The 72,089-nt window shown below is 41.8% G+C and overlaps 1 long non-coding RNA gene across 3 annotated transcripts; it reads right to left on the bottom strand.

Annotated features, from left to right (window-relative positions):
* Positions 1 to 39,487: 39,487 nt before the first annotated feature.
* LOC139625589 (uncharacterized) lies at positions 39,488 to 50,953 on the bottom strand. Of its 3 annotated transcripts, XR_011691935.1 has the most exons (4): positions 49,739 to 49,779; positions 45,650 to 45,713; positions 42,414 to 42,639; positions 39,488 to 40,126 (listed from the first exon to the last, which is right to left on the bottom strand). It is a non-coding gene; the product is annotated as an uncharacterized lncRNA (long non-coding RNA). The 3 variants fall into 3 exon arrangements; XR_011691934.1 differs by lacking the exons at positions 45,650 to 45,713; positions 49,739 to 49,779 and adding an exon at positions 50,757 to 50,953 and having other exon boundaries at positions 39,489 to 40,126; XR_011691933.1 differs by lacking the exon at positions 45,650 to 45,713 and having other exon boundaries at positions 39,489 to 40,126; positions 49,739 to 49,875.
* Positions 50,954 to 72,089: the final 21,136 nt, after the last annotated feature.

Below are 72,089 nucleotides of genomic sequence, written 5' to 3'. Positions count from 1 at the left end.
GCACTGAGACAGCACGGTCATCATCATGTAGGTTAAAAACTTTTCTTTGGAGAAATAAGAGAATTGAGAAATGCGTTGTTATAAATGGTAAATGTGGTAGTACCAGAAAAGAAATGAGTTCTGAGGTCATGACAGCCACTGGTTGACCTCTGGTGAAATTTTTGTGCATTCATTTAGGCTTGAGCCTTATCGTGATAAAGAAAACTGACATGAAGCTGAGAATGCATGAGTTAAGTGCCCCTCAGGCTGTCTCTCATGATTCATGCCATCACTGATCATGATGCAATGCCCTGCAAAGTGAACTACTGCAGCAGATCATGACAGTGGTAGAGTACAGTAGAGAGTACAGTCTCATGACCCTTGGCCTGCAGGATTCTGTCCATGTGAGTTCAGCCTGTCAGAACATATAGTGATGACCACTTCTCCAGCACCGAACACTACAGGTAAACTCTGCAACTCTCAGCCAGGAACAACTACACAGCAGAATAAGCCTGTCAAACCAATTAGCCTCAGTAAAGGTGGAATGAATGGTGCTGGTTGTCAGAGGGCTGAGTCATGAACGTTTCGATAGCATCGAGAATGACTCTACAGAACGCTGACTGATTGTGAGAGCTTTTGGCTCAGGGAACAGGAACATTAGATGAATGTGATCACAGCATGTCAATCAGTTATAAGCAGGGGTGAACAGGGTGAAATGGGAAATATTTCCCAGATGACTAGAACAGAAGTCAACTTGTGATGCTATCTGAGTACTGCTGTGAAGTACAGAGGTACTGCACAGAGAAAAGCTTTGATAACCATTGATAAGTTTAGGAACAGGCTGGTGTACACTACATTGCTGGAGCCTTTTTCTCCCAGAAACACTGATGGAGGTTTTAAAGATGTCAGTACCCATATTATAGTACAATATGGGTACAGTACATATAGTATTATAAATAGTTTGTTGGTATGTGTTTTTTGAGATGAGAATTGGATACAGGCGCTATTTCATCCCACCTTTATTCTTATTTTATTTTTGGGCAGGTTGAATTGTGAAGTTTACTCCTTCAGTTATTAAAGAAATAAAAAAGTATTAAATGATTAAATTAAACATCTTATCATTTATAATAACAGCTTGGTACAGAAACCTGAGTGTAAAGAGCAAAAACATGAGCAAAAAAGTGTTAACACCGAAGGGAAGGTGATTGGCAAGTCACAAAACAACTGTGCAATATATTTGACAATGTTGCACAGTATAGTTGCAGACATCCCACACCCACTACACTCGATACAGTTGATTCAGGGCCCCAGGAGCCAGCCAGAGCATATACAAGAAGTCTTTTATTCCCTGACACATACAGGCGTTGAACACAAGATGACTGCATCAAGATTTGCTCCCTGGTATTAATATAAAATATCTGCTGTTACTTGTTCATTTGCATTGTATGTTGTATATGTTGTATGTCGTAAATGGTGTGTTATGTATTTTTACTGCACTTTGAGAGACAAATTTCCACTGAGTTCGACAATAAAGTCAATCAATCAATCAATAAATGTACAGCAAGATACTCACACATAACTAAACGAAAGTTAAGCAGACACGTACATAGCTTTCTTACAGTGTCTTTGGAGGGATTCATTCAGATAATCTAGAAGTGAATCAACACCCTGTGGCAGGCTGAACCTCCTGAAGAGATTAGTATGGTTAATCTGTTATGTATGCCACTCACAGTCACATTTATTTAGCTACCACTCCTATTTTTTCAACAAGAGTCTGGCACAAACAGTTACTTAAGTAAACAACGTGGATGTAACTGAGGAAATATTTGTCCCGGCTGAGGTTTGCAGATATGAGTCAGGTAGTGAGGTCACTTATTCTGACAGTCTGTTACTTGAAATCTGCAAATAAGCGAATATAATAGAAACTGAGGTCACATCTGTAACGGCACACATTTCAGATTGCCAGCTCATTCTCACTCTGTGATAATAAAACGGGAATAATTTTGAACTTCTACCAAGGGGACTAACGGCAAGAAGCACCATTAGTCTTGTTAACTGCTGCTGTAAAGCATTCAAACCACAGAACTGAATAGATTTCAGAGCTTCTTTTTTAACCAGCTGAACTTTTGCTCGTGGTGAGAAATGCGAGCCAAGCGAGGGCCACCTTCCATCATGGATCCCTGCGTTAAAAGAACCCACCCCCCCACTACCAAAACACACACATACAGTGAGTGCTTGAGCAGGATGTTGGTGCTCTTTCTTCCTCGCAGCATGGGCAAACAACTGAGCTGTGTCTTTTTCACAATCTGCACAACAGCCCCCCATCCTGGGAGCTGTTACTCCGGCAAGTGACTTTTCTTTCCGGTCGTTTGAGGGAATAATGGCACACAGAGGCCAGTGCTCCACAGTGACCGGGGCCTGTTATTCCTTGCAGCCTCAGGATATTAGTCAGAGTTTGGATGCTTGTGAAGTGTTGAGCCCTGAGTTCATATGGGGGAGGGGGTTTTTTCTGTTTTTGCTTTTAGGAATTAGATGCATATTAAAGTGATTTATTCACTCAATACCACTTGATTTGTAATGAGCAATGTCTCAAGGCCATGATTAAAACAAACTTTGTCCTATTGATCGGCTGCTGAAACGTCTGTTCTTCACTATTGTGAAAGATGCATATTTATTGCTGTCAATACATTCTTATGTATAATGTACCCGCAGAGCAATTACGTATTATCAGGCCTAGCGTTTTCATTACAATCATTAAAAACATATTTCTTTCAGCACACCTTTTTACTTTGGCTCAGTTATTGACTTTTCAGAAACACAGTAATTTGCAGGCTGCTAATAAAACATGCAGAGCTGCCATTAGCCTTTCAACAGTACTTCAGCTCAGCCGACAAGCAGCATGCCAAGTGTGTAACATTATCATTTATTAACACACGTTGTCTCGGAGAGCAAGTGCTACTGACAATGAGAATATGCATTTTTAAATTTTAACAAAGACCATCTCCTGTGTGGCCTTGTGCGGCTGTTTGAGGTATTTTAGGATATATGAATGAGGTATGAGGTATTTACCTGTAAGTAACGCATCAGAATCCATACAGCTCCAGTTCTCCACCATCTCAACTGGGGCGAAGCTGAGATTAGACCTGTCAATTTTTGAAATATGATAAGTGCAGATAGAAACAAACATGATTTCCAAAGAGCATAATATCCTGTATGCTGCAGGTGTCTCCTTGAATATATGTACAACACTGTAGACGTGTGTATGCATACATATGGGCTGGAGTTAAATTGGGATTTGTAAAGAAGAGGACACCTTAGATTTGCTTGAAAGTACCTTTAAGAGTAATAGAGACATATAGAGTAAAATCCCAGTGAAAGAGATTACTCTCTTATTCAATGTAACAGTTACTTTAAGTAAGTAAGTCTGTGATGCTAATATTATTGTTGCTCAGAATTAAACAAGTGGCAGCCTCAGGGCTGAAAAATGAAGCCAACACTGAAAGTGCTAAAACCTGCAGTCAAAAAGTGGCCACTAGAGTCTGGCTCCAAAAGCGAGTCAGTCCTCACAGACTCTCATGTTAAAATGTCCAACTTTACAGCACAAAGAAACGTGTTTACAGTCTGGTACAGAAAAAAGTTGAGGTCTCCGAAGTTATGCATAATTGAAGGCGTGTAATGCACCAAAGTCTCAGCTCCACACATTTTTGCCCATTTTTGTATTCGCTGGCAGTCAGGCGCTACCAAGATGGCGACAGCGAAGCAGCACACTCCGAGCTTAAAAACGCTCCTCAGAAACCTGTGGGTGACGTCACATAGGCTACGTATATTTCATGTTTGCAATATTTCATTATTGCATGTTTGTTTTGACTTGTGTAGCATTTGGTCAAAACTGTCATTAACTAAAAGAAGAAGAAAGAAAGAGAAGAAACTGAACTTCATTGTCTTTCTGCCATGACAGCGTGGCCTACATCAGTGTTCTTTATCTGAACATTTCAGCATTATTCAATTTCAGTTCAACTTAAAAACTACACGCTGGGAGCTTATTTCTGGAAGGACTAAGTTTGGACTTGGAGTATGTGTGCATGTCAGAGGAGTTCAGGAAAGTACAGTGAGTTTAAAAAGAGTTACATGCCATGAACTCAATCCATCACACTTGTCTTCTGCACTGATAGGCAGTCTAGAGCACCCTCTGCAACATTTGTCATCATTGTATTTGTAATATTTGTACTTTTAAATTCTTCCACTGTCACTGTGTAACTTGATACATGTGTTATATACTGTGGTTGCCCGTGTGGAGCAGAGTGAAGGACTGCAGTGGCAGAGTCTGTCCTCAGGAGGAAGCTCTGAGGGGAAGGCTTTACAATTGATTTACAGTCTGTTTGACCCCATTAGGCCCATGAGCACCTTTGTATCCACAGCCCTGGGGAATTGCGTGTGTGTTTGTGTGTGTGTGTGTGTATATATATATATATATATGTGTGTGTGTGTGTGTGTGTGTGTGTGTGTGTATGTGTGTTCATGTATTGCAGAGAGATAGAAAGAATGAAAGAAAGTGGGGAGGGGAGGAGGGTGGGGTGGTGGTGGTGGTGCAGGAGGCTTCCAAGGCCACTGCCTAGCAGGATTCTGAGCATTGCATCAGGCCCATGTTTATTTCATAAACATTCTCCCCAGCTGTCAGTCTGGGAGAGATAGTGTACGCTCTCCATCTCCCCCCTCAGCTACCCACTGGGGTAAATAAGCAGCAACACACCTGCAAAACTGGTGTCCTCATATGAAATGGGAAAGTCTGCCTAATAATAAACAGCTACTTCAAGTTAAAGCAGGGGTTAGAATTTGATATCAAATACAGACACCAGATTCAGTTTAAGGTGTATTTATTTCTTTAGCTTTTAAAGCTGAATTTTTCCATATTTGAAATGTAGCCAGAGATATATTATTATAGCCTGACAGGTCAGTGCTCATGTCCAGAGGAAAGGTCAAAGAGGCACATTAGCCCTAATATAACAGCTAAACATCAATCAACAGCGCTATACTTCACTCTGCTCTCCTTGGTATCTAGTGATGAGAGACATATGACTGGAGCGGATATAGAGGTCTAAAGGCCCCCCGTCCCCTGGGTCCCACCACCCTCTGCACTCATGTGGAAAAACTCCCAAAAAACAAATGCTTGGATCTGTGCCCTGAGGCCATGAAACCTATTGACTGTGCATCTCCCGTATTCATTTGGAGCGAGGCGTTCATTCACACCCCCACCAAGTGTTATTATGACATATCTGCCTTTTGCACCGTGTATGTGTGTGCGTGTAACTTAGACTGGGCTGGTTCTCCCCGCTGCCTGCTGGTCTTATGTAAATAGAGCTGTCAGCCACTTGTTATGGCCGGGCTGGGAGTCATCAGGAGGCCCTGGCAGCCTCTGGGTCCCTGGCCTCCATGTGATTCATAGCTGGCTGGGGGACAGAGGGGGGAAGTTCAAGTCTGCCTAAATCCAAACAGTGAAAGAGGAGGGGGGTGGGGGAGTGGGGGGTGTAACAGAGGAAGGGAAGGCGGGAGGAAAGGGAAATATGGTAGTGGTAAGGGTGTGAGGGAGGGTAGGATATAGCGGTGAAGGATGATGGAGCGAGGAGACACTTGGGTGGATTGGCAGTTTGTAAGGAGACAAGTGCTGCAGAGGAGTTTGGTGCGTTGAGCTAAAGATGAACTCGATGAGTTTGGGCTTCCCCTCCTCTTCCTCTCAGTCACTGTCACTCCAATCATCATGGCGGTTTATCCTTCCTGCACTCTTGGCCTCATTATTTTCTCTTCCTGCATCTCCCCCTTATTTTGCCTCTCCCTCTCCGTACTCACTACATTGATTGGCATGAACCAATTTCTAAAACTTTAATTTCCACTAAACCCCAAGGAACACATTGCCTCCAACTATTCTCATGTTTGACTCAAAGTTGCTGTGCAGTGAGGACTCATAATGATACCGAGGAATGGGATCCGTGGTGGTATTTGAATATTATAAACATTAGCTGGAGGTGAATTTGGGCTCCGTTGCTGAACATCCCCTTAATTGCTACATAGCTGAATTTTTACTTACTGGGACCTAAATTATGAACCACCAGACCCAGCAAATTAATAAAAAATGAACTACTGGATTAAAATAATTGTGCATCAAGAATTCTATACAGGCCGTATCCCCAGGCAGCCGAGGTATTGTTGTTAACTTCCATCACTTTGCTGATTAAATCGTGGATCTTAATTAAAGTGCTTGTGTATGACAGGGTATGATTTTAGAGTTGTTTTTACTCATGCACTGAGATGCATGTTGAACTGCTGGTACTGACACTGTCCCATATTTTACTACTAACCCTGTTTCCTATGAAATACATTTATATGCTACTGATTTCTTTTCCAAATAGTCTTTGAAGGGAAGCACTTGCTGCCTGCAATATGTTGACAAACTACATTAACCAATATAGAAAATGTGTCTTCTGCACATCAGTCCTAGAAAGAGCCCTGGCAGCAGAGTTGAGTGTGTGATGTTTGCTTTAGGATGGTGAAACCACTTCATTAACAAAGGATCATTAAAAAATAAAGGTTCTTATAACCCCATTGTATTCGACCTGCCCTGCACCACACATACAACTGCATGCTAGCAATCAGCTGGTGAACATAATGAAGCATTTAGCAACTATGAAACAAGATTTTCCCCTCAGGACCGTTTGGAGACCAAGACTACGTCCACACTGTTTTAGTTTTAAAACGGACACGCTGCTGGCCCCGTTTTAGTTTAAAAATTCTGGGGTTGTGTTTTAGTCTGGACAGGCAGAAATGGAGACCTTTGGAAACGATGATGCAGACACACACTATTGCCTCCTGATCAGCCTCGACTACCGGTGGTGAAAGCAACATGAATAAAAAAATGCAAAGCATGCTAGTAGCTGTTGTGGAGTTAAATTCTGCATTTTAACACCACAACTGTCATTGGTAGTATTTTCTGCAACTGCAGAGTAAATGATCTGCTTCCTGTTTACATTGGTTTGCACATGCCCAGTGTACATGAATGATTGTGTCAGAGAGATCAGAGAGTTAAACCGTATCAGTGTGGACGATTCAAAACAGAAAGGTGTTGCTCTGTGTCTACTGGATGCATGAATGGAAACTATTTGCATTAACAACTTAATTAGTTGATGTGGGATCATAGTTGTGTTCTTTGTAGGTGTGCCTCAAAGCAGCCCAAACTCAATTAATGTAACTTTAAATTGTTGTGGTTTGCAGATAAAATCAATTAAAGGATTTCCCATAATGTTGAGACAAATCATATTCCAGGAGGCCTTTTCTTCACCGTAGCATGTAGGATACAGGACTCTGTACCTAAATTATTCCAGAAAATTTGAGAATATATTAAAAAGATTCCCCGTGGAATTTTTGTAGAGTAGTTTTTTAACTGTACACAGTTCTGTGGAGCATTTTAGCATTTTTTGCAAATTAATTTAGTTTCACAGCCAAAACAGTAAGTTCAGTCCAAGCACCAAACAACTGATACTTCCTAATTTTGTTAGCAATGAAGTTGTCAACTAGCTTTGTTAGCCACTAGCTTGTGAATGTGGATCATTTAGCAGCTGAGGCACCAGCTACTTCACTCATGTAATGTTTTAGTGGAGACCAAATAAAGAGACTCAGTATTGGAATACAAATAAATGTATGTTGCCCCATGTCTGTGGGATGTTCATAAGCATCTTCATGTTTTATACTTTACACGGTGATGATATGTAAATGTTGTTACTAAGTGCACAAGAAATATCAATTACTGCTGCTTTAATAAGAGTAAAACATGTAAATAAATAAATGAATGAGTAAATAAGCAGAGAAGAATCACAATTGAAGCACAAACAACTTAGTTCATTCACTCATTATGTACTTCGATGTACTTGGTGTACTTCTCCAACTGCTAATCAGAATATGCATAATTACAGTGAAATTGTTTTGCATTTTGAATATGACCTTCCATTGGTGCTTTAAGCAAGAGAGAATGTACGTTTCTGCCTTGACCTTGGCTCATTATCATTTTCATACAACAGCTCTGACGGCTATCAGCATTTCAATTATATCTTTGTGAATATTCAATTTGGCATGATGGTCAAAACAACCCACTTTATCTCCCTTCAGATAGAATTAAGTCTCCAAACTGGCTCTCAGAAACTCCACTGTTTCTCATTATTCCCCATGATGATAAAATACAACTTCATGCCACAGTGTGTGTGTGTGTGTATGTGTGTGTGTGTATGTGTGTGGGTGGGTGGAGATACCAGATAGCGCTTAAATTGATTCTTCTGCCAATTGATGCTGAAATGAAGACAGTGATAATCTCTCAGTCCCACCAATTGAGCTTTTTTGATGGTGCGTGTGACTGAGCGCTGGAATACAAGCCTGCCGCTCAGTTATTGGATTACAGAGTGCACATTAAGTCTGAACTTATGCTACATGTGAGTTCAAAGAGTGATGAATTTGCAGAAGAAGGGCTTTATCTGGAATGTGTTGAAGTGTTGTCGGGCTGATAGCTGAATCAGATACCCTGTTGTCATCCCACCTCTGTAGACGCTTGAATTCTGCAGCTGAAAATCAGCATAAAGATGTCAGACGTGGCCTTGAAGAAGTTTGCTGATGTGATAAAGACAAGGCCTTAGGGGGAAAATTTGCAACATTAATAATCACGTTAGAATATGAGTCATACGTTTCAGCAAAGCATCTGGAGATTGCATCTGTTTTTAAGGTGTATTTATTTGTTTTCCTCTCCCTCTTCGGGAGACTCACCACCTTGACTACTTCCACTGTCTCCTTCAGATCAGCCTTGTACAGTAGTGGAATAAATTTGGATTAATTGCAGCCCCAGTGCCAGCTAGCTCAGCAACTGCTGGGATGCGAGCAGAGGAATCATCTGCCACCTCTTCCTTGCACTGTATATCCCTTGTCATTGCACCGCAGAAGTCTTGCCCACTAAAACAGAGGTAATTAAATCTCCCCGTTCTCATTAAAAATACAGCTGTCTACCACTGAGCGCCACGGCTCCACTAAGCGAATGTAAATTTTCATTTCATGGTGCTGAGAGAGAGGGAGGCTGTTCTCCGGGAGCCACCGTGCCCCTGCCAGCACTGTGCAGAATAACTGCTCCCCTGAAATAACTGTCCTTTTGTTTCCTGCAGAATTACATAGGGAAATGGCCCGTGTGTTATATAATTTGCGGATTAGGTGCAGTCATGGGTCTCTCAGTTACTGCTGGGAACAGTGCAGGTATTCAGGTCTTTCTTTCTTTTTTTTCCTTTTAAAAAGGGAAAAGGTATATGGCAGGATTCAGAGATGTTAACTGATTTTTAATTGGCTTTTCCTATTAAAGAGCTCAGATGCTCCTCCAAGATTAGCACTGGGAAACTTCTGCGAGGTTAACCACTAGTTGACATGCCATGCACATTTCCTCTCCATTAAGAAGAAGAATGGTTTTGCTGATTTATAAAGATTGCACTAAATTAAATACGGTATGGCCTGCGGAAGTGTGATGCGCTGAGTGAGGGAGGAAGTCATGCACTTGGATTGACTGAACTTTAATGATGAATACACTTTACAAGGTTCCACACAGCAGTCGTAGTCAGAATAGAAAATGTAAGAAATGTAGAGCTTAAAGGTAAGACCAAATAATGCTATGAACAAATAAAATATCAAAAATGCTTTTTATGTTAAAAATGTACCAAGCAATAGATCATATTGTGAATGCCCTTTGTCCTCAAAGTCTGAACATTTTCTTGAAGATATCTTGATATCCTGCAGATAACAGCTGTTGTATCAGATGCAAAGGTGGAAGTAGCATGATGCTGTTATGGAATTGCAAACATTGCCAAAAAAAAGGCAGTATGGGTGGCTGGTTGGTTGCACAACTTCTCTGACTTTGACAAACAACACTGCTGTTTGAGTCCTGTCTCCTACCAACCATCAGCACTGGTTTCTTTAACCATGACCATGATCTTTCCATAACCGTAAAGTTACAATAAGATTTCACGCAACCAAATCAACTATTCAGGATTGACTATCCATGAGCATTTTCATTAGCTTTCTAGAGATAGCTTTTACAGGACTTAGTCTCCAGTTTTTTTAATTTGATCTTATTCTATTATTTAGTTTTATGGGTATTGCTATTTTCAGTTTTTTTTGTAGGTGTGTAAGTACTCACAAACTTAAACTATCTTTATCTTAACTATCCCATCTGGTTTAGTTATTGTTTATAATAAAGTTTTTACTTGCTGTGATTGTTTTTGCCAATAATAACTCACAGTTGTATGCCTCTGTGACTCAGACTAGTTTCAGATTATATCCCTGTTTATCCAGAGTCATATAAAATCTTAAACATTTGTGTGAAATTTTGTCATAATTGTTGTGTGAAGTCTTGAGTAATGGCTAAAAAGCATTTTGTGAGGTCACACTGACCTTGACCTTTGACCTTTGACCACCAAAACCTAATCAGTTTGTCCTTCAGTCCAGGTGAATGTTTTTACCAAATTTGAAGAAATTCCCTCAAAGCATTACAGAGATATTGCGTGCAAAACTGCATTTTGTGAGGTGAGTCCAGTTCATCCTTGAACCAGGTGAACATTTGAATGAGTGAAATTTAAAGAAGTTCTGACCCTGGCTGTCGCCGGCACAGAGGCATAATAATTCTCGTGGTGTAATAGCACCACATCCACCCCTTGGCTAGAAGATCCCATATGCAAGTCCCAGCAAGAAGAGTTGGTTGTTTGCAAGATCATCAGTTATTTGGAATGCAAATTATTCCATGGTGCAACACCTGTTATAAAGTCCTACATAACTCTGTGTCAACATCAGCAGGTTGTGTCAATGACAACAGGTGACGTATGCAACAGCATCTTTAGCCTTTAATACAATATGATATTGGATACATGCAAAGTTAATCACTCCATCTAAAAACAGCAGTGATTGGCCGACCTGGTAACATGATGTTTAATTTGCCTTTTCCATTATGTAGAAACATGATGTTTAATTTGTCTTATCCTTTACGTAGTTTGCATTGGCTGTTGACATTTCAGATATTTTGCTGATGAAATTGTGAAAATGTCAGGAGGTCAACTGTGCTTTGGTTTTAAAGACTCATCTGGAGGAGATGCAACAACGTGGCATTCGGAGATCTCTCATCTCTACCATACTCCCTGTACTCCGGAGGCAGTGTGCCTGCCTGCTCACCTCAAGTCGCACTACTGAGGTATGTAAACTCTAGTTTATACATGAACAATGAATGGAGCTTTGGCTTCACTGATGCCATAAAATGTTCGTGTGAGCTTTTGCACACAAATGATACGTTTACCTACTGTTTGCTAAGGCGCGCAAACTATGTTGAGGCAGGTGTATTACTCAGGACGTGAGTGCAAAGTTTGGATGATGCTCTTAAGAAAGCTGGATTAATGCAGGCCAAGCAATCAGCCCCTACTGACAGGCACATTCTGAACGGGCACTGCACGAGTGTCTGAGAAGAGGCTGACAAGAAAATGCACAGGCTTCACTGTCAAAAAAAAAATATATATATACACCTCTAGTATGAAATGCATCATGAAGAATCTGTGAATGTATTCACTTGAACCCAGGAAGATTTAGGCGTGGATGAAAAATAGCACAGCACAAGAAAACATGCACAAATGCAGTGAATGACAGTTATGCATAGGCGAGGAGTACAGTCAGGAGCATTTCCCACAAGTGCTACAGTTCATAAGGGAATAAGATTATTACTGCATGAAGCCACTATGGTCAAATAAGGAGATTTCATTGCCGATCGCTGGCATTGAGTCAGAAACAGAGATGCCGAGAGTTGCAGAGCTCTTGCGGTACATTTTGAGATTTCATTTCACTTTCATGGTAGGGGCATGGGGTCTGAAGATGTGCCTACCCCTTCTGTCAATCATCCAGGCAAACACACCAGAGCAGATCTATAATTCAACTACAGGGGAGCTCATACAATTCATAGGGGCCAGTGTTTTCTTCTGTTTTTTCCTTTTTTTTTGGGTTCTCTCCTCAGTGTTGAATCCTGCTGCATTTACTCTTTAATTTCACAGCTAACGCTTGCACCTGACATCTGACCACCCAACTCTTCCCTTCCTCACACAGCAGCGCAGCACAGGTTGCAGAAACCACACACCACAGGTTTAATTATCTGATTGACTTACAGAGAGAGACAAAACAAAGGACAGATGGGGGGAAAAAAATGTTCATTCAGCTGTCCTCAATTTGTCCAGTCCTCCCTCGATTTCCACTCATTTTAAAGGATGAGAAGTCCCTCCAAAAACATTATGTCCTTCAACAGATTTCTCCCTTTAAGCCTGTGGGTGCACTCCCATGAGAGATCATCAAGTGTTGATGGTGGCGGCCTGGTGCTGAAAGACATTTCAACTTAAAAGAATGATGCACAGGCAAATCTAAAAGATGTTAAGATCAGCATAAGACAATGTGTATTTCAATGTGTAGATGTGCACAATTGCAAAAGCAGCCGCTCTCTCAGGTGATTCATGCTCTCGCATGTCAGCATTTTTAGGATGCAATGCAAAACAGGAAATGAAGCAGAACATTATGTCAGCGGTTTACAGGCGTCAGCATTTGGATAAATATCAACTGAAATTGGAGAGTATTAACTGGAGGCCAACTTTTCTCTCATTTCTTTTTCCTAAAACTGCTCTTTTCTTTTTTTATTTCGAGTGGAGTATGAAGAGTTTTTTCCTGCTCAGTGCTGGTCTTACTGCTTGGGTTTCATCAGGGTACTGCTGGTTAGGTGAGACAACACCACGGCCACACACTTTGCTTTCTAAACAGCGGGCATCTCTCTCTTTTTCTCTCTGCACTGCGGAGCATGTAACATGGAGATATCCCAGCTAAATTACAGGAAAATGCCTCCAAGTACCCACCACAGACGAGTTATTTTTAAGGCCTAAAACCACTGTTCTAATGTCATTGTACTCAAGCAGAACACCAACACAGCCACCAGCAAGGGCTCAGGGAAATGTCTGTTAAAAGAATATGACTGCGACTCAACAGATGTTCACACAGCAGACCTCAGAGCCACTTTCTCTTCAACTCAGTGTTGTTGTGTCTCTTTTCATGTTGCCAATATCAGTTTGAATACCCCAAATACAGTGTGTTGTATATGGGACATGGGATATACCAGAGCTTGTGAACAGGCAAGGCAGATAATTGCTTAGGGCCCCAGGCTGTTTGGGGGCCCCCGAGGGCTGACAAACTTTACTCTATAGCAGTGTCTCAAAATGCGACCCCCTCCTGCTAAAACAACCAATGGACGATTTGCAATGACATCTCAGTAGGAAACCCCCCCTGAAAGGGCCCATGTCATTTCTGTCATTAAAGATAGTTAAAGTGAAATAATGGATGCAGCTATCTTTTCAATGTGACCTTATAGTTCTTTACAGTTATAGTCTGAAAATTACAAGGTTTTTTGTGTTCTTTATGTTTATATTTTATTCTGCTAATGTGAACATTTGAATTTTTTTTTTTTTTTTTTTTTTTAGATTTTGTACATTTTTCTTTTAGTGCCAGGTTATTTATTACACAATTATAAATGAATGCTGATTGAAGGGGCCCCTTGTCATTTTTTGCCCAGGGCTCCAACAGACTCTAGAATCACCAGTGATGATCACTTTGCAGACTCATTTTGGACACTGGTTACAAACAGTACATCAAATTAATTTCACTGATTCAACTTTTGGTTTTTGCACAATATGTAAAATATCTGAATTATTCAAATCAAGTTGTGACAATGTGCACAAATGGTTCCTTTCAGTCACAAAGTAACAGATGATAGCTGCCTTCATTGGCTGTCAAGAGTCATGACGTTGATGCCTTAATGCTAATTTGCCACAGTTGTCACTCAGGGTACTGAAATGAAAAAAACCACCTGTAGACCAAAGACTGTCATGATAAAAGAGATTCCTGTAAAACGTTTGATAATCAGTATTTTTTTTTTTTTTTAAATATGCATAAGAATGACATTTCAGCCATGTGGTAGCATGTCTGCATTTTACAGAGAAAAAAAATGTATATAGTGAATCACTGACACAGCTGTAAATAAATAAATAAATTCAGATTTTATATTTTGGCCATATTGCCCAGCCTTCAAAGTTCAGAGTGTCTTTATTGTCCCTTACAGGGAAATTGATTTGCAGCCAGGCCATACAAAAATGCCCATTCAAAGACACACATAGCTCCAACACATTATGTATATTATCAACAGACAGTATGGTATGACAGCCAAAGTGATATGTAAGAGTTCATTCATCAAGGTCAAAGTGCAAAAGTCAAGTAAGCAGTCTGTGCAAATAAACAATCTCCAAACAACAGTAAATCACTATCTGTCATTTAACAACTGAGCAGCAGCTGGAACAAAGAAGAACTTGTATCTCTTGGTCCTCATAAGGGGCACCCTACACCGACAACCTCAGGGTTACAGTTCAAACTCTCTCAGAAGAAGCTGATCGCGGCCGTCCAGAAGGGAAGCAGCCTTTGGACCACCTGCCTGTTATAAAGGTCTGTAGGCTGGGCTGGACTCCTCACCACTTTGTTCAGGCCACTGAGTCAGAGTCTGAAAAAACTGATTCAATAAAGCTTCTATAAAAGAGAGTCCTCATCTCAGAGGAGACATTAAATAGCACATCTTCCTCAGGAAGAAAAGTCTCTGTTGGACCTTTTCTGTTGTGGAGGCAACATGACGTTCAAAACTTGTTGTCAAGTACAATACCAATAAGTATTTACACCTGTTCACCAGCTCAACATCAGATTAGGACCAGGAGGAGTCTTAAAGCTATATTATCAAAGCCATATATTACCATGTCTGTCTTTAGTTTTAGACACATTTAAATGGAGAAAGGACTCATCACACCGAGATACAAAACCATCAACCACAGGGCCATGATGTTGCTCTTCCCCCTGAAGAAGCCCTGCCTCTAGTTTATTTTAAATACAGATGCATGCTGAAATATTCAACCTGAAATACAATTATCTTTTCCCATCCCATTGAGAGTGACACTGTAATAATGAGAAACTTAATGTTAAATCTATTATCCACTGTCTATGACTGCTCAACCTGGGGATGGTTGTTGGGGGCTGTACCCTGTCCCCTCTCAGCTTGGACATGAGATGGGGTCCACACTGGGCAGGCACACAGACTCAGATGCAGACCTTCTCCACAGAGCAGCAAGTTCAGAGTCTGCTGATGAATCAAACTCTGGACCTACTTGCTGTAAGGGTTACATCACTAATTACTGCACCAACACGCTGCCATTAAAAAAAATTTTTTTTGTTAATGTACCTTAAAACAAAGGTTTACTATGCTGTATATTTACAACCGGACGGGGATAATCTGAACTGGGGCACTTGCAGCTGCATGTGTGTAAACCTTGTTGAGTTGCTCCAGTAACTGCCTTATCCATTATTCTTACTAATCAAAGTAGTCCTGTGCTGAACAAGCAGGAGGGTCCCATGCAGGTACATACAAGCTCATTCATTATGCATTTAATCTCATCTGAGAGCAGCTTTGTCAGAGAAGGGTCTAGGAGTCTTTGAACTCTTTTTTGTGGATGTGTGGCTGGCTGCCGAACACAAAGACCTGGAACATAGGCAGCAAGTTGTTTTACACCCTCCACACTGGTTGCGGTGGATCCCCTATCTATACATGACATGCACTATTGCCCCTCAGTTACCACTGTGAGGGCATGATGATGCCTAGACATTACACGCTGGGGCGCCGGCGAATCTCACGAGCCTCAATGTTTGATGATGGAGCACTTTGATTAATCAGCAGAGACTAGTAGGGAGACTCTCCGGCAGTAAAGAGTAACCAGGGAGGCATCTTGAAAGGGAAGTGGTTTCACTTCAATGCCTCCAACTTCTGTCTAAAAAAAGGCAGGAAAGGGACAATCAGCACTTTATCTCCTCTTCAGACCAGGCTTCCGCTTAGAGAAGAGAAAAGCAGGTGCCAGGTGTTCAGAAAAGCCAGAGTGATATGGACGTGAAGCTGTGGCGTTGACCCCACTGAACTCTGTCTTTATGAAAAGCCCTGGAAAGTCTCCTTTATGATCACCACGCTCAGAGAGAGGCTGTGGGGGTGAGTCCTTTGAAGGCCCTGTCAGTCTGCTGCTGTCAGAAGCTTGAAGGTACATTTTCATAATAATTTCCTAATTCAAAAAGCAGACCATATTGAAAGGTTGTTGCCACAGATTGTTTTGCTGAGGTATGCACTAAAACTTGTGTCAACTCTGTCTTTTTTCACACATGCTCCATAAGGCAGTTTAGGCACAAACTGTACACCATCACAAAGTGTAAATGTAATAATCAGTTACTTTTAGTTTTGGGAAGGTTATCGTTTTATTTCTCTGTTCTGTTTTATTTCTCTCATGCATGTAAAATGCCACAACTCCACACAATATATCACTCTTCAAGGTGGACGTTTTCAACATGTGGAATCTGAGTTTGGTTTTCTGTCTTTTTTTTTTTTTTTTTTCATTCCTGTGCCATTTCAAAGAAAAACAGTCCCAATGTTTGAACGAGCGAAAACAAGTGGCTGTACTTTGGCAAACCACGTAATCTCAGAACGTATTTATCCAAACAAAGCCTGGTCCAATACCATCCCACTGTGGCTTCCCAATGGTTTCTGCATCATCCACCTCGATCCCTACAATAACACTGGGAGCCTCGGGGCTATTTTCAGATTTCCCAGATTTCCTTGCAGGAGTACAACAGTTAGTGGTTGAGAACAGTCTTTCTCTCTCAGCTGTGTTTGTTTGTGCAGGTAACATCTGCACTGGTTCTGGTGCCTGATAGCTAAGATTAGACATGGAACATTTGTAAATTTGCAGTTTTGACCCACTGCAGATTTCTGTTTATGGACAAAAAAAACAAACTATATTGTACTGTGCAAGAGGCAACCGATGACTGACATCTGACTTCTCTCTCCCTCCCTTTAAATCATATCTTACACCAGCCACTGTCAATTTACATTACATTTACATTTGTACATAAAAATGTAGGATCTTCCACTGACACAGCCACTTTGGTGTCTTTAGAGTTGGACATTAATGTGATTTTAACTAGAAATACAAACCACAAGAATAACAGTAATATCTCATAATTTAACAGTAAATTACACAGTAACACAATTTCTCATGTCAAAGTCAAAGACTACTGCCTTATGTGTCTGTAATGTCTTCTAGTGCTCTGAATGAACGTTGTGAGGTGTGTTTACCAGTTCAGCTTGGGAAATATTATATATATATAATCTTATTCAGTTTCTTCTTGAGCATTAGATGAGAATAGTGATACCAATGTCACAACTGCAGGCTAATTATGAAGCTAGAGCCAGGAGATGGTTAGCTTAGCATAGCTTTGCATGTGGACAGGAAGCAAACAGGACATAGTTTGTTTTTGACGCTCATCCTCTTCATGGTAATTGTAATTCAGTATCCATCAAATTAAAGACCCCCCCCCCCCCCCCCCCCCCCCCCCCACACACACACACACACACACGGGAAAATCAAGTGTTTAACCTTGTTAATGTCAAACCTTTCATTGCTGAATGATGTTCTCTCTAAACTTGAATTAATCAGGGAAAAGCACACACCTCCCCTTTAGTTGTGTCCCTCCAAAAGGAAGTGCAAGAGGACAAATGGCGCCTGGATATTATCATCCTGATGCAGGGCTGCTTTGCATGATGCTTTTTACCAGGAAAATCAAGTTCTTAACCTTCTTAGCACGTCATTATGATGTTTTTTCAATAATAGAAGACATATCAAGCGAAATAAGTCCAAATAACCTTTGGACTACAGTGAATCAATGACAGTCTAATGAAAACAGATTCAGGATTCATATGTCATATAACCTAAATAAACCTGAAACTTTGTAAGTACAGAGTGTGAGAGTTTGCATAAGAACAACCACTAACACTGTGTCAGCCACTGCCAGTTGCAAGCTAACAAACAACATAAACAAATAAAAGATGATAGTCAGCATCTTGATAGTGTGCTCTTTGACCTGTCATCCTAGTGCAAGCAGCAGTGGAGGGCGGGGCACAAGGCCTGAAGCAAGAACAGTTGCAATTTATGTTGCTACTTGTGTGTAATGATGTCACGAATGAATAAAAATACCATACCAATTGTTTTCAATTTACTTTCAGCTCAATTAAAAGTAACAAATTTAAACGAATAATATTGATGTGTGTGTATCTGCACTCATGAGCAAATCTCCATTGAAGCATTGAGAGGATTTTGCTGTCACACGCTGTTGCTTAGCTGCCCCTCTCAGCTTTATGGTCATGTTCGCGGCAGTTTCGGCCAAAGCCAAAACTGCAGTATTGTGGGCTCATATTGTGTTGCTGCCCCGTCAGAAAGGAAAAGGAAGCACATGTTTGTCAGTAAGTGGTAATTAAGTTGTAAATGTGTAACCCTGCACTGGTTTTTTATAAGTGACAGAAATCATTTCCAAATAAAAGCCATGTGCATTATTCACTCACAGAAGGACAAATTGAGTAAAAGCTTGTACTTTATTTAATCAAACATTATTCATCACATTTTAATGAAATCTGATTTGTTTCTTGATTTGAGTTTAATGTTTTGTCTTAAAATACTGTATTACTAATGACAAGTCTGATAGCAATCACCTGCTATAGCTAAGACATTGCTATTCTTTCCCCCCTTGTGGGGGAGGGAGGTCCTCCCTCCATCACAGCCTAGGACAAAACCTGAAACAGGAGCTTGTAGCTCTGTCAAGGCCTCATCGCCCAGGTGTGCCAACAAAAGCTCCAACACATCCAACCAGTGACCCCTGGAAAAGGTCATGTAAGACTCCAATCTAAATTCCTGTCTGACAAAACCCTTAAAAAGCTGTCTGAATGGCCTGTCCATCCACAATGCAGCACCCCAAAAAGACTATTCAGGAAGGGAGGCTTCAATTGAGACATTTGGAATGTGTCGCTGCTCTGGAAAAGGTGGAGCTGTGGGTTAAAGTTTCAAAATTAACTGCAGTCTATAACTACTGTAGGTAGCTAACTGGCTTTGCTAACTGGCTTTTCATGGCGCTGCCGTCAAGGCCTCAGCGCAGGGCTGGCAGAGAAAGCCCTGAGGAGGGCTATTATTCTGGCCTACATTCTGGCTCAGAGGTGCCCACAGCCTGTCCCTCACAATTATTCAAAGTGTGACGGTGTGGTAGGGTTTGGTATCAGTGAAATGCAGACTCCCTTCTCGTTGCCCTTGTCCCTCTCACATCCTCTCAGCTACTCTCTCTCTCTCTCTCCCTTACTCTCTCTTCCTCTCTGTCTCTTTTGCCTTCAGCACTTTCACCACATGCAGAATGGAGGAGCTCGCCAGAAGGTGTTTCAAGGGCTCGAGCCCTTTCAGCCTTTGACAACCATGGCTGTGCAAATGCAGAGCTGTGACCTTGGCAACAGCTCTTATCCAGCTCCAATTCAAGCCGCGGGAGGAGGGGATGTTGTTCCTGATCTACGCTCTCACTAAGTGTGTGTGTTTAATATCTCAAATGAAAGCTTAAAATTCTAAGGGGTATAAAGATAACAACATCCCATAAGACATCATTGTTCTTTGAGTGAAATAAAAGAAAACGAGGGATGAGGATAATCATGAGCTGAACAGTGAGTTTTGACAGGATTCTTACCTAAAATGTCAAGTGTGTCATGCAATTATCAAGGTTGTATGTTGTTTTTTTGTTTTGATTTAAAATGACTCGTACAAGTCATTGGAAGCCTGTGTGAACCACTGTGCTCACAGATCTTTGGTATGAATGGCTATGTGAAAGCTGAGTTACATTTCTTACTGGCTGGGTCTGAAAAAAGAGGAATTAACAAAAAAAAACAGAGCCGACAGTGTCTCTCTGTTACCCCAGCAGAATTGAGTTGCACTGGCATAAGCAGACAAGACTCTCCCTCTCTCCCTCACTCTATTGACTCTGTGGATAATCTTGACTCCCCAGAAAAATCCTTAAGCAGCTGGCCACAAACCTTGTGCTTGAGTGCACATGCATAGAATATCTCCCTCCAGCCCTCGGGCTGTTTTTCCCCCCCTCACTGTTTTTTTTCCCCTTCCTCTTCTTCTTTTCCCCAGTTCTCCAGTGAGTTCCTGAGCCAACATGTCTGGAAAAAAAAGGCAGGATTTGTTGGTAGGGACTGGAAGCGAGTGCCAAAATCAACACCGCTCCTCTCCTAGGGGAGACCTGCAGCAAATTGGACTTGAGCTGGGTTTCTGTTTCTCGGACCTGTGTGAGGTGCCGGCTTCCAATGCTGGGCCCCGCAGTGAAACCAGAGACGCTTGTGTCCATTTTTGTTTAAAAAAATAAAAGCAACCCACAAGTAAAGTGGTGTAGCAAATTGTACATAGTTCAAATGGATTGATTTCCTGTGTAAATAGATAGGCCATTAGAGAGCTGGTTTTGATTTGTGACCATGCTAGAACTGTATTAGTGGTTTCCTTCACTCGGGCCCACAGGTATGGCAATCGAATAGTGCGGGTGTCTACATCTCTAAATTCTAAAATAACAATCTATTGATTGTTAACTATACCACTGGCATGCAGTGAATTGTAGCTTCTGGTTGGAATAGACATACAAATTAGTTATGAATGAAAAGACAGAACAACGTGGTGTTCACTGTCAGTTTTCATTTGGTTTGTTGTGAGATATTGTACTGAGATATCAGAGGAGGTGGCAAACAAGCAGGTTCTATCTTGTATGGCTCCAGCACATCCTTTTTCATCATTACACCTCCTCACATCAAACCCAACTGGACAGCTGCAGATGACACCTTGTTTGAAGAGTTTGACGTTTGATCGAGGATGTGTTTGATGCAGGAGGAATAAAAAGTAACACCTTAGCTTTTCAAACTGGGCTGCTGCTGTTTGAAGTATCAGGGCAACGCAGGGAAGCCCAGGTATGTTCTGATCAACTGCAATTGACTTTTCCAGGGAGGGGAGGGGGCATTCAAAAGCCTGGTGATGCCAAAACTGAATTTAAGCCTTAACATGGAAATGAAGATTGAAATACAAATGTTACTGAAAGTGATGCATACAACTTTATGAAGATAAAACTGGTGGAATGTCATAGTTTGTACTCAACAATTGTGCTTGTGAACCTGGGACTCAAAATTCTGTATATCTGAAAACATTTCTAATGTGCTATAACAAATCTCTTCAAATGCCACAATTTGGGTTATTGTTGAACTTGGCTTCCCTTCAATTGCCTGTTTATGCAATACTAAAAGTTGCAATTAGTGGTTTCCCAAGCCCCAGTTAATGGGGCCCTTAATTACTGTTGCTCTGCATGTCAAGCGTTCTGTTCTTGTACACATGTGCATTTTACAGTGATAATAGTGGCAAACTTACATGCTTTAGCTACAGTAGGCTAGCATTGGCATCATGATCTGCAGAAAATGCTCACTTTTTTTGATGTGTGTAAATGTTGTAAAAGGACCTTGCATTGTACTTGATGTTTACACTGCTAACGTTAACCTATTACATCCAGAACTGGCTTCCACAATTGGAAAAAACAACACAATGACTGTGAACTGGGCTTTTTTCTAACCAAACTTAAGTTACTGGTGAAGTTAACTATGTGCTCCTTGGTGTAGTGACGCTAGGTTAATTATGTCGTTAGAAATCTAGTTAGCCTAACATACTATCTTTCATTAGAGTAGATACAAACACACAGCTATTGCTACATAGCCTTTGCATTAATAGCTGTTAACTTAACAGTCTATAAGAAACATTCCAAGTTTAGCATCAAACTTCATTCTTTTACTCGCCAAGAGCTGTCTCCAGCGGTGGAAAGTAACACCAGTGTTGATTCCTGTCTTTATCATGTCTTTTCTTCTACTGAAGTTAGCATGCTAACCAGCACGTCACTTTCCGAGCAGCTCACTGTAGCCTCCAATTTGCCCTGAAGACTTACTGCTCACAGGACATCTTATAACCTCTTATCCAAATCACGTTCAGTGGGAAAGAACAGTTGCGACTAGCCCCTTTAATCCCTTGTTTTGGTTTTGGAAAGGCTGAGACAAGACAGCACCATCCAAAATCCAACCTTCAATAGAAAATATCACTCTTGCTATAAAGTCCCATGCACACTCTCTCAAAATGTGGAAAAATTCCAAATCTTGAAAGGCCTACCGTGCCAAGTTATGGTTGCTAAAGTATCATAAAAATTAGTGTTCATCAGTGGGGTTTCACAAACAGTCAAAAAACACTATTTTTAAAATGGTGACTAATTAATTTGTACATTTTGAGATGCAAACATCATTTGTTTCAGATTGGATTTGCATCACTCCTCATTTTAACATAATATAAATACACAAAAATGCACAACCATGTCAATGCACGGCAGTTGACTGTACGAGTAAGTTAAATGGAAGAACTGGAGATAAACTTCCCCCTCAATGTGTCTGAAATTCAGTCACTGAAACTTTTGCTCTCTTTTGTCACGGCACGCTGGAGCGGAGGCAGGAGATGAAATCAAGTTGAGACTATTCAGCTGAAAGTAAGCACAGAAACATGTTCATACCTAAAGTGCAAAGTGTAAAATGGATTTAACCATCTTTCTCTATCCACTGCATCAACTGTGTGAGATGAGCAGATGTCATGAATTCAGACAAGTACAGATAAAGTCTCTCCAAGATTACAGGCTTTGTCTCAGCACGCAGAGACTGTTGTTACCTCTGACACTGCTCTGCCTCCCACAGCATGGGCTAACTTTACTTGGTCTATTGAAGGGGAACAGGAAAAAAAGCCCGACCCTCTCAAACATGTGAGTTTCTGATATGTATATTCATTTCAGCGCACTTCATTTCACTTACCTTTTCGTACATGTGAAATAATTTGGACAAATAATACATTCAAAAACTGGGGTCAACCATTGGTTGGGTTCAAGGTTCACACAGTTTGTGGTTTTTCTAAATACCTTAATGCTGGTTTCCATCACAACAATGACTAATGATTAGGTTTTGGAAAATGTCTTGATGTAATCAGGTTTCTGTGGTAAAAAAGAACAAATCAGCCATGGTCACTGCCAAAATGTGGCAGGCTGTACTTTCTCCTCCTATTTTCTGATTTTCTTTAGTAAATAAACTGTATGGCGTAAAAACTGTTGTTGCTTTAAATGTATCAGATTATTATTTGATGAAACAGTGTTAATTTGTCTATCCAACCAAATGAGCCTAAAGTATTTGAAGATTTAAAAGGCAAGAGATGAAATAAAGTTTATTTTAAGAGCAGACACAGTAGTTTGCAGGTTAGTTCACTCCCTTTGCAGAAGAATTTCGCTCACCGTATCCGTCGTCAGTGTGGGAGCTTCTTTCTTCCTTTTGCTGGCTGCTGTTTACTTTGCAACATTCCTTCACTTGAGACACTTGTACATTTGAAAGTACTGCAACAGATACAGACACAATGTTCTTGTTCTTGTGAAGCTGCAGGCAGAGCAACATCTAAGTGTGTGCATTGTGCTTACACAACCATGCATGTACAGTGTGTATAAAGGTTTTTGCATGTGTTTTTTTTTTTTGCCTCTATTATTTACACCAAAAAACTAAGGACGAGAGCATAGTCCTCATAATAAAGTAACTACTATTGTTAATATTATATTACTCAAATCTCAAAGTGTAACCAGGCTTTAACATCACAAACTTGCAAATTTTCAATAAAATATAAGCACACTGGACAAATAATGCATAATATATATTGTATATATTGTAACATTGTCTATATCAATGTTTTTGTATTCATTAAACACCTGTTATTTTAAATATGTTATAAATCTTTAGTTATGGTAGCAGTGTTAACTAGCTTCTAGCTGTTTAACCAGCTAGGTAGCATGTGTAGCATTGTTACGCAAAATTAAATGAGAGGTTAGCTGCTGTGTTCATGCACAGCAGCACATTTTAGTCAGCTGACTAAGAATTACTTCTTAATTGTTGCTGCTCCAGCTAACAGATGCTAACTGGCTAAATTTGGTAGCAGTTTTGAGCTTGCTTGCCATGATTTTATTGAACATAAAACAGAAAGATGACATAAGGTAAAGAGAGACATGAAGTGTTGTTGGAAGAAGAGCCATTAAATAAAATTGATTAAAAAAAACTATAACTAAATAACAATGAATTCTGACCGAATAAAAATGAACTGGTTAAGTAAGTAAGTTGAGTTTCTTTTCTTACATCATATCACAGATTATTGGTTTAATTAAACATAATAGTTTACACATTTATTTATGCAATTATTCAGATCTACATGATGTATTTAATTGTTGTTGAACACTCCGGGGCTCCACACATGAGCAGTAGCTGTAGGGAAATGTTAGTTTACCCGCTGGTGGAATCTGGATGGAGGGGCACTGCTGGCCTGTCAGACAAGGGCGGCTGCTTATCTCCTGTCCTGGGGCTTCCTGATCCCACCAAAGGGAAGGCAGAAGGCAGGCTCCAGCACTCAGGAGCACGAGCCTCATCCTTATGGAGGACATTCCATTGTTTCCATCGCAGAGATCTTGTTCAAATGTATGATTATAACTATTTGAAGTACTGTAACGAATGCCTTTCCAGGCTTGGTATACATTTTCTCTATTTGCCTCCAGTGTCTTAAGTGAAGTATTTATTCTTTTACATATTACACAATTTCTTTAACTTATGGTCACCTGTTTTCTGTGGAACACATTTGTGTTTGGAGGCAGATTTTTCCCACATCCTGACTCTCCTCTGCTCTCTCGCCTTCTTTCTGAGCGCTTCAAAGAGCAGGTATCCACAACCCCCCGAGGCCCTGTGATTGAAAGCTCAGAAGGAAGGACAGAGTGCCAAAGTCTTATAAAGAATGCAACAGAGAATACATATATTATTCAGATTACACTCTAATGCCGCTGGTCTATCGACATAAATATGATCCAGAAATAAGTTGTTATTTAAGGATTTCAAAGGTAATGTTGAGTAAGTCGAGGAGAAGAAAACAGTCATGTATTAAACCATGTGTTAAATTCATTAACTTCAAGGGAGATGAAAATCAGACAGACTGATCTGGCAAAGTCTTGGTGTCTTCTCCTTGACCAATGACGGCAAAACATAACTTCTGACAGGCTCACCATGTTACGGCAGGAGAGAAAAATCTGCCCTCCTCCGTTTTAATGGTTTTCATCTCTATAGATTAGGTGTGACCACTTCAAATATTCTGGAAATCTTGGCGTAGAAAACTTGTGCGATTTGCCCTCCACTGGGAGGCTTCCAGATGTCAGAGCACCAAGCGATTAGCATGGCCTCAACATTAAGAGGAGGGGAAAACTCGGATACAAACATATTCATAAAACTCTCTCCCTGCAGTGCCTCTGGCCACCCTGCTGCTGCTATTGCAATCCACTCTTCGCATGGCTGTAAAAATCAGTTTCCTCTGCCTCTGTGCCATCTCAGCGACTGTCTCTCCACATAATCAACTCATATCAAAAATGCCTCTCCAGCTAGACGGACTCCCACAGAGCCATGGGCCACACACTAGTGACACGGCAGAGGGGGGAAAAAAAACAACCCTCCTGGCAAAATACTAGAAGTCAGAAATAGAAGAATATATTATATATACTGTTTATCTAATGAGAGAGAAAAGCACAGAGAGATGTTTTTGTAAAGTAAATAACATACATCAAATACTTCCTTTTTTGAAATATCAGCATAATTATTTCTAAGATTTGTTTGCAGAGGTGTCATTTACCTACATTTCTGCAGTGGACCGGGGGTGCAGCTGCACAAAATGAATTTGTCATCAGGTTTAAAGCTTTTTTGGCAGGCTCTCCCAGAGCCAGCCAAGGTCCTTGAAGTAGGAAAGGCTTTCCCGCTGCTCGACTCCTCTGCATCCCAGCAGGTTCAAGGATTAAATTTACGCTTCTGACGTGCCTTAAAGGGAGGGCAGTGCTTCTCCGGCTCCCCTAGATATCATTCCCAGAGGATGAGGCCTTTTTATTGGCAGCTGCAGAGCAAGTGGTGCCCCAGCGAGCTGGCATAATGTGACTGGGCTTAGCAACACGCATGCCACTTCTCACTATGTCTCTCTCCCTTTTCTTTCTTCGCCAGTCATGTCATTCAGGCATACCACCACCCTCATGCGAATTTGGCATGATTTGTCTGTCTCCATCAGTCTGTCTCCCTGTTTGTGTATCTCACTCCACCTCTCCTCCTTTTGCCTTTTTATTCTACTTCACACTTGTTCAGCCTCAACTAATTTACAAGGGTCGTCCTGAGCCACAAGTTCCCTCACTGACGCTCAGGATTCAGTCAGGATTCACCTCAGATGTGTGCAGTGCTTTGACTCAGCACATTGTTCAACTGCTTCATAAGAAGAAAATTTGAGTGTGAGTCGTGTGATTTGCATTGTCCTACACCAAAAACTGTTTGTCTCTGGCATAAGTCTGACACTTGTTCTCCCCACTATGTGTAAAGAATTATAATCTATAATGACACTGCAGCTATTTTTCAATTTTACAAAAGAGGAAAACACTGTTTTTGGGTGTTTTTTGTTTGTGCACCAGCTAAGTCATTGATGGTGACATTGTGTTCATCCTCCTTATAGACAGCTAGCTAGTTTTGTCTGTCTCTCTGTGATGGGTCCAGTTATGACCAAATAGTCAAAACTCACAGCAATGGGTAGCTCTTTAATCAGAGCTGTGGTACCCTGTAGTTTGAATCACAACACAGAATACCATATGAGTGCTCAAGGCAATGGTTAACAACATCAAGCCCACAACTTCAGTTAAATTCAGTTGAACTTATCTTATTGACCACTCAAAGTGCTTCACTCTACTAACCACATTCACCCATTCACACAAAGTGCCGCAGGGATGATGTAGTTTTGTGGGCCGACCTGGATGTTAGCATCACCCTGGTTCTCTCAACAAGAAGCCAATGGGATTGTTACATGGGCTTTTGGATCATTGCAGAAAATAAGCTATAAACAAACTATACCACAGTTGTATGACTCTAACATAACCACCACTAAACTTCCAACTTGTGGTTTGATTTAGCTCTGATCTCTTCTGCTAAAGCCTTTCCTCTTACAAAGTTAGTAAGAGTTTGTAAGAGTGCATGTAATGAGGCTGTAAAGGTGGATCGGTGAGTCAACAGGTTTGTAGGTTTCCCCAACAACCTCTGTAGTCTTATTTTGACACGTTAGCAACAGGCCTTTTTTAAGCAACGTAAAAGCTTAAAGAAAGCACATCTGGTGTGTTTACAGATGCATTTTATGTCATAGAATAAAACATGAAAATTTGTTGAGCGGTCGTTAACCACAGACCTTATGTCAGCAATTGAACCAAAAACCCATTTAAAAACCACAGACTTTGAAAACTGGGAAAGAGAAAAGGGTAAAGGTTACAAGTAAGTGTGGGGACATGTACTGATGTCCCATCAAAAAGTAATAAAAAAATGTCAGTGTTGCCTAAACAAGTATTACCTGGTTCTTTTTCACACATTTTCATTTGCTGTAGGTAAGATATCTAACAGTAAGAGCAACAAATGAAAGGTCAGCTTCTCACCTCGAGTTTATTTTCTAGCTCTTATTTACTCAAGGTGAGCCCTCAAGCATCTCTCAGGTGTAAGTCTTAAAGCTATTTATTTTCCAATTACGCACAGCCACAAGGATTTCCATGAACTGCTCCGAGACCTCTTGTCTAGAGCTCCTTCAGATGCCGCGCCTGGCCCTGGAAACAGACCTTGGGAAAGTGTTTGAGGGAGGGTTAATGAATTTAGATCAGTGTTTGCCGCAAACACAGCCCCGCCATCCATTGCAGCGGCCTTGGAGTTGGCGGGCCCGATGTTAGAGTTGAGTCATCCCCGAGACAATGCAGCTGATTAGGATGGCAAACACCAGAGACGGTGGAGCAGTGTCTCGCAGCCAGAGACTGGCTAAATGCTAAGCCACAGTCTACACTAACGAAGCCAAGAAGCACTGGTAAAACAGAGAAGAGCAGATAAAGGCTTGAGGGCACATTGATACCCATATGGTTCACTCCACAACTGACTTAGAGTAGGGTCGACATTTGTGCCGCACGAGGAAAACTTCTATGAAGAGCAGGTGACAGTTCAGAACTTTTGGTCCTCAAAACTGTCTCTTCACAGAGATGGAGTGCTCACTCGATAAAAGTTGGATTTACCGATGCTGAGACTGTTGTCAACCTCTTCACCTCCGCAAGCAGCCATTAAAAGGGATACATTTATTTGTGTCAGTTGACATGATACATGGTTTTAATATCTAATGTCTCAGTGTCTTGGGAGTAAAATTACCTTCTTTTAAAGTCAAATCCAAAACTTTTCTGCACACATTTTTACTGAATCAATCATTTAGCTACAAAAAAGTAAAAATAATACAATTCAGCCAAAAGCAGACAATTGTATCGGCACATTTATGGTTTTTATGTCCCTTTATTGCCAAAAAAGGACAACAATAGTTAAACAGGAATTAATTGTTATTTTAATTTGTCTAAATATTATTTTCCATTAATTTAATCCCTGGTGGACAATCCTGGTCTGCAGCCTGGTTCAATTTTACAGTCATTTTTATTGAGATTCAGAGATTTTGTTTGTATTGAAATTTAAGCAGGTCGAGTCCAGTGAACAACCTGAAATGGTACAAAGCTAAACAGTAAACTGCCTGATAGTGACTGTCATTGAGGAACCTGGGTTCTTTCATCAACTTACAGGATCATTTTTTTTGCACAAACACTTGTGTACAAAGACCCAGGGGCCGTTTTTCTAGTTAAGTATGGCACTTAAGGTTTAGTTTCTCCTAAGATGAGGAAATTACTTTAAAGTGTTGTTGTTAAGAGGTTTCCATAGTTAAGGAAAAAAGTTGAGTGTGAATTTTCTTCATTTATTGCCATAAACTTGCCATGTTACAGTTAAGATTGAGTCAGAGGCACCTTCAGTTTTTTTCTTCACTTATTTCACTAAGGTCTTTTGTGCAACAGCTTAACTGACTTTAAGTTGATTCCTTAAGTATAAGACTAAAATAAGGAGAAAACCTCAAGTGAACATTTTAAATAAACCTTAAGGATGAAACTTACTCCTCACAACATAAAAGATCTGTCCTCAGTTCAAATACCTACTGTACGTGGACGATAATATTGTTGTATTAAAAGGAAAAATATGCAAAGGGAAACATTCTGGATTTTGGCAAATGCTTTTTTTTTGAGAGTCAGATTTCAGCTGATTGCAGTATATAGATGGAGGCGAAACTATTACATATTTTCCAAGATAACTACATCTACAAGGTTTTTGCAATGAGGACCAAAGCAAAACAACTTTTAAAGTAAATTTACTACACAGCAATGTACAGTTAATGTGAAGATTATCCCTTCACGAAAGGTTCAAACAAATAAAAATGGCTTCTCCTGGGGCTGTAGCACTGGCTGGGACTAAAATGTGAGTTCCTTTTCACACACTCACAGATGTACTGGGGTATTGATGCAAGATAGTGACTGACGTTTCGATAGCGTGAACTCAGCCAGTTATTTGAAACACATTGCACAGTGCAAGTCATCTGAGGGGTAAAGCCCTTCGCTGACAGCTCACATTTCACAGCTGGGAGCCAAGGCGGAGATATTAGACAGTGTCCTGGCTGAGGGAAAAGCTTTTAAAATGTATCAGTTTATAAAGACAACCAAAGGTGATGAATCATAACTACACGTCTGTTCTGGGACTAAAACGCCAACATTTTCCTCCACTCTCAGATTCCTCCCGTAACTCTGAGAGTTAGTTGTCATGCACAGGTCTGTCCCTGTTTGAGAGCAGATTCACTGCACATTTACACCGGGATAAATACCATTTCCTGGGGAATAAGCCAGCTCTCATTGGAGATGCAAGTTTGAGCAGGGATGGCAATTTGTGCCCATCATGCAACACTAATTTATAATGACACCCCTGGAAACGCTGCTTCTCGTTTCATTTGCAATGCTAACTTGCCTCCAGACCACGCTAACATGGCTCAACAGTCGAATACGGAGGGGGCTAATTGCACCGAGGTGGCCAGTAGCAACATGAGAGCCCATAATTGGAGGACACGCTCAGTGTGTGTGAAGCCATTTGCATATCACATCCACTGTCTCTGTGAGGTGATGGAACATTATTAGCTGGAAAACTCGCAGTGTCCACGGTTGGAACTTCCTTCATTTACTCATCCTTGCCTTACGTTCTCTCTGTGTGTGTCTGCCTACATAGATCCCTGTCAAACTCTTCATTGTTGAGTGACTTTCTCTCTAAACTTGAATTAATCAAGGAAAAGCACACACCTCCCCTTTAGTTGTGTCCCTCCAAAAAGAAGTGCAAGAGGACAAATGGAGCCTGGAGATTATCATCCTGATGTAGGGCTGCTTTGCATGATGCTTTTTGCCAGGAAAATCAAGTTCTTAACCTTCTTAACATATCATTATGATGTTTTTTTTTAAATAATAGAAGACATATCAAGCGAAATAACTCCAAATAACCTTTGGACTACCGTGAACCAATGACAGTCTCATGAAAACAGATTCAGACAGGCAGGGATTCATATGTCATATAACCTAAGGAACTAATCCTGTCAACCTGTGGAGACCAGGGGGCGGGGGTTAATAAACCTGAAACCTTGTCAGTGCAGAGTTTGCATTGGCACAACCACTAACACTGTGCCAGTCACTCCCAGTTACAAGCTAACAAATAAAACATAAACATAAACAAATAAAAGATGCCAACTACGCAAACTGCAAGTCGCCATCTTGACACTCTCTGCTCTTTCACCTGTCATCCTAGTGCAAGTAGACGGTGGTGGGCGGGGCCCAAGGCTTGACCCAGAATTTCTCAGTGAGGAAGTAAGCATATATCTGCTTTCAGCCCCAGTTTAATTTTTTTTTTTTTATAACATTAACAAATAAATGATGATAATTGCGCTAACTATTCTGATATGTGCACAACAGACTCCTCATCTGAGTCTGGGTCTGACCGAGTCCCTCTGCTGTTTCCTCCTCTAACCATCTTGATACATCCTGTCAACCGGGCTCGAGCAGTGGTGGTGGGCTTTTTTTATATGGGAAAACCACTCTAAACAAATTATTAATCATAATAATGGAGAGGAACTTTAATATGAAAATAAAACTAATGTGGCTTTGTAACTACATAGAGTATTCTGTGGGGCTAGTGGGGACATGGGCGACAGCAGCTGACCACCCTACATTTGGGCATTTGACATTTGACAGTCACTAGAAGCACATTTGAGTGACTGTGCTGTAGCTGAGCTGGTATCATATACCAACAAGCATCTATATGATTACATGTGCAGACAAAAAAAATAAATAACTAAATAAAAAATAGAGTGGATTTACACTGATAACAAGTTGCATGATGGGGGTCAAAATGAGCAGCCTCATTACTTGGCTTTTAAAAAAGAAGAGGATGAACTTTCCCTTCTCCCCCTTTAAACCTTAGGGGGCTTGTTAGGGGAGACCATACACCTAGGAGCCACAGAGTTGTCCAAGCCTCCTCCCTGCAGAACAATGAGCCTGTTGTGCTTCCCTCTGTAGTGAGGAGAAGTCCTGGGAGACTGTAGAAGCAGCTGTGGTGGGATCCTGGGACAAGGGCTAGGACTCGGGGAGGAGGAGTGTAGCAGAGGGTTTTTTTTTTTTTGGGGAGGGGTGGGAGGTTATGGAGTGTAGAAGGCCTGTGTGTTGTGGGAACCCCCGATCTCCCCACTCCCCCCCCCCGCCTCCGCCAATCTTTTCTGACTTCAGAAAAGGCCAATGCGACAGAACTGCCATTTGCAATGCAGATCATGTCCAGGAGGAAGGAAAAAAGAAGCTGGGAATCAATGGTCCTGTATCAATCTGCTGACTGCTAATGTTCTCCACAATCTGATTCTTGACCCCTTCCCTGCCGTCCCTCACACAAACCACCATTGTCCCACGGGGCCCCACCTTTCTCTCTCCACTCATTTGCGTGGCCAAAGATGCCACATTAGGCGAGGAAAATCCACAACTCGAGATTTCTTTGAGGAGAGACGCAGTAACTGTCATTTAGAAATGTGTTTAGCAGGTTTGGGGCCACCACATAATGGGCTGAAAAGAGAAAAGAGTGAGAAAGGGGGAGGGTGGAAAAGTGGGGGAACCAGTCAGTGTTTGGAGAACACAACATTTAACCCTTGTGGTCATTGTCATAATATCCCAATTTGTGTCACAAATCTGGTTAGACTGATACGGTAAATCAGTGGAAGAAAAGGAGAGTGTCAGGTGACAGCGCTCGCAGACAAAGAGGAGGACGTTTGAAATCTCGACACTCATCATACCTGAGCAACGCCAGACCGAGAATCCACCTCATTATTTCTACATGAAGCTCAACTAACAGCTTTATCTCATCAACCTGTTAAATAAACACAGCAATTAGCAAATCAGAACATCCTCTCTTTCTTTCATCTCCAACTAGTGATAACTTCACAAAGATGTTTTACTTTTGATGGAACATTTGAGCACTGCTCTCATTATACCCTCGGTAGAATATATTTCAATTTGCAGAGTTGATTACATATCATTCAAGCATGATAAGCAAGTATAGTAAGAATATTTTTTCTTTCGATTGCTTCACAGTCTGATTAATTTCGTTTCATCTCACTAGATGTAATATATTATCACTCTGACTCCCCCAGAAAAAACTTGGAGAGATAATCAGCCCTGCTTATTCCCTAATGCATCCAGATGCTAACAAGCCCACATGAAATGCAGTGCACGGTGTCGCTCTCAGCTGTTCTGGCCTAACAGACGGAAATGCATACAATTAGCAAACCTGCAACTCTTATGGAAAGCATCCCAGCTATTTCTGGCCATTAGTGATTTGGTTTGAAGCAGCAAACTGCTTCCAAGCCCTCGACCTCGGGGGTGGGGGGTGGGGGGTGAACAGAATACCAGCAGGGGAGTAAATTGGCCGAGATGTGATTCTGAAGCCAAAAGTTCAGCATGTGCAGGGTGGTTGGCCTCAGACTATTCATTATGCTGCAAGGCTGAGATGGAGGGTCATCGTGTGGCACCTTGGCTCTCATTTGGAAGAGAACAGCTGAAGAAAAAGGACCACATATGGATGCACTGACCCCTCAACCCGCCCAGGGACTGGCTCAAGACTTAAAATCATAATATTGCCCCAAGGTAACGAGAGAACTAGCAGCATTTAGTTGTTTGCTTCTGGTTTTCTGTCAACTGCACATGTGGATGACATTTTACTAACTGGAAAAGGTTGCATGGCTCCGTTTTAAGCACAAACTCGTGTGTATTCACTCTGTGTTAACTGCTTGAACAAAAATGAGAGCAGGAAGTTGATTGTATGTATTATAAGGGCATCCGCTCATTACGAGTGCTTTCTCATCTACTTTTACACATCCTCTCCAGCACATAGTGCATATGCATGACTTCTGACCAGGTTGCTCCTGCATGAAAATGCTATACCGTGGATTAGCTACCACTGGATGGTGTGATTTGGAAGCCAATCTGTCAGTTTCCCCCTGTCCATGAGAAGCCTGTTCAGTCTGTTGCCTGCTGTTTATTTATGAGAAGGTCTAGGCCCAGTGTTTTTAATCATTCATGAAACTTCGACGGGCCACAAGAAGTCAGCACCATGCTGGATCCTTATTCCAACCAATGGTGGGGGTAAAAAAATAGGCAATTTTCTCTGAGATTGTAAAATGAAAATAGATGGGAAGAATAGGAAGAAAATCCATAAGCGACACCCAGGGATTCACAGTGAGCTGTGTCATTGTTATTGTCTCATTTTGTTCTTTGCTCTTAAAAACGAACGAGGACTGCTAATGATTGGCGTGCCCATGTAATCTCCCATGTCTGATAATTCAACCTCCAATTATTCATCTATTCAGCTTGACCTGGTGTTTTCCCTTTGAGATAACCAATCAAACAACACAACTCGTTAGTTCCAGAGCTGGGATTCTGCAATCTCCTGCCACCGGCTCCAATAGCGACGCAGTTCCCAAACTCCATTCTCATTAATAAGTGAAAATAAATTAAGAGGGAGGGGGGAGCCAAATAAATTGAAATGGTCCTCAGAGGTCAGTGGCAAAAAAAAAAAAAAAAAAAAATCGCCTTTGTAAATCAGGGAGTTGAAAAGTTCAAATTAAAATTGTTGACATATTTACCACTGGGCCCAAAGCAGTCAGATATTAAAAGTGGAAGGGGGAAAATAATAACTTGATTAACAGGAAATAATGTGGTCTTTTTATAAACTAATGTGCTTGACCTCAGTGCAAACGTTTGGAACCATGTTTGGAAATTTTCTTACGAAAGAGGGGAAGACAAAGCAGGTCACCACTGGAGAGCCTTTTTTTTGGCAAATGGAGGTTTGTGGAAGGAGTCAGGGGGTGGGCTGTTTTAAGGACTGTGTGCATTTGTGAGTGAGAGAGAGAATGAGAGAGAGAGAGAGTGTGTGTGTGTGTGTTGGGGGGGGGGTCATCTAAGCTCTGTTGGCTCAGTTTAAACAGTGTGAAGATCATAAACCCATAAACCCACACAATTAGCCTCCATTAAGACACAAGCAAACACTTCATAAACCAGCTTCTTCACTGACAGCTCATGTCAGTGTGAATGAGATCACACCTGCATCACTCCTCAGTCTGAAGTCAGTCCTTTAGGTTCCCAGTGCATAAATACAACTCAACAGAAGTAACATGTCCCGTGGGTGGTTTACTTATTTATTTTGGACAGAAATATTTGAGACTGTCCCATAAAAATGAGCCAATAGGTCGTCTGTCAGCAGGTTATTAAGCCCCGTATTTAGGTTTTGTTGCTAGGTGACATCTAGTGGTCATAGTAACGATGACAGGAGCAAAGGGAAAAGTGCGGTGACGTAGTTTATAGAGCGACAAAGTCCACCTCAGGAGGAGGTTGGGGTGGATGGATGAATATGACACAGGAGAGCGGTGTTCGCTTCCCATGTGAAAGTAGCAGTTTATGTTGTTTCTATTATTCATGACTGTTCGTTGTTATTATTGTAACCATGACAACAAAGATTGTCTAATGTAGAGGAAGTACTTATTTTAACCCAAACCACCAACTTTTCCTAAACCTAACCAAGCCATGACAGTTATAATAGTAACCATGGTGACAAAGGCAGGTATGTCGTTCTCATCTGCTTATTTATTATTGTAATCATGACAACCAAGGCCTGCCACCGTATAGTGTGTATGGTTGTTCAGGTTGGCGGATTGGTTGGATTAATTTGGTGTCATACCTCAGGTTAGAGAGTTTGATGGTGAGAAAACTCAGGGGATCATCAAAGTCATAAGGATTCACCCTCTGGGGACCATGAATGTACCTCATTTAATGGCAATCCAGCCATCTATCTCAATCACAATCGCAATCCTGCAAATTCAGGCAACTTAGCTGTAATTATTTGCTCTGAGCTTAATGAGAAAGCATTGTTATTATCCAGGCATGTAGAGTCAGTACTGCACATTGGTTTCATCTTGTTTAATTTGGCAGCATCATAGTTAAAATGGTGTTGTACTCACCTGTCCAAACGAAGCCAACAGAAGGAATGTGCTTAATAAATTAAAAGATCAGCTCCAAAAGTGTTCAGTATGAACTTGTCCTAAAATATGTGAGACGAACTATCATTTGCACTTTGTCTTCTCGTTATAATAATGCCTTTTTCACTCCTCAAATACACCATGTTGTCCATGGATGTGTACATGTGAGTCCCTGCTTGTGCGCGATATAATCATGAGCAAATTCTTCAGCCTTGTTTCCGCCACTTGATGACAAGATTTGACAAATGTGGAGGCACAGCTGCACACAGAAGTGCTGCAGCTCTGTTTGGAAATATTTCTGCTGCGGCTGTTGCCAGCATCCCAGGATTAGGCCTAAGGAAGGCTGCATTACTCTGGAGATGGAACATCTGTGTTTCTGAAGGGCAATCCGCGAGATACCCACTGGTCTTGGAGGAGAGATGAGGTCCAGCGCTAGCCATTTCAAAAGGTTAGCCAATTTGCCTTAAACCAAATGGAGCCGATGGCCTCATGCTGCACTGTGTATTCACCAAACACTTTGGTGATTGGTGTGCAAACAAATTCCACTGACTGAAACAGAACAGCGCACAATAGGTACAAGAAGCCAGAAAATTCATGTAAATTAGCCTGAAACTTTACCTAATAGTGTTGTGAAGCACTGACTAAGATTGATGAGCAGCAATAAATTACTGTACATTAAAGCTTTGGGAAACCCTGATGGTAAAAGTCTCAAAAATCGACTCAAAGTATGAAGTTAACACAAAAGCTGGATGCAATACAACACTTAGAAAAAGTTGCCATTTACATTTCAAGAGTTGCCCACAATGAGGGTGCACAACAGCATGAAAACATCAGTTCAGTGAAAATGCCTTGATCTTAGTGGGACAACAAGTGCCCAACAGGAGAAAAGATGGATTGGGGACTCAGAGGGTCACCACTGTTTGTGTGTTTGCTTTTGGTGTTTGCTGAGAAGGCCTCTTTTTTTTTTTTTTTTTACGATGCCATCTGCGCCTCTGCAAGAAAGGGCTGCATTGTCTGTACATGCAAGCGCCTTGTGAATGATCACTGCGTTGAGGCGTTAATGACAATACCATTTGAACTTCCCACACTGCTTTTCTTTCATGGTTTAAAGTTCTACTTCGTGTGCCAAGGAAAACAAGAGCGTAATGGACATTTTTCTGGCTGAGCAATTATGTGAAACGAGACTTGCCCTCGTGTTTTGTTTGTGATGGTTTTTGTGGCGGAGCAAACATTGGCCAGCCTGAGTAAAGTGCAAAAGTTCAGTGTGCTGGACAGTGGATTGAACTGGATCTCGGCACACTGATATTTACATGCTGTATTCTGAGGAAGTCAGTTTTGACAATGACACTGCTCATGTTGAACAGACTATCATTGTCTGTGACTAATGGAAGCAAGAGTCACTGAACATTTGAGGGGGATGACATTGGATGTAGAACTATTTTAGCTCAGGGGCATCTCTCTGGTGAGTTTCAGGAATTTGCACCTCTGGAATTAAAGGTCCCATATTTTACACTTTGCCTGTGTTTGATTTCAAGTGTTGATATCAATAAAAAGATATATTTGTGGTTTAAAGTACCAAAAACATCTCAATGTAGTTTTACATCTCCTCTCTCAGGCTCCTCTCTGGAGCTCTAGTAACAACAGGTCAGTCAGCCAATCAGTCAGAGGCTCAGAGCCTCTCTTCTGATGGACTGCTTTGTTGTGACATCACAAGTTCCAGAAGTCCTGACGGCTGGTTTTAAGGCTCAGTTTCTGAATACAGGCTGTGTGCATTTCTCTGTTTCTCTTTGATACTTTCACAGTGTTAATATAGAACCTAGACCTGCTTTATAATCAGAAACAGATGGACATCTACATTTAGACTGTATGCTAAAGTAAAGTATATGCTCATTTGTTTTTTGTGATGACAAGACGAAGTACAATTTCCCACCTTACAATGCTTATAGGACTTGTAATCCATATTGATCACACGGTAATATAAATATATAATCTATATTGCATTTTCTGGCAGACAACCAATCAGCAGACCCTGTAATGAATAATAATTGTCATAGAGACTGATTTACAGTACACAACCCCTTATTCTAGAAAAAATAAACACTAAATAACTAGAAGAGGAAGAAATAAGTGAAGAGAGAAAACTTTGTGGTTCAGAGGTCAAGCACGTCTCATCAAACAGCTGACAACTCGCCATGTAAACTGTTCCATATTGCAAGTCATCTGCAGCTGCACACTCTCTGCCTGCGAGCAGTCTCAAGAACTCCAAATCTGCTGGCTCTGCATCCAGCCCCTCACACAATAACTGTCATTCCCACTGGTTAATCACATCAATTTGTGTTGCTGTGGCTGTGTAGTTGCTGTTGTTGTTGTTGTTTTGCTGTTTTCTGAGCATGCCCAGAGGAAGTGTTCTCCTGAGCAGCCTCGAACAGGGGTCCTTCTCTTTCTGGCTGATGCAGGCAGCTCATTAGCCGCCTCTCTCCTCATCTCTAAACAGCTTGGTTTGCATAACCAAATAGAAAGTGAAGGTGTTCTAGGCAGGAAAGGGATGATGGGATTTCGACTTACCTCCTGATTGGCATTTTCCTGCCAGGGCCTCTGCATTGTGGATGGGGAGAATAACAACTACCCCCCCCCCCCCGCAAAAATAATACATTTGTCTACAGTGCTAAGGCCCAGATTCAACTAAAACACATTCTCTGCTGCTCTTCCTGCTGTGGTTGCAGTTGCTGTATGAATCTTTTAACTGCATTTATACAGAGCTTCTGCTTTTGTTAGTAAAATCAGTTAGCAAGCAGAATTTGTCATTTACCAACATTATATACCAGTGTAGTTAGCAAAGTGTTACACTAATCCAGCACAGCTAATGAGAGGATGATGGTGCAAGTCAGAGATGATGCTAAAAGAAAATACAAAGGTGGCTAAGCTCTGACCTTCACCTGATTATTATAGAGAAAATAACCACTCCAGATGATGCTGCTTGGAATGAGGTACACTTTAAATTAACATGTATGACATGCTAAGAATTGTGTTACGGAACCTCTAAGGTGACTTTAGAAAGAAACAGGCAGAATTAAAGGACACATAGGTGACTGCTGATGCACCAAAACATTTCTTGACCAAATACCAAAATATGTCTCTTTTTAAAATCATTTGTATTTTTCAAAATATGAATTCACGTTGTATTTATATAAATATATATTTAGTTTTTATTTGTCTATGGTATTTATTTGTCTGGACATTTGAAAGCCTTCTTCACACTGACAAAATAACATGTTGGTGAGGAAATACTGAATCCTTCCTGTTTTTGTTTTTGTTTAGTTTTTTTTTTATTCATTTAATTCTTTAATCATTTTAGCACCACTGAGTGCTTTAGGGTTGTTCAACTGTTTCAACGGTTTTACACACCACAGCTTTTCTGTCTCAGTCTTGCTACCCTTTTGTGGAAAAAAAGTGACTAGCTGGTGAACATGGAGGAGCGTTTACCAGCTAAACTACCAGTTACAGAGGGAACAAATAATAGCCAAAAAGAGACTGAATTTTGGGATTGAAAGAATGAATGCATGTTGCTCTATGTCTATTGGATGTTAATGAGCATCTCTTTGTTTTATATTTTATTAGGCGATAATATGTAAATGTTGTGTTTACAACTTCTTCTATTTCTCCAAAGTGGAGGAAATATCAATTACTGCTGCTTTAAGAAGAGTAAGATATGATAAATTTATAAGCTCTCAGTGTCCTCAGTGGTAGCTAGTACCCTGCTGCTTAAATATATTTGAGGAAGACACTAAATCCTACCAGCATTTGACCATGACCTTTGACCTCACTGTGGAATGAAAAACAAAAAAAAACTTCTCTACATGGATCAGTTAAGTATCATATCGGTATCATTTACATACCTTTTAAAAGAAATAAAAATCAAAAAGCTCAGTTTTACTCTCATTTTTATTGTGTTGATTTCACACAACATTCTCAACATGTACGGTGGTAAAGTACAGTATGTTCCAGGTAAAACTGCTTTGAACTTTTGCGTCATATATTGATTCATCAGCTTCTTTACTTGTTTATTTAATGTCTTATTTTGATGTTGGTTGAGTTCATTTAAGCATTTACTTAGTTCCAAACTAAAATATAAAAAGTTCAACACATTTCAGAAACTGTGAGCACAAGTCCAATGTAAAGTAGCACCTTCAGGTCCTCCCCTGGACATGAGACATATGACCTGCAAAAATACACTTCTTGCTCATTGACAATTTCATGAAATGTCATGCAGATGTTGAGTGGCAGTAAATTAGCATGAGGCTCCATCAGAGGCAGAGAGAGAGCATGGTATGGCTTTCTGACAGAGGAAATGAGCTGAGAGGATCTCCCGGGCTGCGGCTGGCCTTTGGTTGGCAAACGTGAGGGAGATGGAATTCCAGGCCTGGAAAAAGTCATAACTCCAGAGCGAGTGTGAATGTATGGATCCTTTAGAGTCTTGGCAGGCCTTTCCAAAGTAAACCAGGTCACTGTGGCTGCTTTGTCCAATTTTCCGGGGATTTTCAAAGACCAACTTCCTGTGTAAATTATGTTCCATGTTAAAAAGGCTTTTTTTTCTACCCACAGTTAACATGAGAAGTGTTGATTTTACATGAAAGTCCTCTCTACCTGTGGAAGCATGAGTCCATTTCACACAGTTTTGATCGAAGTAAATATTTGGATTATAAAAAGGGGCTTCAGATTACATGCTGACCATTTTGCCACAAGCTCCCCCTCCTCCAACCAGGTCCTCATTAAAATCAACACATTTCATTATAAGGCTGCAGCTAATATAGTAACACATTTTTCTACAAATTTAGCACAATATTTTAGTATTAGTTTGAGTTGCTGTGAGACATAAAGGAATCAGAGAGTGAGAAAGTGAAGAAAATAAAAAACACTTTTGAAGTTAATCATGCAAGAAGGTTGTCAAAGATGTGTTGCAGCAAGACCCCAGGCGAGACCAGAAACATCTTTTAATCTGCACTGGGGACATGTAAACAGTCATTAAGACGGTGGGAACGCTATTCATGCCTTTCAGCTGCCTGATAGACGCGGGACGCCTTGCCAATGTCTACACAAGCAGAGCACCAACGCAAAAACCGTCGACACTTTCGAGAGAGAAAAAAAAAAAAAAATTGGGAGCTCATGTGAAGAACTTTGTGCGCACCTTCGCGATTGACACGCAAACACACAACACAACACACACATCTATTCAGGCTGTGTGCGAAGTGAAGGGATCCACTCAGGCTGATGATAATGTAGTTTTTCTTCCCTGGAGTTTCTATGGCAGATGTGCTAGCGCTGTAAAAGCGGAAGGGATGCATTGGGGGCTTGTTAATTAGCAGAGTGTTTTGAAAGGCCTCGCGTCCCGCCTTGGCTGGCAGGTTGGCAGCACCTGATTAGTAGGGAACAGCGAAGCGCTGAGACGACGCTCTAGTTCCCCAAAATAAAGAGGAAAATCTCACTCACTCTCTCAAACCCCCACACACACACACACTCACACACACACACTCAGGGGGCCCATATGCTGGCCTCATTTTTTCCTCGTCTTCACCTGACAAATTGCATTCACATTGTAAAAAGCGCAGACACTGAAGAGGGAATACATGTGTCTAAAGCTTCTCTTTGAACTGGAAATGCGAAGGAGATCATTAGACATACAACATTGTTTTCTGATGTGAAACGTGTTCCACGGAAAAGGCTGCAAATTACCTCACATGATGATGATATAAGCGCATGTAAAGTTTACAAAGTTTCAGAAGTTGTCAGTCTGGTGGAAGTGAAATATAGTTTGATGTTTGGGTTGTTTTTTGGCACCCGCTGACCTTCATTCCCACACTTCTTACACATACATTATTCCCGAATGCCTGTCCCTGCATAGGCCTATGAAACAGATATGTGCTTATCAGCAGACAGACAAACAGACAGGTTGTGTTCGTGGTGTTTATAGAAGTGGCTGAAACCTTCAATCTGTGAATGACAGCATTTCAACGAAGGCTGAAATTACAGCTCTGCGAGGATACACATTAACGTCTCTGTGGATCCACACAGAGAGAGGGAAGTCATGGGTAACTGTAGGGTACAGAGGCTCACAGGGAAGCCTACAGTGTCTGCACACCTCCCAAATAATGCATCATGCAGCACTGTGTGTCAGACAAGCTGATTGGTTGATCACATTTCCAGTCAGGAGGTGTATTTGAAAAGAAAAAAAAAAAAGCTATATTCTGATTCCTTAAAAGTATAAATGTGAGCTTTTTCTGAAGGATCCATAAATTCACACAGATTGTCTTGTTTTAGATAAAGTGAGAAAGAGAAAGAAATGTAGGAAAGAAAACTGTAAATGCACATATTTGATGTGTTGTGTTTGGAAGATGGTAACTACCGTGTGGTAGACTAGTAGTGGGGTCCTCATACAGACATTATGAGGTCCCTCAGGGGTCTATGATTTCAGCATATTTGTGTTTGCAAGCCATGTTGTTATCCGCTCGGCGCCCTCGGTGTCAGGACCACCATGGAAAGTCCTTCTCCCTGGGGAATAGCAGTGATCAGGCCTCAACCAGTGGAGCTCATTTCATGATTCCATCTCTTGAGGTCAAACAGGAGCAAATTAATTTAAGCGTTTGTGGATTTGTTTGTGGATTGTCTTGTAGTGGTTGATTCATTGAAATAAGTTACTCTTTATTTTGACTCTTTCACCCCACAGAGGAGTGAGGAGATTTCTGCTGGCACACTGATCTCTGACCTTTCTGATCAGGTGGTATCAGGAATGAAAGAAGAGTTAAACACAGAGAGAAAGTAGGCAATGACACACTGGGAACATACCTGCAGCTGTGACAGAAAGAGGTGGGTGTTTCTCTGTCAGGCCTGACATCCTGGACAGGAAGCATAATCTGGAATCACGGCCATCCGATTGCCACGCAGCCGTCCAGATGGGGAGCCCCAAATCTGGGGTGGTGCAGGTTACCAGGACCTCCCTTCCACTGGTCCCGAGTCCAGCTAATGGACATCTGTCACAGTCCCACAACAGCAGACCCAGCCACTGTCAGACCTGTAATGAAATATGTATGAAACAAGGATGTTTAGCACTGGGCCCTCTGCTGCTAATCAATGATTCGATCCAGGGCGCCCAACGCAGAATACATTTATTATACATTATCTTTTCATGCAGTCAATTTTATGCATTCTGATTCCACCTCCAGACATACGGCATTGAAATGAGGCAAAGCTGAGATTGTGTTTAAAATTTAAAGTGGTCCCATTGCCCCGAGCTACATGCCCTCCTCACTGTCGTGCACGCAGGATCGTTGGAAAGTGAGACATTTCTTCCCTCGCGCTGCTCTCCCCCTCCGAGCATCTGCTGTGTAACAACTGCACAGCCAGTCCCTCCTCAAAACAACAGCAAACGTATTTGTGGCACAAAGTCATGTCACTTTAGCTTCTCGTTTTTTCTTTCTAATTATGCTCAGGGAAAATAAGAAAAAAAAAAAAGAAAAAAAAAGGTGTCCTGCGTGCTGAGCCTGAGCTAAGTGACCTGAACAGGAGTTAGCAACAGCAGCCAAGGGCAAAGCTGGCTAATGTAAACCAAATCCTGTACCTGGGGAGCACAGCCTATTCAGGCTAATCCACTAGCCTGGAGGCTGCAGCTTTAATAGGGGCACTGTGGACCTAGTCATTGTCCTCTCTACTCAAGGTGCAACATGTTAGCTCCACTGAGCTCCAAAGGCCCCTCCTATCTGAATATTTATCTAAGGCATATGGGAGGGGGAGGCTGGAGGAGGGAGGCAAAAGGAAGTGGGATTTGTATCTGTCTGTTTTATTTCAGCATGCCAAAAAACTGATGATTTGCTATTTTTAAGACAACAACTCGTAGCCCGCAAAAAGAAACAAAAGTGCATTTCACATGCGAGGCTTGTAAAACAGCCCGAGACGCTTTGAGTCGAGGTTAGCACCGACAACAATGCAAAGAGAGGAATATAAATAGACCGAAGGGAACGAGGATCTAGTGGATTGTAGTAGGTTGTATTATCAAAACGCACCTTTCTCCGCAGGCCTGTCATTTGGCACCAGCCACCGAGGGAGCAATAGCAGCTGTCAGCAGCAGCCCTTTACATATCTATCCTCCCAATACATCTCATTGGATTCAATTCATTTTACCTCAGGCATTTTTGTCAGTCCTCCTTTCAGATTCTTCCATTATGTGTGTGTGTGTGTGTGTGTGTGTGTGTGTGTGTGTGTGTGTGTGTGTGTGTGTGTGTGTGTGTGTGTGCGTGGTGTGTGTGTTTTGGTGTGTATATGTGAGCTATGTGCACATACCTACAGTATGTTTGTAAGTTTTTATCTGGTCTTTGTGTGTTTGTATGCAGGTGTGTTTGTGTGTGTGTGTATGTTGTGTGTGTGTGTGTGTGTGTGTGTGCATGACTGCAAAGCAAAGAGTATTTACACACACGTTTACCCCCGCTGCCATGGGAGCCTGGAGTACGCCAGGGGCTGCAGGGGTTACACAGCAGGGGTGGAAGCCTGTGAAGGGCTGCCTCAGTAAACCCACTGATTATCTGTACCATTAATTCACACCTCCTTGACCTTGCCTCTCAATATATACTCCAGCTCTCATCTCAAGTGGCACAGTGGATGCAGCCAGACCCATGTATCCTAAACCAGAGCGGGTACAGGCCACAGAACCAATGCTCCAATGTTTTTTTTTTCCTGCCCACATCTCATTTTTAAGCTGCTGTCCTTGTTGACTCGGACACCAGAATCACTCTTTTCAATATTTATCAACTACATCCATTGACACTGATGACTTCAGTGTACCAACAGCAGCGCTTTTCCTGTGATTTTTACTGCTTCCATTTAATTTGGAAGCAGGAATTCTTGCAGAGGCAAGTGAAACAGACTTTTTTTTTGGGCGGGGGTAATCACTCTAAATGTAAATTAAGATTTGCTAAACGTAAGCGATGTTCCATTCTGTATCCTTTGTGAGATAGAAACTCCTCAGGATCTGTGTGTCCGCAGCTATGGCTGGAATATAGGGGTCATTTTCATAATTAACCCCTTATACTTTTTTTAAGAGAAGGGACGGTACAGGTGGGACATCAACTACTAATGTACTTTATTGCAGGTGAGTTATTTTTCTTATTACTTTATTTATTACTTGAGGGAAAATTATTGAAACTCCTCACACAGCAACACACGATTTCAGGTTGAAGAATTGAGGGAAGGGAAATTTAAATAAAGTGTGTATCTGCTGATTATTAGTGAGCACCGACTCCTGTCCCGACGGCTTACTTCTGTTGCTGCTGCTCATCAGCATCAGAGCCGTGTCACCCTTTGATGGCTCAGTTTTGGCGGGGTAGAGGTGTGGGAGTCGGGTACAGGCAGCATCAAGCTGGGTTCAGAGGTTAATTGTCAGTATTTTGGTTTGTTACTCCATGTGTAGCCTCCATCCACTTTGATTCCCCCCCCAGCTATTGACTGGCGTGGAAATGCTTTGCGCCGATCGCATTCGGTGCTCATTAACAGTCATAATGTGAGGGAGGCTGCCGTCATATCAACAATAGTATGTGCATCATTTAACTGCTGCCCCTCCTTCACTCCCTGCCATCCTGCAGCTCCCTGCCTCGCCGTGGTGGACAACAGGCAGGCAGGCAGGACGGCTGGCTGGCTGGTGGGCGGGCGGGCGAGGCCAGGAGCTCTCGGTGGGTGATGAAAATGCATTCTCCGGGCTTAATTGAAGGTAGAGCTGTCATGTTCCACACAGACAGCCACATGTAATTATTCCAGTCTACCAGGCTTCTGTTTGCCTGTCAGCTACCTGCCTGGGTTGCCTGCTGCTGCTGCTAGAGGGTGTATAGAAACAGAGAGCAGGAAGAGAGAGGGAGGGGTTGATGGGGGGGTGGGGGGTAGTGGGGGAGAGAAAGGAAAAAAAGTGTGTGTCTGTGTGTGCTCGGCCTGGCTGGGGAGTTTCACTGGAGGGATGCATAAAAAGCAGTGATCTTCCAATTTGTCTCTGCTGCTCGTCCTTTCTCTCTCCCTCTATCTTTAACTCTCTTTCTACCTACTTTTCTCTTGTGCCGCCACCCTCCAGTCAATCTTCTCTCTCTGTTTCTGTCTCCACATTTCCTCCTTCAGGAAGAGACAGAGAAAAGAAGAAGAAGAAGAGAAAAAAAATCCAGAAAAGCAGAGGAAGAGTGAGCGACAGTAAATGTGGGCCCTCCACAGATAGCCCAGGCCGCTAAACATAGCCTGCTTGGTTCAACATCGACTTCAATTTGGGGAACCTCAGAGTATTTTGTTCCTCCATGTGGCAATTAGGATGTCAAATCAAACTGGGGAAGGCAAACAGCACAGCAAGCCTCCTCGCTGCTATTTCCAGACACCACATCTATGTCTCAAGCACACACACACACACACGCACATCTTTCTCTCTCACAGCCATCCAGATCTCCTAAGGATTACACAAACTCTGTAGCTGCTCAGAAAGAACTTCTTTCTCCCTCACTGGACACACACATTACACACACACACACACACACACACACACACACACACACACACACACACACACACAGTGTTATGGAAATGATCACATCCCTCAACAATGCTGAGCTCCTGACCCAGCAGTCCGAGGAGCCATAAATCGGGGTGTTTCAGCCAAGGCCTGACCCTTGACCCCTCCAACACCAGGCCTGTCCTTACTGTCAGTCAGGCCTTTATCTCCCTCTGACCTTTAAACATTACCCAGACAACAATGGGGGAAAGCCAGAGCCCTCATCCCCAATCACACGCCTTTTTTTTCATTCATTCACACCATGACATCAGTGCGTGCTCTCGGCTCCGGGACAAATCGCAGTAAACTGTGGTGCCAGAAACACTCAGACACAGATCAGGGTTTTCACTGTGCCTCTAATGTCAGAATCCAGTTGATCACAGAGCTTTGGTTGGTGATAAATTGTCTGACACTGCTGTTTTCAGATATGGAGTCCTTCAGGGACCCGTCCATGGCAGATTTTCTTCTCTATTTATATGCTACTGTTGGACCTTTTGATTCATTTCACCCCGCCCACCCACCCCCCACACCTTGATGCCGATGATGTAGCTGTACCTGTATAAATGTTGTGATCTTGAAGCACTGCCTAGACTCTCAATTTAAATGGAGGATAAATGAACGACACAATATGTGACAACTCTGTCATTTGATTGGACATAGCTTGGATTTAAAAACCTTCAAGACACACGCTTGTTTTCTTGCGTCTCTTCTGCTTTCTTTGTTGATTTTGAGTTTTGTTTTCTAAATTTTATCTTTGGTCTTACGTCTGCTTAGAAGAGTGCTATATATCTGTAGTTCTGAAAGTGGGTTCCGGGGAACACTAGGGGTCCTTGAGGGGGTTCCTGGGGGTCTCCAGCAATAAGGGGAATAATTCAAGTATAATTCCATCCATAACTAACATAAAGACAGAATGTAAGAGTAGTTTTGTCATGTGTTTCTGTGATAAAACATCTAAAAGCAAAAATCTTACCAGATGGGGGTCCGTGGTCTATTTTGTGTCAGTTTAGGGTCCCTGAGAAGAACAACTGGCCTGCAGTAAGAAAAGAGGGAAGACTCCAGTGCAACACAATCTCAACTGTCTTTACTGCCGCCCACAGTCTTTGGGCAGGTCCAGAAATCCAGATTTATATACAGTATCTGAATTTTAATTAGCTTTCAGTGGGATTTTTTTTGCCACAATAATGAGGTTTGATTTTGTTTCCAACTAGTTTCATGTTTTGTAGAGCAGTGGTTCTCAAAGTGGGGTCTGGGGACCCCCATGGGTCCTTGTGGAGGTTCCTTGGGGTCCTCAGCAAAAAGAGGAATAATCTATTTTCACTATAATTCCATCCATAAGTAACACGATGAAAGAATGTATGACTGTTTTGGTCATGGGTTTCAAACACGCTCTGAAATAAAACATCTGAAAACCTAAATTTTATCAGATGGGGTCCATGTTCTAATTTGAGTCACTTTAGGGGCCTTGATGTGAAAAAGTCTGAGAACCACTGTTATATAAATACATTTTTATGTACAGGTAATAGTTAATGCTGTTTTTCTAAAAAGTGTGAACAGTCTAGCTTCCACACTAATTGGACTGACAACCACCTAAATGCAATAAATGTATAAGATTCCCCGACTCACCAACACAGTTTGTCAGATTTAATCAAATTCTCTGATGTCTCCTGTCTGGTGTACACCTCCCTAAATTCCATACTGTTCCAGAAATTCCATGATCAGTTGGAAAACTGTGAACAAGCTAAATATTTAAGCCCTGGAGCTTCTGTCAATTCAGCTCTGCACAGAACAAGAGACACGCTCCTCTGGTTCACAGAGGTTTTCAAAAGCACAACCACATGAAGGCACTTGCCGCTTTATTCCACTGACTGTTTTCTTTTCATTTTCCCTTTTACCATCAAGAGCTGTAAATTATAATTGCTCTGATCTCATTCAAACACATTTAATGACAGACCAATAGGGTAAATGACAGCTTCTGAAAACACTTTGTGAATCAGTAACCGTAACCTCAATCTGGGTGTTTGTATTCATGCACGTATCCTGCGCGTGCATGTGATTGCATGAATGTGTTGGTCCTGTGCCAGCGTCGGGCAGTGTGCGTTAAACAAGATAAGAGTTTTCCAAGAAGCTCACTAAATGGAACATGGACCCCGCTGTTTGTCTGCAGACAAGGCTGTCCAGTCGCTGGAGACGCTCAGGAATTTGGGGCTGAGCAGGGCAGGACCACTGGGGGACATGGGACTCACTCTGGGTCACTGCTTCTGAGGTCACCCCCCACCCAATTCCTCCCCTTTGTGTCCCCATTCAACCAACAATATGCCATGAGTAACAATATTCCTCTACACCGCAAACAAATCCACCCGTCCAGCTTAACAAATCATTTAATCTGGTATAGAGCAGTTAAATCTTATTTAATCTCAAAAGAAGAAAAAAAAATCTGAAATGAGATCAATTCATTTGTCTTCAATGCAAATCTTCTTTTAGGAGTCGTAAATAGCATCATAATTCTTCTTGAAATAAAACCATGGTGGTAGAATCATCAGCTGAGGTGAAACTTTTTAAAATAAGAGTAAGGTCCCAAAATTTGTTGGATAAATCAGATGCACATTAAGATCCACAGAATCATGGTTCTCTCAAGTTCAGAGTTTCAGTTTTGGAGGTTTGGCCCATCAGTTAGTGATGAAAACATAAATGATCCCTGTCTTATTCATTGGCTGGTGCTTCATCGCTCTTGTGCACATAATGTCGAGTGATAAATAAGCTATTTATACGATGTAAATCACATGGCCTAATAATTCACTAGATTGAAAAAAAAATATTATGAGGTGGCAACACCCCACAAAAATGGCAGCAGGTGTTTCTTGGCACTTCCTGGAGGATTGTGAGAAAACTGAAGGCAGCCCCGCACCCTCACAACAAAATGCCACTCTTACTCCCACCTCACAGCAGGGACTGGTACTGTTACCTGAATTAAACAATGACAATCAGGGGGTCGAGTATTTGTCCAGGGCTAAAGAGAACCCAGTACAGTGCTTCAGTCAACTGAAGTGCTACAGTCCTTATAGCAGCTTGCTTGTCTGTCAAATAAATGTAGTGGAGTACAATATTTCCCTCTAAAATGTGGTGGAGTGGAAGTATAAAGTAGCATTAAATGGAAATACTCAAGTAAGGTACCTCAAAACTGTACTTAAGTACTTAATTAGTTTCCATTACTGCTAATACAATTACATCAGCACACATTGATTTTAATATTGTTCAGTGACTCAAGCAGATAAAACTCCTGAGACTATTAAAATTAAAATTGATGTATCTCTACACCATTGCCTACAATAACGTTAAACAGAAGCAAACATTATCCGTATTCATCCGTAGATACATGACAGAATCTAATTCATTAACTCTGAAGGTAAGAAAGTGAAATGTAGCTAGGTAACAAGCTAGATAGTTAGGTACTGCTATTTACCTTCAAGTGTCAAAAGCTAACATCAAGGTTAAATGGTATGGTCCACTCTAGGGGTGTCTGAAAATGTGTCACAATATACATTTATGGGAAATATGTTGATATGATATTTACAATTACAGGTAAGGAGGATGTTGTTTTTACCTCTTTTGGGGGGCTCCAAGTCTGAATCACAGGTATAAGACACCCTCAATCTGGCCCCATAATCTGAATCCTGGAATGTACCATCTGCTCAGGTGAGCACAGGGGTGAATTGAAAATGGCAAGTATCCAAAAGCTACACAGCAGAAATAACACAAATACTCAAGTCACCTATTTGGCATTGTTAGCATCTAAAGTTAGGTGTACACACACACACACACACACACACACACACACACACACACACACACACACACACACACTGGCTTATACATGAGCCCCATAACTTCTTGTTATGTCTTGGCAGTGCCCACACACTGCATCCAGGATGTAATAAGGCACACCTGTGTTCAGTATCCCCTAAACAAGAACAAGGCACACCTGTCTTCATATCACTAACATAGATCATTCCCTGAAACAAGGCCACATGAAGAAATTAATTATTTTTTATTTGTTAATAATTAAACAGCAAAATATCACTGGCCTAAAATTAATGAGTCAGCAACTTTTCACATTTTCACATAAAATGTATTATCTGTTGAATTGTCATTTTTTATACACTATTATAGCTGAAGAAAAACACATTCATCTGCTGTGCATTGTCTTTGATTGCACATCACTCTCCCTTCTTGTGGAAACAACATATGACAAATCTCACAGAAAAACAAACTGAAATTAGTTCATTAAAAATCAATTCATCTAAATTTGATCAATTGCCATCAGAAAATCACAGTTTTTTTCTTGAAGATCAATCACCTTTACTTAAGAGATATTGTAAGTTTTTGTTTTTTAGCAGTATGGAGATAACGTTAGCAGCCAGACGTCAATCAGCACAATGTGCACTGTACGAACCAGTCGTCTGTGGAGTTTGGTGTCTGCTGTTTTCCTTCTAGAATGTGGGACTTGATTTTTGACTGAGTTGATTTGTCTCAAGTTTCTCTTCCTTGAATGGATTTGAATTGTGGTTAGGGTTATAGGTTACACATAAGGTTACACATAAACAACTGTAGGCGGCTCTTGCCTTCTCTGTTCATGAAGTCTTCTGGCTACGGGGTGGCTTCTGTTGGAGGATGTTTGCCGCTGCTGATCAGCCTCCTCCCAATGTGATGACAAGCTTCAGAGAAACCTTCACACAGCTGGAAGCTCAGGGGGCCCCAGACTTCAGAAGCGTGCGCCCGGCCCCTCAACACAAACCACGCCGATGTACAGTTTTGTCTCTGTGCTCCTTTCCCTCCCATTCCCTCCCTCTTCCCCTCCTTATCTGCCTTTTCCCCTCCCTTCTCACTGTTTTTTCTCCCCACTCCACTTTGACACGCCCTCTCTCTAAAAGTCTTTAGTAGCTCATTTGATGTCTGTTCTTAACAGCAGAGCAAACACAGCTCATTTATTGAATTGAAAACAAGAGCAGAAATTTGGTTTCTGCAATGAACTCTTTATTAGCTATGACTTCATCCAATGTGTTCAACTATGTGTATTATGGATCACATGTAGGTGGCCTGAAATATCTCCACAGCCTTGCTGATGTTCATATTTGTCCTTCTTTGTCTCTCCCTCTGTGGGTTTGTTTCCTGCCTCCTATATGTGCAAATGGTCTGCTTGAGTGTTGCTTCGAGTGTTTGTGTATCCTCTTTCCAGATCTCCATGCTAGAGTGGAGGTATCTCTGTACATCATTTTTTCCCATATACATTTTTTAGGGGGAGTTTTTCCTTGTCTGATTCCAGGGTCTAAGAACAGAGGGTGTTGTATAGGCCTATGATACAGATTCTGAAACCTCTTGAGGCAAAATTGTGATATTGGGCTATATAAATAAATCTGACCTGACCTGATTGTTGGATGGATTGCAGAGAAGACACAGACCTGTATGTTCCCTGAATTGTGTCATTAAGTTCAAATCTGCAAACCATCTGAACTAAGATGGCAAACACTGTAAACATGCTTTGCATGTTAACATTGTCATTGTGAGTCTGTTAGCATGCTGACATTAGCCTTTAGCTCAAAACACTGCAGTGTCTAAGTGCAGCTGTTAGCATTTAGCAGTAATCTCAACATACACAGCAATGTAATGCTCTCTAGTACAACTCTTGTGTATTGGATGGCATTAAGCCCCTTTTCCACTGGTAAAAAACACGCTAACATCGGGCTTTCGTCGGCAGTGGAAAAGGGTTCAATTGGCATTCACACCCGGGTAAAATGACTCTGCAGTAGACACAGGTATTTATCAACTCTGATCAGCTCTGATCAGCATTGATTTAAACCTCAAAACCCAGGTGCACCCACTAATTTTCATCTCTTTTCCTGCTGTAACGTCTTTCTGAGCACACAGACACAGGCTTGTCACCTGTCCTGGTCAGTGCTGTTACACCAGAAACTCAGAGATACAAAAGAGAGCTCCTTCTGTGTGTGTGCTCTAAGTGCATGTGATGACATCACTCCTTGCAGTTGTGTGTGTCCACAGTCTGAACAGAAAGACAAACCCGACTGGCAGTGGATAAAGGGTCAATCGGTTAGCGTTATAGGATGAGGGTTAAAAAAAACGCTTATACCTGCTAATTTTGGTGGTAAAGGGATATTAGATAATATAAGGTTCTTATTATTTAATCCATACTGTAACTGATGTTGGCGAGTGTTGATTAAAGTAACTGATGAAACTCACAAAGACAGTCTGACTCACAAAGACACTGCCCCCAGTTCAGCTTTTTTGCCCACATTCAGAACTTAAAAAGTTACACATATGATGTCCAGTCCAGTTCAAATGTACTATGATTGTCATCATGACCTGAGGTTCTTCAGCCATCTTATTTTCCATTTTAATGAAATGGAAACAGTAGTTATGTTCTGAGTCCCTTTTAATCAGGGCAACTTGGAGTGTTGAAACAGAGCGTCTATAAGAAGAACAAAAGTCACTTCTTCTCTGTGAATAAGCTGCAAATCTGGGCCAGCCACTACCAAGACCCAGCATGGCCCTTGGGCTCACTTAGGAAGGCCTGTAAAAACCATGACTGATTTACATCCCCGCTGCCTGGGCTTCTGCAGAGCAGCGCCGACCCCCGTCCCACTGTGGGTGCTTCAGAGAACCATGGAGGGGTGGGCTGGGGGGAAGAGAGAGGGAGAGAGAGAGAGAGGGGCCAAGAGAGAATAAAAGTGTAGTAAAGAAAAGGAGAGGAGAGAAAGAGTGGGGGCATGAGAGGGGGGAGAGGTCATGAGGGCAGAGCAGGGCGCTCCCAATCAGCGCTGTGTAAACAGGCCTCCTCCTGGAGTGGACAGGTTGCAGGGGGGAGTCCTCCACGGGCCACTGGTACTGTCAGCAGAGCAGATAACTGATGGCAGGAATGTGGCATTTGTTCTTAAAAAGAGGGAGAGCAGGAGGCAGAGAGGGAGAGAAGGGGGAGGAGTTCAACTAGTGGCAGAAAGCGGGGGCCACCAATTAACATCTACTTGGTGCATTCATACAACTGGGCCTCTGGCTCCTTAAGCTCCCTGCAGCTGCATTTCTGCTGGCAGGCAGCTCCCTGCTTCCCTGGCCCCCATACACTTACACACAGATCCCCTTAACTACACAACGGCACCGGCCTCAGGTCCACACTTGTACAGGACTCACATTGTTAGACAGTTCAGTCATTACTCTGTAGACTGGTGGTCATCTGGCGAGTTCTTAACAGGTCCTGAATTTATGAACTCATGGGAAGATTTCCAGTTTTTATATCCTTGAGAATTTGTAAGCTGCAGTTTTCCTTGTAACACATGAATAGGCAGTCAGCAGTGTTTTTGTTGCCACTGCAGCATACCCAACCTCCTTTTACCTGTAACTGTCTATCAATCTCATATTACATTATACCACCACACATTCTGTCATTCTCCCACCCACCACCTCCCCATCTGTCCATGCATATCTTCTCCAGTCTTCATAAAGGTTGTGGTTTCCAGGACTGACATCAATTTAGGAGTTAAGCTGCACCGATGGGATTATTGTGATCCACAAGTCAAGTCCTGTCTGCAGCCTCTGTGTGTGTCCTGTCTGCCTGAGACGCGTGTTCATCTTCCTCTGATCCCCAAACAGCTATTACCCTGTCCTGCCATCAGGAGCATATAGAATCGAGATCTGAGTCCGCTGACCTCACATCTGCGCGTCAAAGAGAGGCAGAGCTCTCCCTCCGTGCCCTCAATCTGCAAATGAAGCCATGATCCCCGTCTTTGACCCTCCCTCTACCACCACCCGTCGCGGTGGCCTTTGAGGCCAAGTGAGGTGTAAACAAATCCAATATACGCCGCATTGTATGGCACCCCAAGGGTCCCAATGAAGTTACTCTAGAGGTACAAATCACTCCAGGTCACGGTTTGCTTGCTTTTTCTTCCTCTATTTCCCCAAGGCTTGCAGCTCCCCACGCCAAGCAGGCTACGCAGCCACCCACCGCTGCCATCATACAGGTTTATTTACATTTGAACGTCTTAGATTGATTGAATGGGGCCCTTTTTGGGATCGTACCTCCACAGGCCTGCTTAGTGTTCAAACCAGAGACCACCGTGCAGAGAGGGGAAGGTCCACGCTTTCTGTCCCTTAAATCACAATGCCATCTGACTCTGTCCTGTTACACAGACTGAGGATGTTGGTCCTTCAGCTTTGTATCTGCATTATCATAAACTCAGGCAGGAGTTATGACTCTGAGGATGTGTGCAGGATTGTGTCTCGTGGGTGTAGCTGTTGTTCTGCTTTTTAGAGGCTTTTGCTTGAAGTGAGAGCTTTCTTATTACCAATCTGTGGCAAATTCAGAAAACTTTTAGATGGTATTTCCCAAACATCTTGGTGGAAAATAATCATGTGGCTCACAGAAAGTGAGGTTTTTTCAGCATGATTAGCTAGTTAGGAACCATGAGCAGTGATTGCTGATTATGTTATTGACAGGCTGTCTTCATAGATATTTGACTAAAAACACAATGATTGTCGTGCATTATCATTATACCTCTAACTAGCTAGTGTTTCTTTCAAATGGCCTGGCAAGAATCAGAAATGAAGACGTTTAAATGTTTTTCAGGAGCAGATGTCCACCTGCATTCCTATCAAGTCATTTTTGTAAATTGCTCCAAATTCCTGGCAGTTTTTTCTTGCTTCACTTTTCAAGGACATGCAACTGAGCAGTGTTGTGTAAATAGGCGTGTGTAAATAGGGGTGTGCAAACAGCACTGCGGGTCAGCGGGGCAGAGGACAACTATCCATTTCCTGGAGAATACCCTCCCCTGACCTGGCAGGCAGTTATCAGGTCACTTTAGGTTCAGCCTCAGGGAGTGGACCACTTTTAGAAAAGTACACAGGAGTGTGAGACGACCCCGCACATGAAAAACAACTATGACTGGCCGGCTTGGACTTAGAGCTTAGCGCTGTTATCTGCTGGTCTGCGTCTCCAGCTTTTGCAGGTTATCCAGTCTCTAACGTTTCACATGAGCCCACTCACTGAACATATAATACACTGAAGCTATTGACAGTAATCTGCCTCAGTATCGTGGTGAGTCTAGCATGTATACAGGGAATGACAAAGGCAGTTTCAGTATCACCGGATGCCAACAAAAGCTCCTTTGTGTCCAGTTATGTTACCATGAGCTGCGGCTCAAAACACAGGAGTGTTGCAGAGGAGTCCTCACTTCCACTGAGGACCTGTCGGGGCGTTGCACAGTTCACTGGAGCAGTGGCAGGTTTATTTGTGTGTGAGCAAGAGAGACAGACATACAAGCATCTGCCTGCGTCTGAACACATGAATAAGAGATTGTGTTATGGGCCAGTGAATCAATTCACATAACATGATGTAGTGTAGCTGTAAGATGGCAGTTGCTCCAGATGCATACCACTTAAGTTCACTCTTAAGGTAATTGGATGTGACACGTCTGTGAGGGTAGTGACGACCAAGCTAATGTGAGCAGCGATGCAGTCTAACTTGTCAGCAGGGCTGACACTGTTTAGTCAAGTCGCAGCCCGTGAATATTCTCCTTCAGCTGCAGATGTACGATTTACATCAGTGTCTCCCAACGTTTTTCTTTTGTCAGACGCAGCCCCTTTAAGCCCACTGAGCTGAGTTCAGGTTCCCCTTCACTGACGCCACAACTCATGTTCCAAACCTCTGCATTGAACTGATTTTAAAGCCCCCATATTGTATAAAGAGAGATTTCCATGTCTTTTTTTATTTGATTTGATTATAAAGCAGGTCTAGGTTCTATATTAATACTTTGAAAGTATCAAAGCCTCAGTCCACAGAGAAATGCACACAACCTGTATTCAGAAACTGAGCCTTAAAAAACAAGCCGTCAGGACTTCTGGAACTTTGTGATGTCATAACAAAGCAGTTAGAGGCTCTGAGCCTCTCCTCTGATTGGTTCACTGACCTGTTGTTACTAGAGCTCCAGAGAGAAGCCTGAGAGAGGAGATGTAAAACTACACTGAGATGGTTTTTGGTTCTTAAAACCACAAATATATATATACATATATATATATATATATATATATATATGTAGAGAGAAAGAGAGAGAGAGAGAGGGATGAAACACAGGAAAAGTGAAAGGTAAAATGTGGAACCTTTAAAATGAATATATATTTATATAATATTGGAAATCTTGTTGTTTCAGCTAACAATTATTTTCCATTTATCCATTAGACGACTTTCTGAATTCAGTTCAAACACAGAGTTTGAATATTGCAGCTGACTCACTATGAGGATTTTAATCAAATCATAATTTCAATTTTTCAACTAAGTAAAGTTACAATTTTTCCAGTGCATTAGTTGCTGCATGTCTGTGGTGCTAGTATGTCTGGATGGAACTCATTTACATACAGTATTTGGCAGTGGTGAATTACTCATGAATGAGTAAATGGTTGTATTCCCAAACTTTCACATACTCTAGTTTCATGGATCTGGATCCTAAGCTTTTAGGCCTCACCATCAACTATGAGAGACAGAGCAGATTTAATTAAGTTGGTCTTGGGAGATGTAATTAAGCAACATTGTGTAGCTGCTCTTCCCAGACCCAGCTGGGCTATCGTCAAATAGGTGGGTTTGCTTAGCACGTCCTGAGGCTAGCTCGCTAGCTGGTGCAATTACAGCTCTGTCTCACAGTATCAGGTATTTTAAGTATAATAGGGTTTGGCCTGGTTTCTCTTTGCCCCAGTTAAGGTTCCCTTCCTGCTCCGCCTAATTAGACAAAAAGCATTCCCTCCTGTACTGTAAGTCTTGTCATCCTAACGTTACTGAGGTTTTACCGAGGCTCTCATTGGACAGACATCTGGATCACTCACTGTACTGTAGACTAGACACAGACGAGGAAGACAGTGCAACACCTGTGCCTTTATTACTGATCAAAGTTGCACATTCATATTTTAACAAAGAGCGACCAGATCCAGCTTTGACAAAAGGGACCTTTGCGTATCAACAGATGCAGCTCTGTTCATTATCTATGGGGGAATGTCAGGACTCAGATCTGTTGAAATGCCATTAGCTGAACGCTGTCACACGCTCCAGCACACGCCACAAACTAATTAAACCAAATTGACAGGATTGTTCAAACCGGTCTGATTTGTTGTGCCACCCCCCCACCCACCAACACAACCACACACACACACACACACACACACACACACACACACACACACACCACAGACTCTGTATCTCTCTGGATCATTTTACAAGCAATGCTGTCATTGTTTGGATTACTCAAAAACTGTGTGTGTTTGCTTTTCGAGTGTAAGCCATTAATATCAACCATGGCAGGAGAAGGCTGCGTTTGTCTGAGCTCTGCTGTGGTTTGTCCACCATCTGTGAAACACAGATGAACATAGTAATGTCTCTACAACAACAACAATACAATATCTCTACATAGTAATATCTATCTAGATACTATCTACATGTAATATCTATCATTTACTCTTTAATGACACCACAGAAATGTTTTCAACTGCCTTAGCATGATGCAATTCAAAATCATTACATGAATAAGTTACATGTCAGACATTTAGCATAGCACCAGCATAGCACAGATGTCTGAATCAAATGCTCCTATTGGGGACATGCATTTTTAATAGCATGTCAATGCTCGTTGGTTCTTCATACCGTTTACAGACCCACTGGGGTGCAAATTAACTTTCCAAATTAAACTTGCTTTCTGTGTTTTTGGATGAGAATATTTAAGTATGCTGTTGGATCTCCATGCTGACAGGGCCTGAGGAGATTATTTTTCCAAGAGCGCAACCTCAGGGTGAGATGTTTATTGAAAACTCTATGAAAAGGACTCTCGTTCATGGAGTCAAAACAGCCTGCAACACATTAAAAAGGAAGTAAATATTGATAGGAATCTACTGTTATATACAGCAGGACATTGAGGTCATTAATGTTTGCTTTCTGGCAGGATTTGGAAGTTTTAAATCTCCTCTCGTGCAAGGACAGTAAAACAAACATGTGCTACCTCATGGTCTTTACTTACTTTTACAACTTGATGAAAGAATGAAATATGTCTCTATCAAAATAGCTCTCTAGCAGTATTTCAATGCAAGTCAAGTTTTCCAGAGACCCACCAGACAAATCCCTGAGCATCCCCTCACAAAGTGACATCAGCCTCTACCTCACAGACGCTGGGTTTCAGCTGCGGTCAGCTGTGTTTTCCACCACACTTCTGTCTGCAACAGCTAATAAGACTATTTCAGCCTCCTACCTGCAACTGATGGCTGAGATGCACTCCTCAATAATGCATTAGACAGGCAGGCCTGCACCCCTGGGTCTCCTCTGTCTCCCCCCCCCCCCCCCCCCCCCCCCCCCCCAACACATACAGTACAGCCAAATACAGTGATGCCTCTGCAGCCTGACTCAAAGGTGAGTAAAACCTATTGATTTGTGGACAGAAAGCACCACTTCTCATCTTCTCCGGGCCTGGCTGCGGAGAGGGGAGGTCAGAGGGGGGAGGAGAAGGGAAGGAAAGAAAAATAGAAAAGTTGAGGCGAGCAGAGAAGTGGCTGTTGCTCTGAGAAGCTACGTTTGTGGCCATCTTAACCTCTTGGGCATTCTGCAACACAGAAAGTTTTAACCCAGGATGTCTAAAATGTTGTGCTACTTCAGCCCAACAGTGTGCAGATTTTTATTTCAGAAGCAGGAACTAGGTATACTTATTTCAGACAGAGAGCTCAGCGTTCAGCAAATGCACAAAACACAATTAGATTAATGGTCATTTTGATCAATTTGACAACACATGCACAGCAGAAAGAAATGTGCTGAAACTTTACACAACACAACCAAACACAGAAATGCACTTGACTTTGACCACCTGTCACCGATGTTGGAAAATATCAGGTTTAATATTCTTACTGTGTGATTCAGATATTATTGTTATTGTTACCACAGCTGTGAATATACATGGTCATATGTTAATGCTATGGCATATATCTATAGTGTACTGTATAGTGTACAGACTAACATAGCCTGTATCACAAACAGTGCCAACAACTTTTACACCCGAGTGTTTTTAGTGTCCCCTGGAAAACATTATCTTGTAAGTTAAGTCAAATTTTATTTATAGAGCCCAATATCACAAATCACAAAATTTCTTCAATGGGCTTCAACAATCTGTGCAGCATTATGGCACTATGTACATGATATAATCTCCTTTTTTTGAGAAGCTTGCAGTGTGTCTGTGTTTGTGTGTGTTAATGCAAATGTAATATATGTACACATTGAATTGCCATATATGAAATATATAACAATATCTAAAATAAAAACAAAATTCAACATAAAACCTTTTAAAATTAGAAAAATTTAATATATTTACACATATATATCCACCCTAGTCATATATATACTGTATGTTTATGTATGTAGGCTTATATTGTAGACATATGTAAATATATATCCATCCCAAAGCCTGTCAATGCATGCTGATATAACATTAATTAACATTAACATTAGTAAGACGAACGTATGCAAACATATAGAATATTTATGTTATTTTGATGAACTTGAATATACAATATATGATATAATATATTGTTAACATATATGCTTGCAACCTGTTATACCATACAAAATTTCATCATAGTTATTTGGAATATATATACAAATTTTAATATGGGTATTTAATATATATTATAAACTTACATCTTCATATAACCAGAAGATGTGGATATGTGATGATAATAAGCCCCCTGACAGGTGACACATCACTCTTGTTATAGGGACATATATGACATATATTACATGTCTGTGTGTTGGTGGTTGTTTGTATTGGCAGTGTGTTTTGTTAGGCTGCATGTGCATGTGTGTTGTTAAATTGGTGAAGACATGTCTCCTCTGTAGCTGCAGAGTGATGAGCTCTCAGGGCCACTGCAAATAACTAATGGAAGTTGATGTAATGTTTGGTCTATTGCATGTTTTAAAATCAACTAATTCATCATGCTGCTCTGGTTCAAATGGAAAATAGACATGTTCTACTTTTGTAACACTGTCTGATAAACAGTAATGCCGATAAAAAGTGAACCAGAGTGGAGTTGAGATGAAAAGCATTGTCTCCTCGTTTGTCTCTGTCCACCAGTGGCTCTCTGAGTGGACTCACCCATTGATAACTGCACAATGCTCCCTTTCCCGTGCAACAAAGACTCCCTCAACCAGATGGCAAATTAGCGCCAATTGTTCAAAAACAATGTGGACGGCTGATGACAGACGCTCAGGGTGCGTGGCGGAGACAGCAGCAGGCCGTTGTTTGGACAGAAGATTTTTCCATTCAGACTTCTCCTGCACCGCACACCCACACCGAAGGAGCGAGGGGCGACTGGGAATCATTATTTGGTACTCCAGGGGCCCCGCCGTTTAACACACATCCGCTAAGTTCAGTCTGCTCCAATAGACACATGGACTTGTGATTTCTCTTTCAGCGTGTTAGTGGAAAACAGATGAGGTGCTGCTGATACACTCGCCTGGGTACAGTTTTGACAGCAAGCTCTTTTTTTTTTTTTTTTTGCATATAATCTGTCCACACTCCAGGTCATTAAAGTAGCACCAACTCTGGAGCAATACATTATCGGGCTGACAGCTGAAGGTATTAGTTAGCTCTTCGCTTCATTTTATCACAGCTCTTCACCAGTCAAGTGTGTTTTCATGAGAAGCTGCTCACGGATTTCAACATTCAAGGGTTCCTTTTCTTTTTTTTTTTTTTTTTTTTTCCTCACTGTCTTGCTCAAGCTAATGGGCAGTACTTGCAACACTTCACTGGAATGAAACAATGTGTGTTGTTTCTGGCCATTTCCAGAGGTCTCCTAAATGTTAATGACCTCAGCAATGGAGCTAGTGACACATCTCTGACAGACTGGACAATTTGTGTGCGCTGAGGAGAAGCTGGCAGAAGTAGATTTCTATGATGAATTGCACCACTTGCTCACTGGCGTCTGGCTTTAAGAAAATAAAATCAGCCAGTTACTAATGCCCCATAGAAGTTTCCAAAGTCTTTTTTTTTCCTTTAGTAAATTAAAATGTAAAAATGTATATGTTTGGGTTACAATGGCACAAGGGGAGTGAGATGAGGTAGTGGTGTTCAGAATTATATATTTAGAGAGAAAAAAAAACAGGAGCTCTGCTGGAAACCACAAAATGAAGAGGCCACAGCTTCTGTTCAAACAAGCATAACAAACCAGGACTTATTTTAGCCTGGCTGGTGAGCAGTCCAGAGGACACACACTTCTGAGTGGACAGCTGTGGTATTTACCAGAACCACAATCTATTACCATTAGATAATAAATCAAAAATAAAAGACAATGCCAAGAATAACAGCCATAAAATAGAAAAAAAAGATCAGCCCAGTACAACATGGCTCACTTTGAGAGTGTGCAATTAGTTTTTATTTTATATGGCGTGCTGTTCATGCAGCAGAACCAGAGAGGAAAAATTTATAAATCAAAACAAGAGACATGGGCGATCAGGGAAGACCGTTCACAGAGGACTGGTGAGGTTTGTTCTTATTTGTTTTACTATGAGAGAGTCATTTAATCTTATTTATACATTTAGGGAAACACTCCTAATCCTGATTTCATCAGTATTTGAAGCATCATTCTCTGCTGGTCATGAGGTGAATGTGCTGCTGCGGTGTAACAGCAGAAAATAGATCTGTCCTCTTTTTGTTTCTTTTCTCATGTCGTACAGTAACCCTTGAAGGGTGTGTGGGAGTGTCATTCACCAGCCTAGGGTCTAATATAACAGGGGTCCACGGCCATGCAAGCAGCACTGTGTGGCATAGAATCATTTTAGAAAACTTTTATTCTACCTTTGGAGTATTCATGCACAATTCCAAATACTGTTGCCAGTCACACTGTAAACAGACTAAATTAGATATTCCATAGTGTTATTTAGCAATTCACTGACAAGTGAAACCAGATATAAACTGTAAAATGCTCCTTTTTAATTTGCTGAATCAACTTCATTAGTGTTCCTTTTGCATGTTATTTCAATGTTACTGCCAGTAATCACTGGTAAAATGGCTATTTCATGACACATTTATAGTCCTTTTCACCTACAGTCGTCCTCAAAATTATTCATACCCTTGCTGATTCTTGTGATTTTTTTCATTTAGTGATGAAATAAATGCTTGTTTTCAAATTTGTGTTTTAGCTTCATGTGACCAACAATTGAAAGAATGACAACAATATAAAATAATTTTAAAAAATCATTTCTGGGGTATTTTATTAACGGAGTCCAAAAAAAATGCCATGTTCAAAATTATTCATACCCTAGTCCATCGTCTTTATTTAATAGTCAATGGCATAGCCTTTATTCTTTATGACTGCTTCCAGACGATTCTTGTACGTGTCCACAAGCTTCTTGCACGTCTCCTGTGGGATGTTGGCCCACTCTTCCTTGGCGAATGCCTCAAGCTGGGTCAGGTTGGTTGGTTTCCTCGCCATCACTCTGGTCTTCAAGTGATGCCACAAATTCTTAATTGGATTGAGGTCAGGACTTTGACTTGGCCATTCCAGGACACTGATGTCATTGTCCTTGAACCATTTCTTGACTACCTTGGCGGTGTGTTTAGGATCATTGTCTTGCTGGTACATCCAGTTTTGGCCAAGCTTGAGTTTTTCAGCAGATTCCTTGACATTTTCATCAAGCATCCTGATATAATCCTCCTTTTTCATGATACCTTGGACCTTGACGAGATTGCCTGTGCCACTGGAAGAGAAACATCCCCACAGCATTATGCTTCCACCACCATACTTGACAGTGGGCACAGTGTTCTTTGGTCTATAGGCTTCTCCTTTCCTCTTCCAGACATACTGGGTATCCATATGGCCAAATAACTCCAGTTTTGTCTCATCAGACCACAGGATGGTTGACCAAAAGCTGGGATCTTGCTTCAGATGACCTCTACAAAAGGCCAGGCGAGCTACCAGATGTTTTTTCCTGAGCAGCGGCGTCTTCCGAGGTTTACGTCCATGGAGACCTCCTCTGTGCAAAACTCGCTCAATGGTGGACCGTGACACCTTTGTCCCTGTCTGCTCAAGGGTTTGAATTAGGGCCTTGGTTGTGGTCCGTGGGTTGGTGTTGACCTCTCGGCAGATTCTCCTGGCAAGTTTGGGGGACACCTTACACTTTCGGCCACGCCCACTGAGGTTTTTGACAGTGTTGAACCTCTTGTGCTTGTTGATGATGCTCTGGACGGTTGAGACAGGGACACCATACTGCTTGGAAATGGCCTTGTAACCCTTTCCTTCACTGTGGGCCTGCACAAGACGCTGACGCAGGTCCTCACTGAGCTCCTTCTTCTTTACCATGATGACCAGAGATTAACAATGACCTGAACACTTTCCCACTATTTATACTCTTCTGGAAAGATGCTATTTTTTTAACCTTGTTTAACATTTGGTCAACAAAAAAGGTATTCATTCCAATGAGACATCATGAAATAACTTTGGGACAAAGATGAACACATTTGGGACATTTTTGTTGAGATATTGCCAGGGGTATGAATAATTTTGAACATGGCATTTTTTGGTAATCCGACAATAAAATACCCATGAATTTAAGAGTTTCTTGAATTGTGTATTGTTGTCGTTCTTTCACTTGTTGGTCACATATAATTCATAAACAAACTTGACAAAAATGCATTAGTTTCATCGCAAAAATAAAAAATCACAAAATTAACAAGGGTATGAATAATTTTGAGGACGGCTGTAATTGCAAATGGGGAAACTTGGAATTACAATTACATGGTTGACATGAATGGTTTTTCCATCCCAGCTGCTTACCATTACAGTCTAAACAACAAAACGCAAATGCTTCATTTGAGCTAAGTGCTAAAATGTGCTTAGCGTGATGATGCTAATGTTTAGCAGATCATTTTTATCAGGTTCACCATCTCAGTTTAGTTTGTTATCATTTGCTACACGATCATTTCAGCTGAGGCTCAGGAGAATGTCATTAGGTTTTGGGTCATAAACCAAACAACCAGCCCCACGGATGGCAATGGATGAAAAGTCATTCAAATGTATCCCCTGTGAATCTATAGAAAATGTCATGGTAATCCGTCCAATAGTCCTAAAAATCAACCACATGGTGGCGCTATGATGGAAAAGTCGGGAGATCACCAAAGTCGTTCTGATTCATCCTGTAGGGGACATCTGTAATAGATTTCATGTCAGTCTTCTCAGATTTGTGAAGACATGTCACACTGAAACAAAACTGTCAGTCTGCTGGTGGCGCCAGAGGAAAACTCCAGCAATCAAAGTCATTATGATTCATCCTCTGGTAACCAAGAATGTCCATCCTTTTTGTATGGTTGTAAAATTTTAACCTGCTAGTGGTGGTGGATGCAAAGCTCACACAACTCATTAGAACTTATCCTGTAGATGAGACAATCCAATACAATAACTGTCAAGATGTCTCAACCTGACCCCAAATGACAGGGGATCACCAAAGTCATTCGGATTCATCCTCTGGGGAACATGAATGCCTGTACGAGATTTCATGCCAATCTATCTAATTGTTGTTGACCGACAGTCTAATATTCTCATCCTTTGATCCATGCTGCTAGTGTGGCTAAAACCTTCAAAAACACCCAAACAAGAGCAAAACAAAGGTAACTTTAGCTCCTTGCTAATTCTTCCCTGAGACATTATTTATAAAACCACATATTGGATGAACTCCTGCAATACCACAAGGGAAGGTTTACAATGTTATTTGCTCAGGTGCACAGTGGGGGGCGAATGTGTCTTGAAGAAGAAAACATCGACTGTGTCTTCTCATTACCAATAGTGAGCCACTCTCAGCTTGAAAAATATCAATTCACCTTCCCTTTCATGTGAATCTGAGAAATGCCCCAATTAAACACAAACACCATAAATCAAAACACCTGTTAGTGACGATGCAAGATTTTCAAAGACACTCTGAACTTCTTTGAACATCTCCCTCTTCTCTCTAGCTCCTCTTTTGAGAGCATTGATTTATGGCCCATGACTTCATATAAAACTTGATGAATGGCGGGGTTGTGGGTACAGAGAGATAGAATGTGTCCTGTCTGCATCAGCAGTGGAAAAAGCAAACCTCTAGGGTAATGGAGGGGACGACGTGTTTGGGCATGTCGACTTAAAAGCATGTATACGGAGCCCCTCAGCACGTCCTGGCACTCCAGTTCCTGCCATTTGTTCTCCGTCTCTGGGATAAAAACCCAGCTGAAAGCACAGGATGTCGGATGTAGACAGCTCCCCTCGTTTTGGACAAGTTTGTCTGCAATTACCGTCTGAGCTCTTGCTGGGGGAATCTGTGAAGGTATCCCTGCTTACTCTCTGTCCTCTCTGTTGTTGCAGCCTCACCTGACTCCTAGGAGACCCCCACCCTGCCCTGCCTTCTTCTTCTTCTCTTTTCTTTCTGTCAATTCACCTCGAATCATCATTTGGAAATCTACCCCACAATTAAGTCATTTTCCAGGAATTCATCTCCCTGGTGGTGAAACACTAGATGGAGCCGGTCTGGCCGGGTGGTGCTAAGCCAGAAGGTAGAGAGTGTATCCACTCTCCTCTTCCTCTAAAGTGTCACTTGTCATGTTCTTGGCAGACAAATGCAGCTCTGGAGGAGGCGGAGGCCTCTTCACTAACACACCAACATCACCAGCAGGAGCAGCAGCAGCAGCAGTGTAAATAAATAGCTCACCTGTCCCAACACTTCCTTATGAGGCGGGGATAATTCCCCACTTGAGTCAAGCAGCGGCGATCGGTTTACCAACGGCATCATTCAACCTGCCTGACACGTGTAATGATAACAGCGTTAAAGCTAAAGCCTCCCCCGCCTCATCTCCTTCGTCCTCTTTACACGCAGATTAATTTCAGCTCCGGTTTGACAGACAGACGCGTTGTCAAAACCTGCCCCACTATACAAGGTTACTGAGTCAAGGCTGGCATCAGGAATGTGCATGCACCTGTATGTGTGTGCATCTGTGTGTGTGTGTATGTGGGTCTCATTGCTTGCCTCCCCTACACCGCCTGCCAAAGCCACTTCCTTAAACATGTGAGGCATAATCCTGTCTTTGCCGCAGGGGAAATAGTCGAGGCCGGCAGTCAAGCAAACCGGAGAGAGGGTGGGGAAGTAGAGAGAGAGAGATGATAAATAGTCCAGGTTATATGTCCAGGTGTGGCTGTCTCCACCGCACACCTGTACCAATGACATATTTAGAGATAGGCTAAATTATCCTCTCCAAACCCAGTGCCTGCTAACATTTATGGAGCGAGGGTAGCTGTATTTTTAAAAACACAAAGCCGCAGTAGCAGCGGATAGTGGATGTGGGTTTGAGGTGTTCCTGTCTTTTGGCAGAGTTTCTCTCTAAGTGGAAAAACACAGATGTCAACAAGCCTTTTCTGGAATCTCGCAGCCCACTCCTTCTTCTCACTGACGTTGGTAACAATCTGAAAACCAGACTCAGACATAATTAGTCACCACAAGTGGGCAAAGTTAAAGGATAATTCTGTAATTCTCATTTGTCATAATTTGTGCCTCATTTTGGTGGTTTTGGACATAATTTTCTATCAGTTATGATGAAATTGTATTTGTCAAAGTAATAGCAGAGGTCTGGGAAAACATTGGACATTGCAATAAGACAAGAAATATGAGCAGCATGATCAGTCTTACTGGAAACCAGTGACCAGATTATTGTATATAATATAAATATGATATAATTGAATACAATTTTCCTATTGTTAATACAACTAGTAATAAAGGCCTGTATACCTCAAAACACTGGGTCAAGTCTGTTTTCTTTATCTTGTCCTCAGCTTTCACATTAACGTCAATGAAATATTTTTTCTTAGCGTGATCTGTAAAAGCTAGAGCATTTTTATACAAATCCACCAGATCAGTTCTGGGACCAGATTTAGCTGTAGCATTAGCATCCTCCAGCATCCGTTTACCCCTGCTGCATTCTGATTGGCCGTCTCAGAGTTTGTAGGTCAACTTTAAACATGTTTACTCAATGTCAGTAATGTTGGTCAGATGATTCTCACAATGAACTCACACCAATTTCTTCAGACTTGGTACATTCACATTCACTTGGATTCAAGGATGAACTGATTAGATTGGTAGTCAAAGGTCAAAGGTCAAGGTCAGTGTGACCTCACAGAACACCTTTTAGCCATTACTCAAGAATTCACACAGTAATTATGACAAAATTTCACACAAATGGTTAATATTTTATATGGCTGGATAAACAGGGATGTGAAGGTTGAAGTTATTTGTTTGTCCTGCTGATCTGCAAAACTGTTTACTCAGTTTCTTGACAGTGAATTTGCAGTAAATAAATACATCCAAATGTTGGGATAAACTAACCACATTTACGATTTACATGATTCTGACGTCTTTGGAAATAAAACTGCACAGTTGTAACAGTTTGAAGTTGCAGCTGACTGATTCCTGCCAAACCTGCATTAGTTTCTATACTGTTCTCCCCTCACTAAAGAAGTCTTGAGGTTTCTCCCTCTTGACAAAAGGGAGGAAAGCATTCCAGCACATCTACCATGCAGCTGTAGTCCAACATTAACAAAGCTTTCCGAAGCATATATCACCCTGCCATGGAATTCAATCTTTCCCAGTGGTTCAAAAAACAAACCGTGTTCCCCCAACCAAGGCTAGAAGTAGCATCTGTCAATAAAGTATAAATGAAGGGCTTGATTATACAGCTGGCTGGCTGGGAGCCACCTCTCCAAAGACAGGAGAGTAGGAAGAGTGAAAGAAAAGAAGAAGAAAAGTAAGAATTTGGTTGTTTTACTTTGGCCCGGGCCCTTCCTCGCCCATGCAGCTGCTGTAAACGCACCAGTCAAAACAAATCTGGGATGCCAAGGGCTATTCTGCTTTCTGCACACACCCCGGTTACACCTATACACACAAACACAAACCTGTGCAGTATTTCTTTACTGACTCCTCTGCTCCCGTGTATGTGCTCTGTGTGTTATATCTCCATGATAGTCTTTCTCAGTGTTGGGTATCTGTGTATAACCTTGCTGGCTCCTTGAATGTTCATCCATTTGTGTGCTGCAGATTGAATCTTCTCATGTCAATTCAAACAGAAATAATCCACTCGTGAACAGCCGTGTTTGCTTTAAGAGCCGATGGATGCAGCAGAAGGCTCTGGAATGTGAACGAAATGTGGGCCCTTCATTCAGATATATGTGCTCTTGCCTTTAAAAAAATTACTTCTCTTCTGTTTATGAAAGCCGCCTCGGGTCAATAGCACACTTCAGACCTGCCTGATGATGAAGTTTGGGAGCAAAGCAGCAGCGACAGATGATGCACAAAGCAGAGGCCAGCTGTAAAAATGTCTGTAAATACATAAATATACACAAACAGCTTCAGAGGAGACAGGGAAGGTATGGTTTTATGCTGAAATGGCTCTTTTTGTCTCTCATGGGTGCTACTTGAAGACAGGCCAGGCAGGCCGCTCAAAGGCTGCGCATGTGTGTGTGTTTGTGTGGAGGATCCACGGCTCCTCACCCAGCGGAGCCAACTGCGCAAAGCTCCAACATCCCACCTAGCAAAATAAACTGGATCATTAAAAAACAACACACAGGCCCAGCTCCACTCAGGACCTACACCTAAACTTTTCCAGTGCTGCTTCCCCCCGCTCTTCACCCCCCACCAATGCCCCCCCCCCCCCCACCTCCTTTCTTCTTTTTCACATGCTTTTACAGTGAGGTACGCTGAAAGCTCTCTTTGTTGCCACGGTCTGTGGCGTTTGAATGGTACCAAACAAGCGCCCAAGTGCACCGAGCCCCCAAGACGGTCACTGAATAGAATTCCTCCCCTGACTTCTCCCTGGCCGAGTGACAATGAGTGGGACCACTCCTTTCTAGTCAAGCCCGCACTAATGGCTAAGACAATATTTGCAGGAATGAGGGGGATTTAATTTGCATTCAGCCTGTCTCCATTTCTTTTCACAGGACTTGGGCCTGCTCAGTTCAACTGTGCCGCGGCCTGTGAAAGTACGCATTCTGCCGATTACACTTTGATTTTCTCTTTTACCCCCCTCCACCACCACCAAACTCCACAACCCTGTCTTTTTCTTTTTTTTTTTTTTTTTTTTGAGGAGTGAGGGGGGGGCGGGTCTTTCAGACACCACTTGCAGCCCTGTGCTTGGTTTCCCTAATTCAAAACGGAAAAAGAAGAGAGAGGGGTGGGGGTTGTGAGAGAGGGAACAGGTGTGGGTCAGAGAAGGAGAGGACAGTGTGGATTCAGAGGAGTTTGGTCAAGCAGGAACAAACTCCTATCGTCATGGATACCGTGGGTTGTATTAAACATTACACTCATCCCTGTTTAGTGCACACTCACACTAATTGCGCTGCTTTCAGATTATCCTCAGGTGCAATACAACCGTATCAGAGTCCTCGTGATCTTGGAGGGTCCACATCAAAGTGCAAACTCAAAATGTGCAGATATAACAGCCTCTAGGATTAACTATAAAAGCTTTTTATCTTAAACTGATATTCAAAAGCTATTGTTACAGGTTCGAAATTAGCTCCGAGCTACAAAAATAATTTCTTGGCCGGCACCCGATTAAGTAAAGTAATTAGCAGAGTCGTTTTAAAAGGACGGTGCTTTAGATTACAAAAGGAAAATACAACAGGCAAAAACAGCCCCTAATGCTGACTGACAGCAGAGAGAGTGGTGAGATGTCGTAAAACACCAAACTGTGTTTTTCCTCCAGGCTTTTTGAAGTCCTTTAAAGCAGGTTCCACACACACACACACACACACACACTCACACACACACACACACACACACACACATTAAGCTATGCACACAGTGCTAATTATCACGGCCACGTTTTTACCCATTTGATGCTGGAAATGAAAATGTTCCTGAGGATTGTTACCATAGAAATCGCCTTACTAAATGCCTGTCGCATCAATTGCCACCGTATAACTGACTTTTTTGTTTTCTTGGCTGGCGAGAGGCTCAGCGCGGCGCAGTAACAAAAGGACGGCGGAGTGCGACGTCAATTTGGGTATTAAAATGAGAGGGCCTGGAATGCAGCCATGAGCCGTCCATCTACTGACAGACCCTCAGATCGTTTGCACACTTAACGCTGACAGTGAAATCTATATTTGGGATACCAGGCTGTAAAGCAGTGATCTGTTATGTGTTTACTTTGCTCACTGGGAGCAAAGAGGAAATGAGCTATTCTAAATGACTCACTTTTAAATCTCTTTTGCCTGCATCCCTGTCATAGTTACAGTGTTTTTACTCACTTCCTGTTTAATTTGGCCTGAAAAGAATAGTTTGACATTTTGGGGAAAATGCTCTTATTACATTTTTTTTAGCCAAGATTTAGATGAGAAGATAAATGCCACTGTCATGTCTGTCTGCTAGATATGAAGGTGGAGCCAGGAAGCAGTTAGCTTAGCTTAGCATAAGGAGTAGGGGAAACACCTAGTCTAGGTCTGTCCAAATATAAACAAGAGTAAAGCTACACCCACACTAATAAATGTGTTTGTTTAAAACATCTGGCTAAAATGGAGACTTTTGCTGCTGACCTTTTCAGTCAGTTTGAAAACTCTGGGTCTGTGCTGCTTGGACGGGCTAAAGCGGAGACCTTCGGAAATGATGGCGTAGATTCCCACAGTCGCTCCCTGATTGGGTCTTAACAGCCTCGACTACCATGCAACATATAAGAAATGACAAGCAGTGCTAAACTTGTCGTCTTCGCAGGCAGCTGTTCTGTGGTTAAATTCTACATTTTAATGGAATTCTAACTGCAGGGACACACGTGCCCAGTGTGCATGACCTGTCATGTGACATGTGTTTTCAGGTGTGTTCGTATGGACAGAGTTTTAAAACAGTGCTTCAAAATGAAAGCGTATTAGTGTTGACGTAGCCATGTTAGCTGTTCTTTGAGCCTGCACTTAAGCTCAGTGGTACTTTGAGCTAAATGCTACTTTCAGCGAGCTAATATGGCCTTTATTAACATGCTGATGTTAGCACTGTCATTATGAGATCCTTTAGACAGAGCAATCACAGCTGTTTCACCGTTTCCTGACTCCAGCTATATATTGAACAGAGACATTACAGTGGCATCAATCTTCTCAGCTAACTCCCAGTGAGAAGGTATTACAACGTTACCTCTCACCAGACTGAGCTGACCAAGCAAGCGTGGAGACTTTTTACCCTACCTGCCACTGTACTGTAAGGAGTAGGGTTTTTCAACAGCAGAAAAACACACAATCTCTTCCAAGATGATGTTACTTTGACTCAGATTTGTCCTCTGAGGTTGTAACAGCGACATCATTCCTGCTTTTAAAGCCGAGAGAGCAAAACTGTTGTTTTAAAGACGTCTTTTCAGCAAGAAAAACAAATGTAGCCTCTGTCGAGAGGTTTGTGCCTCTGGGAACATGAAATGGTAAACAAGCCTTTTACAGGGTTGTTCACACACAAACACTCACACACACACACACCCCACAATAAAGCAGTTTGTGTTCGTGTATTCTCTTTGAGATGTCTAAGCAGGGCTCAATGTGGGGAGCTTTTGTATATATGTAGCTGTGCCTGAAATTTGTCTTTCAGTCATAAATATTCAGTTGACAAAATGAATAATAATAGGAGTGGATACACAAAACAGGATGGGATGCTGTCTGACCCTGTAGATGACCCCTTCAAAATAATGACTGATGCTATTCAAATATTGAGCATCAGTGACTGGTTGTGGATGTGATGAAAACTCTCTTTTTTTTTTTTATTTGCATTGTTTGTGTTTCATTTAGTTTCATTCATTATGTCATAAACATAAACATATATATACTGTATTTAATTTTTTTCACGTGATTATGTTTTTTCCTGCTTCACCATTCAGAGAAAAGGTGCGCATCTGCATAAT

This window comes from Trachinotus anak, unplaced genomic scaffold (genome assembly GCF_046630095.1).
Source record: "Trachinotus anak isolate AG129_WGS33_773 ecotype Australia unplaced genomic scaffold, CSIRO_AGI_Tana_v1 ptg000009l, whole genome shotgun sequence".
Taxonomy (NCBI): Eukaryota; Metazoa; Chordata; class Actinopteri; order Carangiformes; family Carangidae; genus Trachinotus; species Trachinotus anak.
This window is presented reverse-complemented; position numbering and strand designations above follow the sequence as displayed.